Source organism: Primulina huaijiensis, chromosome 9 (assembly GCF_012295235.1).
Source record: "Primulina huaijiensis isolate GDHJ02 chromosome 9, ASM1229523v2, whole genome shotgun sequence".
Lineage (NCBI taxonomy): Eukaryota > Viridiplantae > Streptophyta > Magnoliopsida > Lamiales > Gesneriaceae > Primulina > Primulina huaijiensis.
In genome coordinates, this window is record NC_133314.1 from 1,767,186 (window position 1) to 1,836,918 (window position 69,733).

General features: G+C 32.5%; 10 protein-coding genes across 19 annotated transcripts; 6 read left to right on the plus strand and 4 right to left on the minus strand.

Moving 5' to 3' along the window:
• Positions 1-3,355: 3,355 nt before the first annotated feature.
• LOC140985140 (B3 domain-containing protein Os01g0234100-like) lies at positions 3,356-6,725 on the minus strand. 5 transcript variants are annotated; one of them, XM_073452899.1, is made up of 7 exons: positions 6,656-6,725; positions 6,456-6,567; positions 5,376-5,410; positions 4,920-5,064; positions 4,632-4,838; positions 4,445-4,526; positions 3,356-4,349 (listed from the first exon to the last, which is right to left on the minus strand). In XM_073452899.1, the coding sequence occupies exons 1-7, from the start codon at positions 6,664-6,666 to the stop codon at positions 3,604-3,606; spliced, it is 1,338 nt and encodes a 445-aa protein (XP_073309000.1). In that variant the 5' UTR covers positions 6,667-6,725; the 3' UTR covers positions 3,356-3,603. The 5 variants fall into 5 exon arrangements, with proteins under 5 accessions (XP_073309000.1, XP_073308998.1, XP_073308999.1 ...); XM_073452897.1 differs by having other exon boundaries at positions 5,376-5,440; positions 6,656-6,720; XM_073452898.1 differs by having other exon boundaries at positions 3,356-4,328; positions 5,376-5,440; positions 6,656-6,717.
• A 197-nt stretch (positions 6,726-6,922) lies between these two features.
• LOC140984265 (B3 domain-containing protein Os01g0234100-like) lies at positions 6,923-9,440 on the minus strand. 2 transcript variants are annotated; one of them, XM_073451543.1, is made up of 5 exons: positions 9,362-9,432; positions 9,199-9,285; positions 8,169-8,203; positions 7,935-7,993; positions 6,923-7,830 (listed from the first exon to the last, which is right to left on the minus strand). In XM_073451543.1, the coding sequence occupies exons 2-5, from the start codon at positions 9,268-9,270 to the stop codon at positions 7,118-7,120; spliced, it is 879 nt and encodes a 292-aa protein (XP_073307644.1). In that variant the 5' UTR covers positions 9,271-9,285; positions 9,362-9,432; the 3' UTR covers positions 6,923-7,117. The 2 variants fall into 2 exon arrangements, with proteins under 2 accessions (XP_073307644.1, XP_073307645.1); XM_073451544.1 differs by having other exon boundaries at positions 9,199-9,440.
• A 1,184-nt stretch (positions 9,441-10,624) lies between these two features.
• LOC140984934 (uncharacterized) lies at positions 10,625-14,013 on the minus strand. The gene is made up of 7 exons (XM_073452633.1): positions 13,671-14,013; positions 12,966-13,023; positions 12,535-12,615; positions 12,235-12,270; positions 11,915-12,154; positions 11,686-11,827; positions 10,625-11,557 (listed from the first exon to the last, which is right to left on the minus strand). Exons 1-7 carry the CDS (start codon positions 13,847-13,849, stop codon positions 11,076-11,078), a joined length of 1,218 nt encoding a protein of 405 aa, XP_073308734.1. The 5' UTR covers positions 13,850-14,013; the 3' UTR covers positions 10,625-11,075.
• A 1,775-nt stretch (positions 14,014-15,788) lies between these two features.
• Positions 15,789-17,519, minus strand: LOC140984889 (uncharacterized). The gene is made up of 4 exons (XM_073452565.1): positions 17,147-17,519; positions 16,974-17,047; positions 16,564-16,773; positions 15,789-16,058 (listed from the first exon to the last, which is right to left on the minus strand). The coding sequence occupies exons 1-4, from the start codon at positions 17,393-17,395 to the stop codon at positions 15,989-15,991; spliced, it is 603 nt and encodes a 200-aa protein (XP_073308666.1). The 5' UTR covers positions 17,396-17,519; the 3' UTR covers positions 15,789-15,988.
• Positions 17,520-27,617: 10,098 nt separating this feature from the next.
• LOC140984759 (uncharacterized) lies at positions 27,618-32,072 on the plus strand. Of its 2 annotated transcripts, none has more exons than XM_073452374.1 (6): positions 27,618-28,051; positions 28,549-28,784; positions 28,873-29,131; positions 30,938-31,117; positions 31,380-31,535; positions 31,656-32,072. In XM_073452374.1, the coding sequence occupies exons 1-6, from the start codon at positions 28,022-28,024 to the stop codon at positions 31,671-31,673; spliced, it is 879 nt and encodes a 292-aa protein (XP_073308475.1). In that variant the 5' UTR covers positions 27,618-28,021; the 3' UTR covers positions 31,674-32,072. The 2 variants fall into 2 exon arrangements, with proteins under 2 accessions (XP_073308475.1, XP_073308474.1); XM_073452373.1 differs by having other exon boundaries at positions 27,624-28,051; positions 31,646-32,072.
• Positions 32,073-34,623: 2,551 nt separating this feature from the next.
• LOC140984756 (polyadenylate-binding protein RBP47-like) lies at positions 34,624-38,938 on the plus strand. 4 transcript variants are annotated; one of them, XM_073452369.1, is made up of 6 exons: positions 34,624-35,083; positions 36,042-36,519; positions 36,909-36,976; positions 37,054-37,184; positions 37,987-38,083; positions 38,618-38,938. In XM_073452369.1, the coding sequence occupies exons 1-6, from the start codon at positions 34,721-34,723 to the stop codon at positions 38,750-38,752; spliced, it is 1,272 nt and encodes a 423-aa protein (XP_073308470.1). In that variant the 5' UTR covers positions 34,624-34,720; the 3' UTR covers positions 38,753-38,938. The 4 variants fall into 4 exon arrangements, with proteins under 4 accessions (XP_073308470.1, XP_073308468.1, XP_073308471.1 ...); XM_073452367.1 differs by having other exon boundaries at positions 34,625-35,083; positions 36,897-36,976; XM_073452370.1 differs by having other exon boundaries at positions 34,625-35,083; positions 38,621-38,938.
• Positions 38,939-41,591: 2,653 nt separating this feature from the next.
• On the plus strand, positions 41,592-43,905 carry LOC140984758 (serine carboxypeptidase 1-like). Its single transcript, XM_073452371.1, has 7 exons — positions 41,592-41,698; positions 41,868-42,133; positions 42,262-42,504; positions 43,038-43,156; positions 43,266-43,361; positions 43,450-43,555; positions 43,650-43,905. The coding sequence occupies exons 1-7, from the start codon at positions 41,623-41,625 to the stop codon at positions 43,791-43,793; spliced, it is 1,050 nt and encodes a 349-aa protein (XP_073308472.1). The 5' UTR covers positions 41,592-41,622; the 3' UTR covers positions 43,794-43,905.
• Positions 43,906-44,776: 871 nt separating this feature from the next.
• LOC140984755 (serine carboxypeptidase 1-like) lies at positions 44,777-47,260 on the plus strand. Its single transcript, XM_073452366.1, has 8 exons — positions 44,777-45,243; positions 45,327-45,434; positions 45,526-45,797; positions 45,877-46,122; positions 46,195-46,307; positions 46,383-46,472; positions 46,586-46,691; positions 46,776-47,260. The coding sequence occupies exons 1-8, from the start codon at positions 44,883-44,885 to the stop codon at positions 46,920-46,922; spliced, it is 1,443 nt and encodes a 480-aa protein (XP_073308467.1). The 5' UTR covers positions 44,777-44,882; the 3' UTR covers positions 46,923-47,260.
• Positions 47,261-56,682: 9,422 nt separating this feature from the next.
• Positions 56,683-59,745, plus strand: LOC140984659 (serine carboxypeptidase 1-like). The gene is made up of 8 exons (XM_073452203.1): positions 56,683-56,959; positions 57,055-57,162; positions 57,237-57,508; positions 57,596-57,838; positions 57,927-58,045; positions 58,143-58,238; positions 58,954-59,059; positions 59,602-59,745. The coding sequence occupies exons 1-8, from the start codon at positions 56,683-56,685 to the stop codon at positions 59,743-59,745; spliced, it is 1,365 nt and encodes a 454-aa protein (XP_073308304.1).
• Positions 59,746-63,784: 4,039 nt separating this feature from the next.
• Positions 63,785-65,028, plus strand: LOC140984978 (uncharacterized). The gene has a single exon (XM_073452690.1). It carries the CDS (start codon positions 63,903-63,905, stop codon positions 64,950-64,952), a length of 1,050 nt encoding a protein of 349 aa, XP_073308791.1. The 5' UTR covers positions 63,785-63,902; the 3' UTR covers positions 64,953-65,028.
• The last annotated feature ends 4,705 nt before the right edge of the window (positions 65,029-69,733 follow it).

Sequence of the window (69,733 nt, forward strand, 5' to 3'; positions counted from 1 at the left end):
GACTGCAGCAGAGCTCATAGTACTTCATTTTATCAGATGATGGTAATTCGGAGTCAACAACTAGACCATCCACGTAAATCTTGAAATCCTTGTATTGTTTCACATCTTGAAATTTGACAGCAGATCCTTCAGAAGCACTGATACCACCACCCGAGTTCGTGCCATTTCCATTGCCCTAAGAGTAGATGGAGATCGCAATAAGGAGACATATTGGTAATAAACAGCGCTTCCCTAGTCTAGTCCAATGGTAAAGCTAGTGGTCAAAAACAAAATTATGAGTAAACAAAATAGTTTGTTTAAATTGAAGAGAGCCTCGATGAAGAGCATTCCACATAAAATGACGAAAAGAGTGAAGGCAGTTTCCAAGAAGATTCAAGATTACATAACCACTAGTTCCGAAAGATAGCGGCTGCGTGAAATAAATGAAAACAGAAGGGTAGTTATACTATACGAAACGTGGCACTCCATGTCCATTCCAATCATTGAACTCCAGTTTAATAAAATTAATTCTCTAATATTCTTGCTTCTTTGATTTCTTCTTAGTCTCCATTTCTTTAGGAGGTTAGCTACCTCAAATCAACTACGTACGTGTAACAAATCCATCACTTCAACAAGCGTAAAAGCAAAGGAAAGGCAATAGCTAAACATTTAACAGACGGCAATTCAGATAAATTATATATTGAAGTTCCATATTTTAGATGTATATAGACAAGAATTTTACCTTTTTCCTAGATTTTACCTTTTTCCTCATGCTGAGATGACCAAGATATACAGTACTTCAATTAAAATATTTTGTGCATGATCAGTTGCCAGACATCAAGCAAGAACTTAAAGAAGCAGACCTCAGAATCCGAGGAGTCGGGTGGTGGGGGTGCTACCCTTCCAACTTCCCTTGCGAAGTTATATTCAAAATAAATAAGTTGATCGGGAATGTTGCACTTGTAAATTGTCCGTTTAGTTTAATCAAACTAATTAATTATATTACTTATTTAAATTCGAACTTTTATCATTGTATAATAACTATATTACCAAGTAGTAGTAGTTAATATAAATATATATTTTGATTCATTTATACTTATTTATATGTATTATTATTATTATTATTATTATTATTATTAGTATGAGGTGCAATAAGCCATTAGGGAGAAGAAAATAAGGTTCAAGAACTGACTAGAAGTTAGAGACCAAAAATTGTATGAGTTGTATACACAAGTCAAGAGACTCAATAGTAGAGCAGTAGGAGATTGTAATGAGAAAAGAGCTTACAATTATTTGTATGAGAGGCTAGGTACAAAAGAACGAGAGAAATATATTTTAAGATAGTGAATGCCGAAGATCGAAACACTAAAGGCTTGAGCTATGTCAGGTGTATCAAGCATGAAGATGTCAATGTTTTAATGCAAGATAAAGCTATTCTAGATAGGTGGAGGGGTTACTTTAAGAACCTACTCAATGGGACAAGTACGAAGGAGTTAAGCATTGGTAAATATGAGATGGAAGAAGTAAGACATCTAGCGTTCCATATTAGAGTTAGTGCTAAGGAAGTAAGAGAGGCACTGAAGAAGATGAAACACGGGGAAGGCAGTTGGATAGGATGATATATCAATTGAAGTATGGAAGTGTCTAGGTGAAGTTAAGATCCAATGGCTGACTAAGCTCTTTAATAGGATTTTAAATACTAGGAAAATACCAGAATCTCGGTGACATAGTAATGTAGAATTGATTTATAAGAATAAAGAGGATATACAAGACTGTTCAAATAATAGAGGAATTAAGCTTATGTCATTCGATGAAGCTATGTGAGCGAGTCATAGAGCGTAGACTTATGAGTATAACTATTGTATTAGATAATTAATTCGGTTTTATGCTGGATCGGTCTACAATGGAAGTTATTTTCTTGATTTAACAAATGATAGAGAAATATATAGAACAACAAAAGAATATGCATATGGTATTTATCGACTTAGAGAAAGCTTACGATATAGTTTGTATAGAATTAATCTGGTGGACACTTAGAAAGAAGCATGTGCATCAATGCTACATCGAAATCATTAAAGATATGTATGAAAGAGTCATCACTAGTGTTAGGTATGTGAGAGGGATGTCATTTGAATTTTTTGTAACAGTAGAACATCATCGAGATCGGCTTTAAGCCCATACCTATTTGCTTTGGTTATGGATGAGCTGACGGGACATATTGAGGATGAAGTATTTTGGTGTATGTTGTTTGCATATGATATTGTCCTAATGGGCGAAACTGAAAAATGTTTAAATAAAAAATTAGATAGATGACGTGAAGATCTTTAGAATAAAACTTTTAGAATTAGTCGTTAAAAACGAAATACCTAGCTTGTAAATTTGGTCCTGAATCTAGACGAATGGGTAGCCCAATTGAGATTGAAGATATAGACATCCCAGAGTGTGAAGCTTTTCACTATTTAGGATCTATCATCCGAAAGACTAGGGACGTTAGAGAGTATATAGACCATAGGATTAGAGCATGATGGATGAAATGGAGGATAAAGGACTTTTATGCGATAGAAGAGTGCCTACGATATTGAAAGGAAAATGTTATAAGATTATTGTTCGACCATCTATGCTTTATGACTCGGAGTTTTGAGCCACTACAAGACTATATATGCATAAGATGGCGGTAGCAGATATGCGTATGTTAAGATAAGTGTGTGGAAAATCGCGGAATGATAGAATTAGGAATAAAAGAATTATGAGTTATATAAGTGTAGCCCCCATAGAAGATAAGATTAGGGAGAGACGTCTAACATAGTTTGATCATGTGAAAAAAAGACCAGACACGGTCCCAATCTGAAATATCCTAGATTGACAGGTTAATGGAAAGTGTAGAAGAAGAGATAAGTCATTAAAAACTTGAATAAAGATGGTTAAATAGTATATCATATATCTTAGTTTAAGAGATATCATGTGAAGAAAATTACTTCGTTTGGAAAACTAATATCCATGTAGCTAACTCTGCAACTAGCAAGAATGTGCAATGATGATATGTATTATTATGAATTATACTCTTTTTTTAAAAAAAAACACATGCATTAGGGTCATTTTCAAAACTTCCCCCATATTCTTCTGGGTAACAACGTATTCATGATTTTCGTATTTTTATATTTTATGTAGTCATTGAAAAGGTAAAAAGATGCTTACAATAATTAATATTATTTTAATAATATCTTTAATTGCTAGAATAATATTTTGTTGCGTTTTGACATGCTTAAAAATATATGCATGTTATATTGTTTGCATTATTATATATATCGCCATATAAATATGATGCTTAATAAANATATATATATATATATATATATATATATATTAAATTGATTTATGCAAAAACTCTCTCATTCAAGAAGTCAGGCCACAAGAGATGGGAGACAGAAGAAAGTGTGCTCACATTTCTATTCAACTCAAAAAAGTAGACATATCTTCTGCCTCTAGGGTGGCATACTAGTTCTCAAGGATACCAAAAGAAAGCCACCATATGAAAATTCTAAGTTACACCACCAACCACCGGAGGTTTATCGAAACCATCTGTCCGGTTCATAGTACAAAATTTCTCCAATAACTGAAAGCTTTTCACCATGGAGCAGTAGCAATTTTATTAAACTCAGATCCCAGCCCTTCCTTCTCGCCATCTATCTCGGCCTCAAGACTTTTTATCGATTCTTCAAGGGCCGCTATACTTTTTCGCAATGCATCCATGGATGAGACTTTCTCATTCAAAGCTCTCTTTTTCTCCTCAACTTGCACAGATTTAGCACTGTTTGATTCGTTAATAGTTTGGTATTTGCGTGAAATCTTGACTAGCATATCTATCCGAGTACGTAGAAATCCCACGCTCATGCCGAGGTCTTCAAAAGCTTTAAGAGTGTTGTCCCAGGATTCCAAATTATGAAGAGAGGCAGCGAGACTTGTAGATTGTATAGCATCTGCAATATTCGAGGTTTCAGAAATCATTCCAGTAACAAGCTTGCTGCTAAGGCCGGTCATACGGTCATGAAGAAACATCTTCCGACTGCAGCACAACTCATAATACTTCATTTTAGCATGCACTGGTAATTCCGAGTCCAGGATTAGGCCATCCACATAAATTTTGAAATCCTCGAATCTTTTCACATCCTGAAATTTGAGTACAGATGCTGAAAACCGGATGCTTCCAAAGACATTGGAGCAAATATTATCACAACATGGGGAAGGCGAATGGTCAAATTTAAGTCTTTCTGTAATGTCTTCTTGGTCGCTATCGTCCCAAAAAAGATCCTGCTTTTCTTCCTTTACCCCCATACAATTTCTCGCATCTTCTGCAATTTGATCACCATTTTCTTTGACAGTATTTTGGACGAGCAAATCACGATGTGATTCTTTGACAATTAATTTGCCAATGATTTAGTAGAAAATATCAGATGAATAGGCATACCAGTCACAGTGAGAGCATCTTTTTTCGGATTTTGAATAGCACCATCCACTTTCGTTGCCCTGCATGACCTCACAATGTATACCTTAACATACAAAAAAAACAACAATAGCTTTATATTTTAGCACATATCAACATCCACAATTTAGATACAAAAACGATGTTTAAAAAGGGGTGTAGAAAAAACGACCTTAAACTTGCAATGCTCAATCAGATGGAAAACTAAGACATCTCCCTTGAGTAATCTGTTAGCATTAGAGAAACTTTTCCATCCAATACGGAATCTACAATTGCTAAACCTGTACCCGACACTGAATTCCTTCTCATTTTCGTCAACAAATACAACAGCATCATTGACAATCGGCAAATGTTCGTAGCAAAATTTCTTCGGTAAAACCTGTTGTCAAAGAACAATGATTCCACAGAAAAGTGTCGCACAAACTTCATATAAATCATATGTGATAAAAATTTGATTTACCAGATACTGTTCTTTACCACCAGGGACCTGCAGTTGAGTTACAATCTTCACACAACTTGGGAATTCTGGGGATAGATTAGCTTCAACCTTTTTAGCTCGTGCCAAGGCACAGAAACAACTAGCTGAGTTCACTGTAGCTCCTTTACTATAAGATTAAATAGAGATTGCAATAAGACAAATCTGGTAATAAAAAGAAACTCCTCATCAAGGCGAAGCCGGAAGTTGGTGTTTGTATAGAAGTATAAAACAAAATTCGAAAAATTTCAGGGTGAGGAATCATGTTTATGTGGATGTATAATAACTAATAAATGTTTAATAGAAAAAGTAACTAAAAACTATACAGGTATGTAAAAGTTTAAAAGGAAGAGGACAACCGCCCCTCCAGCTCCGCGACTGCTTAGTCTTGTTTCTTGAGAGAAGCCAAATTTATATTTATTCATATGATTCGACACTTACCACATCACAGGCCTACGGAAATTTCTATCTTTTTCCTGCTTTAAAAAATATTCTTTTAGTTGATCCTTGCCATGGAAACAAAGAAACAAAGGTTATGTTATGAAAATCATCCAGCTACAGAGCACAATAACATAGACAAAAACAAGAAAAAATAACTGAAAATACAAAAAAGATTTAAAGTAAAAATAAATGCCATTAAAACATTATTCACATATAACCCTCAGAAGATACAACATTGTTTATCGCTTCTATCCTTAAACCAGTCAGTGCCAGTAAGAGTAGAGGAGCCAGGAGGTGGAGCAGGCAAAATATCTGAAAAAATATTCTAATATTATCTATAACTTCCTTTTAAAAAAATTAAATAAGCTCATCACCTAAGATATTAAATTCTCGCAATTGTATCGAATTACACGAAGAAAAGGCCCAACCCCATCACACCCTTCAAGAATGTAGGTTGCACAATTCAGTTAACCATTTGCACCCAAAGCATTCAGTCTAAGGACCTGTTTGTTTGACATCACATCACACATCCAAACCACTAGCTTTCCAAGTGCAATAAGCTCCTAAATTTGTTAGCTAATGCATAAACGATAGTAGAGTCGTCGTGGAACCATGATTCGTGGAGTTGGGCCGCTCCGGTAGTTGATGCGACAAAGTTCCAGGCTAAAACAGGTGAACAACTACTGTAACATGCACTATTTTTTTTATGGAATATAGTTGATTTGCTAATATTGTTTTTTAAAACAAAAAAGATTCGCCACCGGTTGTCGATGAAATGTCTATGGAAATAGAACGGCAGCCTCCACAATAACACATGCAGTCCCTTTCCCTTGTAAAAGCCTCCACAATTCACTCTCCTTTGAATATCTGGTGCATGTATCTTAATGGATCTATAATGTAAAATACTGAGCCCACCTTTTCACCTCTAACACTGCATGGATTCTAACTGAAAGTTCCAATATCAGGCTATATAAGCAATAAAGCATTAATGTCAAATATTCAAGAAATACTCGAGTAAAACGAAATGTTAGCAGGGAAAATTTCAAGAGGATCGAAACAATGGTGAGGGAGGATTTTAACCTCCTCCTTCTTCTTGTTCTTCTTGTGGTTAAAACCCACATGCTCATCTTCGTACAATCTCTTTTTACTCCTCAAACTCCACATATTCTGACTTGATACCAACAAATTTTTACTTAAAAGTCAAAACCCACTAAACTAAATGATCAGTATGCTAGCGAGCGAGAGAAACAGAAGAATCAAGAAAGACCTCAGAATCGGACGAAGAATCCATGATTCCTTAACAATTTCAACAGATTTTTTTTTTTTTGGGTCTTTTTTACGGAGATTTTGTGGTATCCGGACGTGTGTCTTTCCAATTTCCTACAGTTTTATTTAATCAAAATAAAAAAAGAGAGACAATTGATTGAAATGCGATATATATAAAACATCTAAATTATATTTTAACATCTTTAAACAATTTAACTAAGATATATTAAAATATTTTTAATACTGAAGCAAATGTACGNAAAAAAAAAAAAAAAAAAGATAGAGTATATTTCAAGAGATCGACAACAGAAGAAGAATGTGTGCTTACATTTCTATTCAATACAAACAAGTGAACTTAGTTTTTGAGTGTTTCACTATTTCTCAACAAAGCCACTAAACTCCACCATTGGAGATCGATCGGAAGCATGTACAAGTCTTGTTTTTCACTTGAAGTTTTTTGCGTAAAAGGGAGCTTCTTACCATGAAGCAGTAGCAATCTCCTTAAACTCTAAGCCGAGCTCTTCGTTTTTACCTTCAATACCGTCTATCTCGGCCACGAGAATCTTTATTGATTCTTGAAGGGTTGCTATACTTTTTTGTAATGCTTCCATGGTTGAAACTCTCTCTCCCAAAGCTTTCTTTTTGGCTTCCACTTGTGCCAACTTTGCGTCTTTCGGTTGATTGGTAGCTTGATATTGGCGTGAAATTTTGACTAGCTTATCTACCCGGGTGCGAAGAAATCCAACATTCATGCCCAAGGCTTCGAAAGCTTTAAGCGTTTTCTCCCAGCATTCCAAGTTGTGAATAGAGTGAGTGACACTGGTAGATTTGATAGCATCTGCTATATTCGATGTTTCGGATATCACTCCGGAGACTAGCTTACTGCCGAGGCCCGTGATAAGATGGTCGTGAAGAAACATTTTTTGACTGTTGCATAGCTCGTAATACTTCACTCTAACATCTGTTGGTAATTCCGAATCAAGAATTAGACCATCCACGGAAATCTTGAAGTCTTCAAATCCTTTCACGCCTTGAAATTTGACAACAGATGCTGAAAATTGGCTGCTTCCGGAGCCGTCAGAGTGCGAGCCATCATGCAGCACTGTGGCAGGCGTAATGAGCTCTTGGTACCTGGACTGAGGTGAATGGTCCAGGAGTTCTTCCTTTACCATGACAGTTCTTGCATTTCCTGCCATTTGATCATCTCCATTTTCTTTGGCATTTATTTTCGACGAGTAAATTCTGATTTTTTTGAAAATGATTCAGCAGAAATAATGAAATGAATCGTTATACCAATAGTTGAAGGAACATCAACACTCGAATTTTGGGTAGCCCCGTCTACTTTTGTCGACCTGCATGATCTCACAAAAAATATAACAGTTTATAAAAAAATTCAAAAGGGATGAGATAGGGATGGGGTTGACCACTTCTAGCAGCCTCCTCTGCCTCTGCAACAGCTTAATGCCTGCTTATCTTGTCCTTTGAGAGAAACTAAAGTCAAACTTATTAATAGGATTTAGCACTTACCTCATCACAAACGTATTCAAATTTCCAGTTTTTTCCTGTTTTAAAAATATTCTTTTAGTTGATCCTTGCATTGGCAACAAAAAAGCAAGAAGATGATGGGGTGACATGATGAAAAATCGAAAATCATCCAGCTATAGAGCATAACATAGTCCATAAACCAAGAAAAAAATTGAAAATGGAAAATAACATGTAAAATGCCATTAAAATATGAATGAATATCAAACTCTCAGAAGATTCAGTCATACAGCCATTTTTATAGCTTCTATCTCTAAACTAGACAATTTAGAGCAGAGGCTAGGAGGTGAGCAGGGAAGATCACAGAAAAAAACCCTCTAGTACCTAAGATTCTGTATTAATTTTGAGTAGTATACATCATGCAAAACCACGTTCTAGAACAAAAGGTAAATCATTCAACCAAACTGAATCCTCTCGCTAGTCGTTGATGCAAGTTGCGCCCAAACATCCAAGCTGAGGGCCTCGTCTGGACATCAAATCCACAAAATCTTAGCTTTCCAAAAATGTCCCAAGTTTATTAGCCAATACACTAATACTAGTTGAGTCACAGTGGGACCTAACATAACCGAACCGATTTCACTCATCGGCCGATATTCGATGCGTGTAATGACGTAAACTTAGTTCAATCAGTAAGATGAACACTGATCACCAATGTCTGGCCTTTTCGCCTTTTCCATTCCCATCAGTTCTCAACAAACTTCCAAATAGTAGTCTACATAAGCCATAACGATAGTCCAAACTCCAACAAAAAACCATCTTTTAGTTGAAATTCATTAGTAATCCTATGCTTACATTAGACGCCGATAGGAAGACATAAAACCCCTCAAGAAATACTCGAATAAAACCAAATGCTAGCTGTAAACGTTTCAAAAGAACAGAAACAAAGGTGGCAGAGAATTCTTTATGCGTGATGAAGAACATTTGAAGCATCGTCTAACACGGAGCATTCTTTCACAAGGCTTGATAAATCCCATTTCCATATTAAGAAAGACAAAAAAAGAGAGAACATTTTTACCTCCCCCTGGTGGTGGTTAGAACCCATTTCCTCACCTTCATTTGCTCTTTTTTTACCCTTCAATCTCCGCATCCTGTCACTCAGCACCTACAACTCAGATACAAATCAAAACCCATTATGCAAAATAATCAATCTGGTGGCTCGAGAGACAAAAGAAATAGACCTCGGAACGGAGGGAGGATCCTTAAATCTGCAAAGAACCTTTCAAGTGTTCTTTTTTTGGGAGTACGGGGGTATGTGATATGTCGCATGACATTCCTCCTATTTGTGGGCGAATCGGATAATTTTGAATTTTTAAAGAATATTCATTTATTTATTGAAATTTAAAATAGCATCGTGAGTTGCTTAAAAAATCTATATTATCTATACTATTTTACTAAGATTAAGATGAGTAACTAATTTTGGTGTCATGGTCTGTTTTAATAATTATATATATTAATAAAATGTTAAAATTTTAATGCAAGTTATACGTAGTTCAGCGGATAGAATAATTGTTTCTTTGGGTTTAAGTTATAGGATCAATTCTTATTGAAATCATTTTTTTATTCCTTTATTTTTAGATTTATTTTTTAATTTATATATCAAAATTACAATATAGTCTCTCACTATTTCTTATAATTATATTTTCATCCTCATTTAAATATAAATCAAATGAATTATAAAAAATATTATACAAGCACGCAACGCGTGCGTCGGTGCACTAATAATAATAATGATTCCATTCTCGGGTTAACAATTTATTGGAACAAACTTATTCCACAAATTGTATATTAGTCGAAAATTTACTCAATATACATCAAATAATAAAAAAACACAAGTTTTATTGTCATAAAAAAATAAAAATAACATTGTGGTCAAACCACATATCATTATATTTGGGGAAAAACATTACCTCTATTAAATATTTAAAAAAAAAACACATTTTTCTTAACTGACGATATTTTGTTAGCCAAAAATAGGTGTTTTTTCAAATTCAAAGTTTGATCCACGTTACTTTTTGCATGTCCTTTTATGTGATGAGTTGTAATATATATATAACAATTTTATTTTAAAATCTGAATTTTATCCCCTTCAAACGACTTTAAATATACTAATTCAATGTGCATTCCTACGCCTCACAACATGTTCATGCATGGAAACTGGAAAATATAATATAAAGTATCATTTGTGGGACACATAAAGTGGCCCCCAAGAAAAAATAGTTCAAAAACACATGGAGCCATAAGCCACGTGGCAAAAGGTCAGAACGATATAGGAATGCTCTCTAATTTCTCAAATTTTATGGTACACTTGAAATTATGAAAAAGTTATCTTTCAAACCTTTCTTAATATCTCTAAATTTGGTAAAATATCATTAATACAAAAAAATTGGAAAATGAGATGAAAACTGTTGTCTGTAATACACAATCTGAACTGGAAAGTAACATTTAACATAAAAAGCTGGAACTCCTTTATTTATAAACATCGAATAAAAACTTCACAATGGCTCATCCTCAACAGGAATTTTACAAGCATTTTGATTACATTATTCGTATATAAACACATGCTAATATCAAGCACAGCACTGTGAGCTAGTGGACTACTCCTGGTCGAGCTTCATCCCTCCTTATAAACACAAAAACTGAAAATGTTTTGAGCAGGTTACCTTGACATAATCTAATACGTACATCCATCGAGCTCCACCTTTAGTGTCAAACTATAGTCAGTTGTTTACCCCATCAAATTCTAGATCACCTTGCATATGATCCAAAACCCATTTTTCCAAAGATTGCAATAGACGAATTTCGAACATGGTTTTATGTTATGTTTACTTCAAAAACTATGTATTCTCTCAACATCCAAGAACTTGCAAGTGCACAAAGTTACCTCAGAAGCTCTCACAATCTTGATCTATGCTTAATGCCACTGAATGGTGATCGCTTGTGTAATGAAGCAAGTGGCTCTCTGTTCAAGGCACCTGAAAATTTAATATCCCAACCTTCAACTGTTTTAGGGACACAGACGTTGAAAAGTACTTGACCGAGAACACTGTTGGTGTGCATACAAGGGCTTGATCGTAAAGGTGACCTCTCTTTTTGCTCCTCCTGTAAGGACCCGAATTCTTTGTTGTTTTGATAAGCTAATGAACTTGGTAGAAAGAAGTGGTCGTTTGGCCCCACTGCAACTCTTTGGAAGCTTTGATTCGAGTCAACTGCTGCATTCTGGAGATCACAAATCAAATCAGAGATTACATCATGCATATAGTCCGTCCGAGATCTTTCTCCAAGTTTTTGTATTTTTTGGGAAAAAACTGAAACTGCCCGCTCGAGCAACTGTGCTATCGCAGATGTGTATTGCATTGTCAGATACTTGTGATGACCTAGAACATGTAATAGAACAAATATGTAAGCATGCAGCTGGTTTCAGACTAACACCTAGGACAAATATGAAAGTTGACTAGCAGTGGAAATTTAAGACCATGGCGGACAGCTGGTTTCAGACTAACACCTAGTTGGGCAGAGGAAGTCCACTTCACAACTTTTACATCACCCCCCACATCCTGTAAATGCTGAGCAAAGTTGCAGAGAGTTGAATATGGAGCCACACCATCATTTTCTGAGCTTAAAATGAGAAAGGGGGCACCCAAACCCTAGAAAAAAGGTAAAAGAATACAAGGGTGAGGCAGCAAAAGAGTAAAGAAAGGAATTGGAAAAGCACAGGCCAGTTGGTAACTTACAACTGATGAGTAAAGAGTTTGCCAGTACTCTGCATTTTGGGATCCAAACCTGGTAAGGAATAAAGCGTCCAAGCTTGAAGTAACACCTTTTGCAAACAATGAAAGTAGCTTTGATGAACCAGGCATTCTGAGGATGGAACGGTGTAAAGCAAATCGGGCACCCAAGTCATCAGCAAAATCAACAGGATCAGAATCATAGATCTGGCCTGAGATGCAGCTTGCGATCAATGTACTATCCTCCTTCAAGTGACACAAATAGTTCAATAAAAGGGGGTAACCTCAACGCATAGAATAGATAGAAGACCAGGGACAAAATCTACCAGATTTAGCTCAACTTCAGAACGTCCTTCAATAATCTGCATCCATTAGAATAAGAATCATTTACATGCCACATGTAGAACAAGAAGAAAGTATTTTTTAGTCCTATTTTACCATATAAAAGTGAACTAACTCCATCATCAGAGTGATGTAAGGCTTAATTGAAAAGACTTGTTCGACAAAGTCGTCAAAGAAATAGTTGAAGAACGGTTCATGAATGGAAAAGAAGCAACACAAAACAAAAAATTTAGATGCAACTTTTGCATGTATCAGCCATGAAAATGCTCATGTAGTGACTTTACCTGGAAAACCTTATACATGCAAGCTTTAGAACCACCTGAAAAGGAAGAAAAGACTACAGGACATAGTCCAGACCTTAGCTCCTGCGAATACAATAACACGCGGAATAAGATAGAAAGGAGTCGAATTTAATAACTGAATATTGATGAGCAAACCATGTCTAAATTAACCACAAGAAAATATGATATCAACATGCGATTGAGATGATGTAGCATGAAGGCCATCACCATTGAGTCATGCTTGGGAAGTCAACAAGGTTACCTAAACTAAGAAAGAAAAATACTTCTTTCATAATAATAACATGATTTCAAACATCAGAAGCACAGAGGCCTGAAATAAATAGATAATTGAGAAAATTATTTAAAGCTTGTGTTAATAAGTTATTGTTCTATTTGCCGTTGATTTCACATGCAAATATTGCAAACAGACTGACCTTGGCAATCTCACTGAGAACAGAAAAAGCAATTGATGTAGCTCTCTCAGGAATGAAACTGCAGAAAAATATTCCACAATCAAATGATATTTGAGCAAAGAACAGAATCGGAGTCAAATGCAGATCACACACAAGACCAACTCTCCTAGAATAAGCAGGAAAAGGGACTAAAACAAGCAAAATAAGCAGTATGCATGTATCATGTGCCACAATTATTGACTGCAGGAGGGAGAATCTCATTCAAATATCTCTGTCTCGTGTGATTTTTCATCATACTGATCATATAAACGAATATGCGGCTCTGAAATCTAGCCATTCCAGTGTAATTCTTTCCCCTTTTCGTTTTAAATTAAATATTATAATAATCCCAATTTCATTTCGCCACCATTTATTAGCTCGTGATTATCAATTTAGTGACACAAAACACACGCTTCAAACGTGCAGATTTCGTCTATAATCAAGAAAAAATAATTCAAATTTCAATCCCACTAAATGACAGAGCAAACTCGTTCATTTCATCTCACAAAGCATACAACCAGAACCAATTCAATCAATCGTCATAAGGTCGATTTTCCTCATACAGTAAGGCACTATTGTCCACAACTAACTAGACTTCACTACTGCAAAATCTAGCTCAAAAAATTCAAACATCAGAGTCATCCCACACCAAGGAAAAAAACAACTACTACGAATACAAGAGCGTACGGATTGAGATAATCGGAGCGGCAAACAAGAGAATTCCATCCGAAAGAAGAGTAGAGGGCGACGAAATCCTTCAATTGAGCTCCGTTAATCGACGCCCACGTGAAAACCACGACTATCCCCTTCACTTTTACCTCTTCTCCACGAATCCGCACCCAATAGCACCTCCCGCCGATGCTCATCGTCGACTAGAAACTCAAATCCAGTAGAATCGACTTCCCAATTTGGAGATTTGGGGGAAATGAAGATTTGGATTGAAGGGGGGATGTAGAGAGAGAATGTGACGAAGTTTTGTTCCTGGTGGTAAATGGCCGAGTAAGATTGAGCATGTGCCAGGTCAGACGATGCGCACCACGGCGCATTTTAGTGATTTGTAATTCTTAAAAATTCAGCGACGCGAAATTGTCTCGGGCTGTGTCTCATTGGGCTTAAACTCAAGTTCACGGCCTTAATAGTGATTTGGAATTGGGCTGATTTATAAGCCCAAGCCAAGAAAAATTATATTCAAATGATTGAACCAATTACCGAATGCATGTGTGATTAATTCAAGTTTTATCAGAGTGAGGATCATTAAATCAATAATTAAGGTCAAACATAAATTATTAAGTTAATTATTGATATTTTTTATTTAATACAAGAATAAGATCCTTGAAGATCCATAATTGATCGAGAAGTTTAATAATTTATGTTTTATCATAAAAAGTAATATTTTTTCATTGATTACCCAAATAAGAGATCTGTCTCACAAAATACGATCCGTGAGACCGTCTCACACACGTTTTTGTCTTTACTGTTTTATGAAGTACATCTCAAGAACATGATCTCACATCTCATTATTTTATTAAACATGAAATACTCATGATGTATTAATAGATTTAATAATTCATGTTACTTTGATTTATATCCCAATATTCGATTTACCATATAGATTATAAACATACACATGCATACATACAATTTTTCATAATACATTTTTGTGAAATCTTTTATTTGTTTAGNATATTTATAAAATAATGTGCATCAGATCCAAAGCACATGGAAGCCATTTGGAAACCACTCCATCAATCAACCCACATGCATCACTAATACTTGCATTATCTCTTCTAATTAAGTACTTTACTTTACATGTTTCAATCTGTACCAAAAGCCCTTTTCCTCTTCTTCTTTTTTAAACCTTTGTATCACTTGTATGTTTGGTGAGTCAACGGATGCTTAAGTTGTTTAAATTAGGATAATGAAATTCAGTGTTCTCGATGTGTTATCTATCTATACATTTTGGCCTTAATAAAAAAATATATAAAATTTTCTAAAAGAAATTTTAATAAATCAATCGCTATAATTAAGTTTGTCGGAGACATGATATGTAAGATTTTATCCATTTCACTAGGAAATTACACACGCATTCAATTATATTTTACTAGCCAAAGCCTCGCTGCTGTTTTAAAAAGATCTATCTCGAAATAAACAATTTTCAAAATGAATTCACAAGGCCCACGATGTGTAGTTGCATGTAAATATCGTAGATAAACTAATAGCGTATATATATTAGCATGTCCGAATGGAATATATTGAAAACGGTGACTTTGGACATTTATCCAAATCAATGGAAACAGCACAAATATTCCCCATACAAATTAAGAAAAGCCCTTTTCAATATTTTTGTTAGTTGCTATAAAAACAAATTCATAAAAAAAAAAACTAAATTTGATGAAACCACATGAATCCCTTATCTGACAATACCATACACGCATTTCCACAAAATTCAATCGAAAGAGTTTTCAAAAATATTTTATAAGGAAGTCATACTTCAAAGTAATTAAACACCACCCTTTTATATATGTGGGGATGGGGTGGAAACCTGAACTTATGGTGAGTAAGTATCACCACAGTCATTTTTTATTTTAATTTTTTTAGTTGGGAGAAAATTTTGTTACAATTGAGTATCGGACATGAGACTTTGTTCTAAATTTGAGACCTTAATATCATATTGTCAAGGCTATAAGCCTTCGCGAAAATATAAATTTTAACAAAAGCTTCTGATTAAAAATATAAATGTTATCTCTATTATTTTAAACCTTTTCCATGTTATATATTCTAAAGAAATTTAGCTCAAACCACATGTCCAAATTCCAGGTCTTCTCTACTTGCTGAAAAGTAAATGGATAGAAAGTGAAGAACTCTAGCAGCTTTTTCACATAATTATGGGAATAGCTTATACACAAGAGAGAGCTAGGCTATATCAGAAGATGGAAACAGAAACTTTCTAAAAGGAAATTAAAAATAGATGATTTGTTTTTTCCTTTCTAAGTAAGAATTATCATTCATGGCTGTAACCGAACCCACTGGTATCTTCCCTCCAATGGAACGTCCTTCAAAAAATCATAGTTATACCTGAAAACAGAAGGACATCCACTCAATCAAATCATTTTTTTGCTTCTTTAAGTTGCATAAACAAAAAACTCCAAAATTTTTTCCAATGGTGGTTAATGATTAACACATCCATTTAAAAAAAATAAGGGAAAGAAATGTTGAATTATTAGAAAAATTAGTGAAATCTTTCGAGTCCGTCCACATATTCATGAGACGTTCGCTTCCCGATTCAACTTTAATCTTTTTAACCGTTTTGCAAAAATGGGATGGTACTGGCTTGAAATTAGATGTTTTTGTGACCATGTGTTTACGTACACATAGAATGAGATATTGTAATAATGTATTATTATTTAAAAAATTATGTATAGAATTTAAAATATTTGGATCATATTTATTAACCAACACGATAATAAATTAAACACAGATTTTTCTCCAAAGAGTAATGTAATCCGCAGCGCAGTGGTACCTAACACAAATGTGTGTAATGATTACATGCTTATACGAAGTTGTAAAAGGTAACACTTACTTTTCAGTGAGTCGTTTCTGGTCGCACTTTTCTGCCGCCGCGAAGAATTCTTCTATCTCCTCAGACGATGGCATCTTCTCTGCCGCCGGCGATGAGAGATCCCGGCGAGATTTCACCGCCTGTGACAATTTTTTCTTCTTTGCCGTTGAGGATCCCATGGACACTTCCTCTGAGTCTCCACAACGCTCGCTTGTAGGAGTAGAAAGGTTACTGAAAAACGATAGCAACAGCACAACAAATTTAAAACACCAGATGAAACGATGAAAAATTAATGCTAAATTGAATGAATATTCACTTGAAAAAAGTGAGTAGAAACGGATTTTCTATTTACGGATGGATATACCGATATTCAGAATTTGAAACGGTGAAATTAAAGAATGGGAGAATGATCAATAAATTTATTTACTTACAAACTGAAGCCGCCATTGATGGGCGTTGAGGTTTCCGTTTCGAAACCCTCGGGCTCGGAATCCGAAACAACATTCTGAAAGGAAATAGGAACGATTAATGATGAAACTGAATTCTATATGTTTTCACAAGTACAATTTTCATTAGTAACTGAGTTTGAATTTCAAACTCTCACTTCCAGATCTGGTGATCTCGATCCTTTCTGCACATCGTCGCCACTTGACTCATTATCATCCTCAGAGCATCCATAAGCTACCGACGCCGCCGACGAAAGTGAATTCTCAGGTAATTTCACGTCTCCAGAGTCCATATTTCCATGCTCAGAACACAGCCTCCTTTTCCTACATAAAATCAGCTGCACATTCTCCTCCTCCTCCGCCGCCATAGCTTTTCTCCTCTCACTTATCTTCAGGTATTCCGCCATCTTTTCTCTACCTATACATACATAGTATAAACATGCGCGTTTTGCATGTGTGTGTGTGTGAGAGCGAGAGAGAAGTTGCCTTTAGAAGCTGAAAGCTCGATTTCTTTTGTCTTGATATGTAGCTTTCAATGCCAGACTTGGCACCGAAAATTTGACGGGGGAGGAGGAGGGGCAGAACGGGAAGTTCGTAAAGATGATGATTTGATCCAACGGTGGAGATCAAATGAGCGGTTAACGTAGCATGTGGTCCTGACTCCGTTAACGGTGAGCGGGCACATGGGAATGCCGTTACGAGGGATCGGGACCCTATGAGGGGGATAATTATGGCGGCTGGACCCAATAAAATAAAGACACGTGGAGAGATGGAGACCGGCAGTAGCCGGTTGGTGGACTGGGGAATCTCGGAATGACCGCGGATTTGTTACAGTATAACTGAAAATCAATGAGAGGAGAAAACTTCATGCGGTTGGTTCGGTTAGTTGTGTTTTTGTGAAGTACTCATTTACCAAAACTGGATGATTTCTATGTTCATTTTATTTTTTGAGTAGGTATTTTATGAGACGGTCTCACGAATCTTTATCTGTGAGACGGGTCAACTATATCAATATTCAGAATAAAAAATAATACTCTTATCATAAAAATTAATACTTTTTCATGGATGACCCAAATAAGATATTTGTCTCACAAAATACGACCCGTGAGACCGTCTCACACAAATTTTTGTCTTATTTTTTTATTATCTATTTATCAAAATTCACATTTGGTATTATTAAATCGATGAATTTGAAATTAAGCATTTTAAATCCATAAATGTACATTTATTTACGATATGATAAATTTATTTTATATAAATTTGAAATTCACTCACTATCAGTCAGGGGTGCGAATGAGTCAAATCGAGTTCGAGTATCGTACCAGTCGAACTAAAACCAATTTTAATTTTTTAGGTTATAGCTTGACTCGAACTCGATTGAGTATTCAATTTCAAGTTATCGCTCGACTTGTGAAAATAGCGTACTCTAGCTTGAAAATTTTTGTATACATATTAACAAAAATATCCTTAATTTGTGTGTGTGTGTGTAATATTGTATAGTTACTTGTGTTTCTCATGAGAATTAAAACTCGATTAGTCAAATCAAGCTCGGTTCGAGTTTTGATGGAATTACTCATGAGCAACTTGACTTGCTTTCACTCCTATTAAAATTAGTAATTATGATTATGTACAAATATATTGGTGATGAGTCATGTCTACATTCTAGGTTTGATTTATTTATTTTTTTCGAAACAAATCTCTTTGTGTAAATTGAATTTATTAATTCCATCGGAAGCTTGGAATTCACAAGTTAGACTAACAACATAATTAAAATATAACATTCCAATTTTATTTTAAAAAATTAGACAATATACATTAAAATTTAACCAATATAATCAAACCAAATTAAAACTGATTATTCTTGCAAAAAAATCGAATTATTAATACTTTTATTGTAACAACCCAAAGATAATAATAATAGCATAATAATATATAGTATAATTACTATTAAAATAATAATAAGAATAATAACAACAACAATAATAAAATATACATATGTACCATTCGTGCAGGTCGCTACTTATGCGACAAGGAATTTTGCTACCTTAGGACAGTTAGAGTTATTGTCGTAGTTTGCTTCTTCTAAAAGTCATAGGTGAGAGGTGTCAAATTTCTTAGACATTAGCATCATATCCTCATCTATATTTGCCTATTAATACCTTCATGATATCAGGAAAAAATAAGAAAATTCGTGCAAAAATTCAGTAGAAAAGAGAGAAAAAATGAGTGAGAAAATGGCAAGAAATGAGAAAAATGCTTGAAAATTAGTAACCAATGTCAAAAAAATTCTGAAAAATTTGCCTAAACATCCTATCACACCCAGAAACAAGTTGGCGCAGGAGGTGTAGCAAAAAGATTCACGGATTACTTTTCAAAAAGCAAAAAACGTGAGAATCTACAAAATTATATTTTCAGAAATATATTTTTTGTTTTAATGTTCATGCACTTGAAACTACTGCTTAACGCTTTATTCAAGGTTCAGTTATAACATAAATATTGCTATTTAGGTTGAGTAGGATCCGTGCATGTTAGTAAACTGGTCGGAAAGTCATCGGAAGCGACTATTTTCTGGTAGCAAAGTTGCTAGCCATCCAGTTTTAAAATTCAAATTCTGGGCAAAATGTGTTTCTTTTTTTGGAAAACTTTGTATACGAAAATTGTAGATCTTGATGAATGAAGTTTGCCCAGAAAAACTCAGCCGTGCGTGGCATCGGAGTCACCTTCACGCACCGCCCTGATGACCGGAATTTTAGTATCCGAAGGTTTCTGCACTTGTTCTACACTATAATTTCATATTTCAAAACTTTTGGACTAGTCCATGAATTTATATGAATTTTTGAAGGAAAAACAAAATCAAGTTCCACAAAGTTTTGAAATTATTATCTTCAATTTTGATGCTTCTGGATTTCCATCATGCCTATTGTTTTTGAACTTATGTATAGAAAGGAAAATGTTGAACATAATACCTAGTATGCTCAAGGTTCGGTCAATGGCCAGAAACAGTAGAGTAAATCTCCTTTTTCGGGCCAAAAAAACCCATAGTCAACCAACTTGAAAATACACGATCTGGATAAAATGAGTTTAGAATTAGAAAAAACTTTCGATACAAAATTTATAGCATTTTGCAAAATACATCTGCTGTGAAAATTTCAGAATTTTTGGAATTAATTTAGAATTATTATGATTTTCTCGTAATTTTAAAGTGTGTCCAAGCATTATTTTATCAAAATCTGAACATAGACAAATTAACTATCGAGGAATCTTACTAACACGTGAGTTATCACAAAATTGATGAATATAAGAATATTGAAGCAATTGAATTATCGAAACAAATCACTGAGTAAGATAGGAATGTGAGGTTTAATACTTATTTTAATTTTACATATTTGGCATTTGGCCTGGAATTTATCGTAACTCTCTCGACTATTAAAATTTCCATACATTGCAATGTATGGAATAAATCGAACTATATATGATCACCTTGAATTATTTGATTGTCTGGTGTATTTTATTATTGTTAAAATAAATGAGATGTGATTGAAACGAATGACTGAANTATGTATGTATGTATGTATGTATGTATGTATGTATGTATGTATGTGTGTATATATGTATGTATGTATGTATGTATGTATGTATGTGACGCTTGGATTATTACCTCGCTAAGTCCTCAAAGTCTTAACATATGTTTCTTTCATTTACTTTAAATTCCAGATATAGGGGAACTAGAGCCATAACCGGAGGAAAGACAAACAATGTGTTAACTAGTAGATTGTATTGTACTGCATTGTAAAATAAAATAAAGTATGATTGTGTAGAAAAGCGTTCGTTTGACGTCATGCTATGAATTCAAATAAATTGTAATAACGCTCCCGCTATTATGTTTTTATTATATTTATATTATAACTATATTATAATTAGCTTTACATTATATTATACTTCCAGTGTTTGGGACCAACATTTATATTTAATGTTGAGTGCAATAATTGTCCATGTTGACTAGAACAATCGAAACTTGAAGCTTGTACTGCTCTACGACATTTGAATTTTACCATTACTCTCATTGACTGCAATGAGTGCAATTATTGAGATGAAGATTGTTGAGTGCGATAATTGTTCATGTTGTTATAACAATAGAAACGTGAGACTTGATGTTGAGCTAGATTTGAGTTCCACCATTATCATCGATTATATTTTTTGATAAAGCGATAAATGTTCGATCTTACATTTAATTTTGATTTTGAATTGAATATTGAGGAAAAAATTTATTCGATTTTGGTTAAAGTAGACTTCATGCATATTGATCTTAACGTAGTCCTTCAGTTGGAATATAAAATTTACTTTCTCAATGTTTTTATATCAATTAATATTGATATTTGGTGAGTGCAAAATTTAATGAAAGGGAATAAACTCATTAAATAAAGAAAAATAAATAGGTTGAAGCACGACGCCGTTGCGTCAGCTCTGGAAGGGATACGGTGCAAGTAATAATGGCAGTATTATTGAAACGGGTCAGTCATGGTAGATGAGTTTCATATTCTCGTATTTATTTTATTTAATTAATGGGGAGAGTTAATCAATTATGTAACAATTTTGATTAAAATTTTTTTAAATTCCCATTTAAATATTTGACACATGGTTTATGAAAATTAACATTTTATGAATAAATTAAATACTAACTTAATTATCAAATCTTTTGCTCAATTTTGGTTACTTAGGGTAATGCAAAACCTACAAGTTCATGGGTCTTGAGGATGAAAACTTAAGAATTTAGGAACGATACGAGAATATTGCAGAAGATTTGGAGTTTTATAATAAATTTTGATTTTTTGGTCTTTTAAGACATTTATAATAGGCAAAAATTTGTGTGAGGCGGTCTCACGGGTCGTATTTTGTGAGATGGATATCTTATTTGTGTCATCTATGAAAAAGTATTACTTTTTATTGTGAATATCGATAGGGTTGACCCGTCTCACAGATAAAGATTCGTGAGACCGTCTCACAAGAGACATACTCTTTATAATAAAACCGAAAATGTATGATAAGAGTGAATTAGTTTATTTTCGTGGTCACAGTTATATATTTTTTTTTCGAGAAAAACAAAATTCAGAAGAATTTTATTTTTAAAAAAATGGCTTGTCCTAAAAAAAAAATTGTACATTTAGTAATAAAGAAACAGGATACATTTGGGTATAGAGTTTAAAGGCGTGTTAAATGAATGTACTAGAGGGAAGGTAAATAAATGTAAATGTATGAGGACCACCAAGCACAAACAACATTTTATTTAAGCGTTGCCGGATTTAATGGTGCGAATGCAAATTTATGGGTGACACTTATTTCCCATTTTCACAGGTAGATTAGCCAAGGGCTGGGTCAAACTTGGACCTGATTAAGAAACGAGATGTGATCAGCTGGCTGGTTAACCAGGACAACGAGCTTGACTCGTAAAACGTAACCGGAACAGCCAAAGACCGAGTCAAACTTGGACCGAATCGGAACCAACCGTGGTCAACGAGACGGTTAACCGGGTCACTGGGATTGACCCGAGACCATCGTGACCGTCAACCCATTGGGTCGGCTGTTTTTTAAAAAATTAATAAATTCGTTTGAAATCAACTAACAATATTTTATGTCAACGACCAAAATGACATGGTTGTTGTGCAACGTCAACCGGTCATGTCGGCTCGGACCTGGATCGGTGGGTCGACTGTTGCACTTTTTTGTCCTAAATTTTTTCTTTAAATACCCCCAACCCTTTATTTTTTTTTCACATTATTTTCTCTCAATATCTAATTGTTTCTTGATTATAAAAATATCAAGTCTCGATTATTGGTTTATTATCAGTTGTTGATTTATTTTCATAATTACTTTTATACAAATGGCCAGAGTGGATCAAGTAGTAGCGGGTAAAGATTCTCAACTTTAAAAATTTGTCGAAACTAAATTTAGAGAATAAATAACTAAATTTTGTAATGTTGAACAACTTTCTTTTAGTTTTAGAGATAACTTATTTTTTGAAATTTGTCTTTTTGCCAGTGCAAATCATTCTATTATATATATCCCACAGAATACTCTCAAAAGCACACTTATAAAATTAGTCGTTGATAAAAAAAATAATTAATTAAAAAATCTGCTAATTTAAATAATAAGATTTCTTTGTGTTCTGATATTTGGAGTGATCTTTGGCAAAATTATTCATATATGAATATTACAAGTCATTGGAGTGATAATTCTTGGAACATTAAAAAAAGATTGCTTGCATATAGATGTTTTAATGAAACACATGACAAAAAATATTTCTCAACTTATATTTGTTAATTTTAGAAGAATATTGTCTAACTTATCAAGTTTTTTTAATTTTTTTTATAATTATAGTGCAAATACTTATAGTGTTACTAAGTTTATTGAAATATGTGGCGATAAATTTTTTTGTATTATGTGTATTTGTCATATTTAAAATCTGTGTGTTCAAGATGAACTTAAAAATTTATCATCACATGTTCATCAATTAGGAACATAATTCATTATTTATGGACACATTCTCAAATTATGAAACAATGTGACAAATTTGCAAAATAAATAGTATAAAGCCTAAACGATTTGCACAAGATGTTCCAACTTATTTGAATTAAACATATAAATTGTTATTATTATATTTTAAATATACGTATTTAATATGCATATTTTTCCATCAACATGTTCAAGCTCGTTATACATATATTTTTTCAAATTAAGGGAAACATATGCACTGATATTTGTGAAATATTAAAAAAATTTAATGAAGTTAATGACCAATTATATGATGGTTTGCAATGTTACATTTATTTTTAGTGAACTTATTAAATATAATGATGATGTTTTAAGTCAATTTATTTATGGTATGAAAGAAAAATGAGAAATAATTTTTAAAAAGTCTTAAAATATATTTATGTACTTTTGTTTTAGATCATATACTTAAATTAGATGAATTAAAAGAAAAGTTAATATTATATTATGAATATTTAGACCTTGTTACGAAAACATTTCTTAATATCTCAGTGATTTGTTTAATATTAAAACTCATTTATATGATATTTATAATATAATTAATCTAAAACCAAATATGGTGGATAAATTATTCCACATGAAATAAAATTAACCGCCATTAGTAAAATTACTTTTAAACTTACTAGAACATAACTTTTATTAAGACAATGGACGAAATGTCCGAGGATCCTCAAGTTCTAGTCAGATACTTGAAAATTATTTTAATACTACTTTCGATTTTAGTGATGCTAATGTGGAAAATTTTGCCATTTTGCGATGATGGTCCCAAAAAACACAAATATATCTAATTTTGTCTATAATAACAAAAAAATTATAACTTGCCCCGTTTCAAGAGTTACAGTGGATGAGCTTTTAGTATTGAAGGAAATACATTAGATAAGAGACGTTTTAGATTAAAGCCGGAAAATCTGGAAGCCCAATATTCGCTCAATGATTGGTCAAAAATCGCTAGCTGAACATAACATATTAAAAGTGATGAAGAAGACCAAGAAGAAACCGAGGGAACATCCGGAAGCACAGAGGAAATGCAAGTGAATGTGATTGAATTTAATGAAATATAATATAATTTTTGTATAAGATTTTGAAAATTCAAATGTAATATAATTTTTATTGAAGAAATGTAATATATTTTTTATTGAGAAATGTAATAGATTTTTTTATTGGGATAGTGAAATATTTGATAAAGTTTTTAAAAGGTAAATTATGCAAGTTTTGTTTTTTTAAAAAATTTATATATGTTTATTATATAAATGTTTTTTTTATTTAAAAATATTTATTTTTATAACAATTTGTCAATTTTTTTTAAAAAAAGTAAAGAATCGAATCGACTCGGACTGACGGTTAACCAGACTCTAAGCTGGACCCAGACCACTGTTTTCATGACTCAGAAGATAACCTGCCATGACCAAGCCGGGTAAGGGTCGAGGTTGTGCCGACTCAGATCCGGCCCATGGCCAAGTCTATTCACAGGTATATTGTAAATGATATTTAGGAATATCATTTAAAATATGCGTGGTTAATTAAATTGTCCTCCAATAATTTTATGATCACTTATTTTGTAAGTTTGCTCCTCATTTAATAAATCTTACATTTTATATCATTACAACATTTAATAAATCTTACATTTTATATCATTACAAGTTAATATAAATCGTCATCCTTGTTGTCACGACCAGGGTTAAAGAGGGAGGTGAGTGATCATCAGTGTCAAGAGGTTACATAGATAAGAAGAGGATGTTGCTAGACTTCTAGACGAATAAGAACATGAATGAACCGATACCACCACCTTGAAATGAGATGAATTCCAAGACTGTGCAGGCTTGAAGTTTACAGTTGAAAAACTTAAAAGATTTGATACGTACTACTCATATTAATACAGTTCATCTTATTTTCGGTAACTCATAATTAAAAAGCAAAAGTTAAGCGTGTTTTATTTGAATAAATTATGAGATGTGTGACAATATGAGAAATTTTCCAAAGTATGTGTGAATGAAGACATAAACATACTGAAAAGACATGTTGATTTGTAGAGACAATCGTCAAATTTGAGACGTTACGTTTTTTCTGACAAATTTCGAAATCTCATAAAAGTATAAAGTTCTCTATAAAAGACAAATTTCGAAATCTCATAAAAGTATAAAGTTCTCTATAAAAAATCAATGATATTTGAAAACCATGTATTTTTAAAAACCAACCATATTTCCCCCCTTTTCGTATGGATCTTTTGTCTGATATTAAAAAAAAAAAAGCAAAAACTTGTGTGAGACGGTCTCACTGGTCGTATTTGTGAGACATATCTCTTATTTGAGTCATCAATGAAAAAATATTAATTTTTATGATAAGAATATTACTTTTTATTGTGAATATCGATAGGGTTGACCCATCTCACAGATAAAGATTCGTGAGACCGTCTCACAAGAGACCTACTCTTAAAAAAACCAAGAATTTTAAAAGATCAATTAATTTAAGTAGATAATTTTATGTTTTTTTTTAAAAAATTTTCACAAGGGTTTTATCGTAAATTGCACTTGTTCTTATTCCAATTTTGGTCAACTTTGTTTTAGATGAAAAATGAGTTTGTCAAAATGTATCTCGAACCAGAAGTTTCAATTGAACAAATTCAAGATATATCCGATTCCAATGCTCGTACCTTTTGTTAGATGTGCACGAGTTTAAAATTTTTATAAAATCAAATAAAAACCAAACAAAACCTTAAAATAAATTCCACTCGTGCCTACTACGCCTGTATGTTTCTGTCAACAGAGCATTGGATTCGATTTGGTTTGGCATAATGCATATGGGCTGGCTCACTAAAAGTCCACATAATGCTTTTTGCACTCTCCCTAAGACAAGGAATTTGGAGTACATAATAATATTTATGAAAAAATAAAATAATATTTCTAATTAATCAGTTATAAATACACAAAACAATATCAAAATCCATGGCTCTGATATTATATGTTATCCAAGATTGAGAGTATCAAATCACAAAAATTAATTTTATTGTGATTTCAATAATCTCTACATCACATGATCATGATTGTTTTTCGTATATAACACGAATTAATTAATTACCACATATAAAGTAATAGAGATCATCCTTCAAGTGTGCTTTAATTATGTCTAGTAAGCACAAATTTGCACCTCATCTTTAAACCCTCGAGCCTTCTCTAGTATTCTCTCAAACTCAAGAGTGCAGTATTCTTATGTGTGGTCACAACTTTTTGTCAGACTCCTGAAAGGCTGTTGTAGATCATGAACGAACATGAAATAAATTATGATGTGTGGATCAGAAGTTAATGTTGTGCTATGTTGTTGTCAACACAAGCACACAACATGCAGCGGAAATTAATTATTTAACATACGCGTAACTTTTAATAAATAAACACCAGCTTTAAATTATGCACAAGTACGAATACTTGTGCAATGTCTCATGGCAAAAATTTACTAGAAAAATATGTTAATCGTTTACACAAAACAATACTAGTGAGATTAACAAAACTAAATTCCTTGACACTCCAAGGAATTAAAATGCATCAAAAGCTCAAATAGATACTAGATGCATGAAACAAAAAGAATCGTATTGCTTAAACCAAACGAAGCCACTCTTCACCCAACAATTTCACGTAGTGTTGTTCTTGAGCGTCGTCAACACCAATCAGAACACGGTAATTATGTGAATCAATCACACAAATTTTTCACACGAAAATCTTCAAATACAGAACTTGTGAATGTTCAGAAAAACTCCAGCACCTACACCTTTGCAAAAGTGATCACTCTTCTTCACGGAATATTTCATATATATAGATCTTCATATTTAAAGGTAAATAAGCAAAATACAAACACCTTAATTAATACTCCTAGTTTATTTGAATTCAAGAATTTACTCTAGAAATTCCAGAGAAAAATATGAAAATATCACGTGAGTTGCTCTATTTATCATTTTGATCCTATACAAATCCAAAATTTGGCCATCATTCTATAAGTGGGAATTCCTTGGAAACTACCGAAAGAATCAAAACAAGCAAATTTCAAAGAGAAATGTGACTATTTTTCCAGAACTTCAAGATGCGAGGAAATGAGATGGACCTTTTAACCAAAAAACACGTCCATGGGCCGTCATAAGTCACACCAATGGGCCGAAGCTTTATCTGACCCGATCCAATTGTTTCCTCGGAGCCGGGGACGAGGTTTCCACATCAGACAAAGAGGAGGAGGAGAGAGAGAGAGACGGCATCAACATTAAAGAAAGGGGCGTAAATTCTAATGAAAATCTAGACAGATTATTAACAAGGAAAAAGGAGCGTGGCAACGGTCTTTTGAAGCGCCCCCGTAGATACACGTGTTGTTGCATGTAAATTGTAGGCCGAACAGGGGAGAAATTACGGAGTATGATGAATTATGATAATAAAGCTAAAAAAGGGAAAGGGTGAAGAATTCTAGAGTCACTGGTCGCTTTTTTTTGGCTGAGAAAATAGGATAAAATCATGACGGACGATCTCTGTTTCTTCGCCAAGGTATACCCCTTTCTTTTTCTTTTTTTCTTTTCTACAATTTGCGTTTCTCACAAATTAGCTGTTTTTAAGGTTGATTTATTGTTTAGAGGTGATATTATGGAATGCCCTAGTCGAATCTAGATAAAGTTTCTTTTTTCATTGCTTTGTTTTTTTATGGGTCGGTGTTTTATTGATCCGGGTATGTTGGAAATTGAAGTTTTTTTCTTTAAATATATATATTTTTGGCATACATTCGAGACTCTGATTGTCGAGTGGCTTGTAGAAATTTAATCGAATTCTTAAAATTAAAGGGTAGAATCTTGTCCATTCTGCGTAGTTCTTGTATTTATATATGTTGTTCAATTGAAATTTGATTGTTTCATTTAATTTTTCGAAGGTAAGTTCCCTAATCTTTTTTGCCTGAGATCTCTTGTTGCCTCCTGATTACTCTCGAAGCTCAATTCAGCTGGTATTTGACTCTCCTTTTCCTGATATTCTGATATCTATTTGAGTTTCAGGATAGCTTAACCATAAAAGCTCCAAAGAAAAATCCATTATTATTGAGGATGGCAGTATTGATTTTCGTGATGGTATGTGGTGTGTATATATGTTCGGTCTGTCTTAGGCAAATTGGGGGACGATCGCTCGAACGTTTATCGAGCGTTGAAGTGGTAGAGAGACCATGTGAATTGACTAATGTTGAACCCTTGGAAAAACTTTTTCTGCATTTTCCCAAACCAAAGTCTTTTAGCCGGTAAGATCATATTCTGAACTTTGTTTCTTGAATAATTTGCCCTTGAAGTTTGATTTGAATACGCTGAAATGTTTTTGGTAATTATTAGGGGAGAATGTGCATGCAACCCGGTGCGATATTTTGCAATTTTGTCCACACAGAGGTCTGGGAGCGGATGGTTCGAAACGTTATTGAACAGTCATGTCAACATAAGCTCTAATGGGGAAATATTCTCTGTTAAGGTCCGGAGAACTAACATAACTACTATTGTCGATGCTTTGGACAAAATCTATAATTTAGACTGGTTCACAAGTGCCTCTAAGAATGAGTGCACAGCTGCTGTTGGATTGAAATGGATGCTTAATCAGGTAAACAGGATCTTGCATCCTATATTCATGTGAAATTGCACTGGCTTTGAAATGATTATGCCATTGCTTCCTACGTTGGCCTAATTGGCCTGCCACCTTCACGTAATCAAGATTTGAGATCTTTAGCAGATTACGAAGGAATTATCCTTTGTAACATTATGTCTTATTTTCATAAGGGGTTGTGGTTTTTGTGATTGCTCTAATCATGCAAAATTTTATAGAACTTGCCAAACCGAAGGATAAATACTTTGTCTTGATGTGCACTCACCTTAATGGCATTATTAACAAACTACATAATTGTTTAGAAGAAAGATAATCCGTTGGGTAGTCTATTGTTGATGCATTATCCTGAGAAACTTTAATTTATGTTTGTATGCAATAGTTATTTATGTATGTTAGGATCAAACACTTACTATTAGGCCAAAAGCTATAGTTGTTAGCCAAGGCGCAATTTTATTTTCTTATACTTGTGACCACGCAGAGACGCAGAGTACACCTATTTGGGTACTAATGAGTCGGGCTATTAGACTAATGAGTCGGGCTGTTAGACCCATGAGTCCGGGGAGGTGTGTGTCGACCTATTGGTGCGGTCTCAATCTCTCAGAGATCAGTTTTACCATTTTCCTACCGTCGGCCCTGTCCCTAGCAGGGACAATATTACCCGTTAATACTTGACGTCACTCTTTTACGGTCCACCTAACCAACCAGATCAAGTGACGCAACATCAACAATTTGACGCTCGAGAACTTCTCAGTAGATAACCCATCCGAGTATTACTCTGACTCATGCACGCTTAGCCCAACAATCCCCCATTCAAGAAGTATAGAAACATGCTTTTTGGGAGAGTTGAACTTATGACCTCGCTCTGATACCAATTGATAGGATCAAGCTCTTTCAACTAGGCCAAAAACTATCATTGTTAGTGATAACGCATAGTACACTTATTTAGGTGCTAATGGGTTCATGCTGTTAGGTCCGGGGAGGTACGTGTCTATCTGCTAGTGTTGTGACATATTCCTTAGAGATCGGTCTTATACTTTCTTTATCGCTGACCCTGTCCCCAGCAAAGACAATATTACCTGTTAAGATCTGACATCACTCTTTTACGACCCACCTAACCAATCAGATCAAGCGGCACATTGTCAGCAGCTTGACGTACGAGAATTTACCAGTAGGTCACCCATCCTAGTACTAATCTCACTCATGCTCACTTAATCAACAATATCAACTTGATTTACTTTGTACCTTGTTGCCTGTAATCTCTTTGTTTTTTTCCCACAAATCTTTCATACGTGCATTGTAGCGCAAATATTTTAAACTTCTAGACTTTGTTTAATGGGTAAACTAGTGAATGCTTTATTTATTCTATTGTTCGATGTTGCATTTTGCTTAGCACTTTGTCCCTTTATGCGGACACTACAATGAATTTGGGGTTTGTTTAAAATGGTTTCAATGTGGACATATGAAAATAAAATGTCAAATCCAAGCAACTCTGTAAATGAAGTCTCAATGTGTACTGGAGGATATTGAAGGAATATAGATTGTTTGAAATTTGTATCCGTGGCCAACTGTATTGATCGATAAAGGTTTGTCACTTGTTATGTAACATATGATTTTTTAAAAGAGTAAGGCAATTCTATCCTTTCTATGTCTTATCTGCTCTATAATTTCTTGAAAGAAGACTTATACATGTTCCTTTTTTATAGTTCACACGTCTTTGTACAAGTCAAATAAATTATATCAAATTCGGCATACCTTACTCATTCTTATGCTCTTATGTCTTATTTCTTGCATTTCTCTCTCCAGGGCTTAATGCAACATCATGAAGAAATAGTGAATTACTTCAATGCTAAAGGAGTTTCAGCAATTTTTCTTTTCAGAAGGAACCTACTGCGCAGAATGATATCGGTTCTCGCAAATTCTTACGATCAAAATACCAAATTACTGAATGGGACTCACAAATCTCATGTGCATTCACTCGAGGAGGTCCTCTTGCTCCCCCCTCTTTTTCTTGTTTTCTCATTTGTGTAAATACCAAAGAAAGAGTTAGCATGGACAAACTCAGAATTTCCTATGCGTGCTAAAATCAATTTTTTAGAAGAAGTACACAGTTTTTTTAAAAAAAATTAACTGAAAGGCACAATTGTCCTCCGTCGGACCGTTACTGCTGCTGGGTCTGCTTGGTGGTTATGAAAAAATAATAAAGATCTCATGCAGGCACTGAAGTTATTTTTTTTTTATTGCGCAGGCCGAAATTCTTGCTAAATACAAACCAACAGTCGACACAACTACACTTATACCAAATCTGAAACAACTAGAAGACTTGGTTACCAAATCCTTGGAATATTTCAAAAACACTCGGCATATCATCCTGTACTACGAGGACATTTTAAAGAACCGAAAAGTAAGATATTCAACACTCAACATCCAAGAAGCTTGCATTGAATTTTCTTTGCCACTCGAGTTCTTAACATTTTGGTTTGTCTATTTTCTTTTCTTCTTTTTTTCTTCAAGAAATTGGCAGACGTTCAAGATTTTTTGAGGGTTCCGCGAATGGAGTTGCGCAGTCGGCAAGTGAAGATTCACAAAGGGTCTTTATCTTCACAAGTCGAAAACTGGGAGGATGTAAAGAAGACTCTCCAAGGAACATCTTATGAGAAGTTTTTAGATCAAGACTACAAGTTGTAAATGAGTCCGGTTTTTGTTTGTATAGATCATTTAGCACAGGTTATCTATTCATTGATTCTTTTTACACCACAATAGCAAATTGAAATTTTTGGCGGCCTGATTATGTTTTTCGACTATTCCTGGTCTTACTAGCCCGAGGCCGTGTTGTAGGGTAGATCATTTGATACATTTTAGGCTGATTATAATGGAATATACAGCTTGAACTTGGCAAATTTTGTCCAATTCCTAACCTGATGACTTGCTTCAAGGAACCTATCGATGCTTTCGGTTGCAGTATATCTGTAGTTTGGTTTGGAATTGATGCAAGTGCTGTGTTTCCCTTGTCTTTTGATTTATTATATGGTTTTACAGCATAGTATGTTGGTATGTATGATGGTTTGCAAAGATCCACGAGTGTCATCCGGGTGAGGATTGATCCAAGAGAAAGCGATCACTTCACTCAATTTTTTTGTGAGATTGGTAAACTGATCTTTTGGAAGATAAGAAAAATTACTAAATTCATATTTGTTTATTGATACCTTAATCAAAACACGAGATAATTGCGTTAAATATCTCCGTGAAATTCTCGTTGAGCTAATAAATATGTGTAATAGATTTGGGTATTTCAGTCTCCTCTATTAATACGCAAACTGTGTTAATACCCATGTGAAAATTTTCGTTGATCTAATACTCTTATATAACATATTTGAGTATTTTAATCTCTCTGTTATATATATTTTTCTATCATGCGTACCCCTGTTTGTATGAGAAAATTACGACAAATGTCATTCAACATATTTTTCTTCATGTTTTTCATTCTTTTTCGCGTTCAATATATTATTAATTGACACGATTAAATCGAAATAATTGTGGAAAGCTTTGATTTTAGTGAAAGAGGAATTCTTGGGAATTAATTGGCTAAAATGTTGAACATTTTCAAATTCCCGTTGAACTAATACCATTACAAATTTGGGATATTAGTTCAACATCTTAGCCAATTAATTCTCAAATAATCTTTTTTATACTACAAATCAAAGTTTTTCACAACCGTTACGATTTAATTGTACTAAACAAGCTTACATTGAACGCAGAAAAAAGAATGAAATACACTAAAAAAACGTTGACCGGTATTCGGTGCAATTTTTTCATAGAGACACATGTTTGCATGCTAAAAAAAACATAACAGATCGACTAAAATGTTCAAATCTTTTACAGAAAGAATATTAGCTCAACGAAAATTTTCACAAGAGTATTGACACAATTCGCATATTAACTAAGAAACTGAAATACTCAAATCGGTGGAGGTATTAGCTCAAAAGAACTTCAAATGGGTATTTCGCACAATTATCTCATCAAAACATATTAATGTATGACAATATGTTGAGATTCAACAAGACAAAATTAGCGAGATATTGATATAATACGTTAGTGTCTCAGCTAGACTAAATTGACCGATCAGTTTCAGAGTACTCAAGTTCCCGACCTTTCAACGTGGTGTTGAAAGATATGGTTAGAATCGTGTAAATGTACATATCATATTTTTTTTATGACGTGGTAATCAGTAACCGCTATCTTCCTCCACCAATACCATTCCATTTGCGCGTTAATTTAATGGGAAAAATACGACGTTGACTATTGGTTTAAATCAAGAATGAGCATATTTTAAATGTTTTTGATACACCTAATTAATATGTTTCTTCGACCAAAATTGAACCGACTTTTCTTTAATTCATGGAAACCAGCACCCATCAAGTAGCCCAACTTGGGACCTGGTGGCCACTATGATCCAAATATGAAACCCCTTAAGTCTGACTTAGACCAAGTCTAAAAGTCTCCTTTGGTACATTACCTACAGTTCCTCCTCGTGCTAAAATAAATATCAAGTGAAATCTTGACTTTTAAATTAAATTTAAATGAACATTAATAAACTTTACCATTAGAAAACACGTTATTTAAAATATTTATAAATTTTTTGGGGAGGGGTTTAACATTTTCAAGACCCTTCGATACTTTGATATTAGATCGATTATAAATACTTCGATAGATTATAATTAAAAAAATTACAATTTTGGTTCTTTATATTAGTTTCTTAGCGATTTTTGTCCGTAATGTTTTTAAAATTTAATCTTAATCTTTTTTTGATACTTTTAATCTTTTTATGACGCTCATATAACACAAATACAGCCTGATGTGACACAAACGTGTAATATCATCTCAGAGTAGGTTTTTCATAAGACGGTCTCACGGATTTTTATTCGTGAGACAGATCAATCATGTTCATATTTACAGTAGAAATTAATATATTTGACATAAAAAGTAATACTTTTTCGTGGATTACCCATATGGAATATCCGTTTCACAAAATTGACCCATGGGACCGTCTCACATGAGTTTTTGTGATCATCTCATTACTCACAATGAAAATGACTAAAATTATATATAAATTTTTTTTAAAAAGTCGAAAAATATAACATTCCATTATATTGTAATGATTAAACATATGAAAATGCAAGAGATTAAAATTATATAGACTTTTAAAACCGAGGAGTCCTACACTAATCAAACACCCTCTAAAATTTCAATCGAAGACCTATCTATACGCGACAAAGAATCCCATCCGTCTATCTCAATCGAGAGCACCTAAATGAACGGCCAAGATCGGAAACAAAAGATTGGGTCCCGCGAAAATTCCGCGTATGTCACTCTCGATCCCACGGCTGTAAGTTGGACCTCATCGTACATCTACGGTCCACATTCAATTTCGTCAAATTCAATGCCACACGTTGAATCCACCCTAGATCCTTGATAAAATACTCATATATATCTCCAAGAACAGCCGGCTGCGTAAAAATCTCTCTCTCATCCCTGCTCTCGCGAAGATTCAACGAGTTTCGAGGGCAAGGTGATTTAGAGAGAGCAAAAATGAACGGAGGAGATTTGAATCAACAGCAGCAGATGCAGCATCAGCAACAACAGCAGCAGCAGCAGCAGCAGTGGGCAGCGATGCAGCAGTACCAGCAGCAGCAATGGATGGCGATGCATTACCCGGCGATGGCTATGCAGCAGCAGATGATGTATCAACAGCATTATTTGCCGTACTACCAGCAGCAGCAACAGCAACAGCAACAGCAGCAGTATCAGCAGCATCAACAGCCAGCGCAACAGCCGAAGCAGAATCACCAGATTCAGAGTTCGGGAGAAGATAACAGGACGATCTGGATTGGGGATCTTCAGCAGTGGATGGATGACGGTTATCTTCAATCTTGCTTTTCACAGGCCGGAGAGGTAGACGAGTTTGCTTATCTGTCAGCCTCTTGTTCCGTCTTCGATAAATTGACTTATTTTACTGATGTGTGTATTTTTTTTTGGCGATTTCTAGCATGTTTTAGTCTTCGAATTTCAAATTTTAACTTTGTTGAAGTAGATGTTTGATTTTTTGAGCAATTGTGGTGATCCGTCGTTTTTTGCCCATGTTGTGAAGCCTTTGTTTCTATTTCTTAGGAAAATTAATTTAGGAGAATTGAGTCTTATGTAAAGTTGGGTACACGAGGAATTTTTTTTAATACCATCTTCATAACAAAAATAATGGAAATAACTCTAGTATAGGTTAATGCTGAGGCATCATTATTCTAGATTCCCACATATCTATACAGGACAAGCTGCTTTGAACAAACAAGATGTGCCGTTATCAACATTATTAAAAGATAAAAAGGGGATCCAAATTTGAAAGCAGTAATAAATAAGACTGTTGAGTCCTACAAGATATTTTTGAGCGAAATTAGTGCTTGAGCCTAGTTTTCATACCAGTAATAACTTTCGTTTAAAAGTAATTAAGTTCTTATTTTGTTTAAGATCCCATTTGCATTGAATAATGGGTAATCCAGAGCAGTGAATGATGGCCTGTGGTTCCTAAGTTTTTATACAGTAGACTGATGCCAACTTTTAGTGGGCACCTTTCAGTTAGTTGACCATGTAATAATTTGTCAAAGATTATGCACGAATAATGTTGTTAATAGTCTCACCGTTATTTATGATCTCAACATCCATACAACAGTTTTTAGACATTGGCTAATATGCCTGTATCAACTTTTTAAGATGGCAGTTTTTATTTATTGCCCAAAGGTCAGGTGAATTTGCAATTTTTCACGGTGATATTTCTTTATTGCGTCAAGTTCTTTTGTGCTGTGCAACTGTTGTTTTGTCTCCACCAGTTTTGGATATCATCTGCATATGACATATGCAGGTTGTTTCTGTTAAGATTATCCGCAATAAGCAGACTGGTCAGTCGGAGAGATATGGATTTGTTGAGTTCGGTTCTCATACAGCAGCTGAGAAAGTTCTCCAGACCTACAACGGAACCACGATGCCAAATACGGAGCAACCCTTCCGCTTGAACTGGGCAGGATTCAGCACTGGTGATAGACGCCCGGATTCTGTTTCTGATTTGTCAATTTTTGTTGGAGATTTGGCTGCTGATGTTACTGATGCAATGTTGCATGATGCCTTTGCCACTAGATATACGTCTGTCAGAGGTGCTAAAGTTGTAGTTGATCCAAATAGTGGCCGTTCAAAAGGTTATGGCTTTGTCAGGTTTGGTGATGAAAACCAGAGGTCTCAAGCCATGACTGAAATGAATGGTGTGTATTGTTCTAGTAGACCTATGCGAGTTGGTGTTGCAACGCCTAAGAAACCTTCTCTTCACCAACAATATTCTTCTCAAGGTGAGTGCAAATTATTCCTACCATTCTGTCAGCGGGTAAATTAGTTATAGTCTATCAGGCAAGCGCATACATGTACATGTTAATATATAAGTGTATCAGTTATCTGTATGCTACATGGCGAATCTAAATTTTCATTTTCCTCATTTTTTTGAGGCTTTAAACTATACGCAAATGGTTACGGGAGCATCCATTTTATCTGAAGCCCATGTCTGTGCAAAGAAAATTCCTACAGATACAGAATCAAAGTTTTCCTGATTTAGCCTTCCTCTTTGCATCCTTCCTTCGTAGTTCTTTTGGTTTTTTGTGCTGGCAACTACGGTTTGATACTATCCAATTTATCATTTATTATCCATTCTTACTTATTTTCTCTGGTTTAGCTGTGGTATTAGCTGGTGGATATGCGCCAAATGGTGCTGTGCCCCAAGTTCAGTCAGATAGTGATTCATCTAACACAACAGTGAGCCTTGTTCTTCTACAAAGTTCATTATCAGAAATTTTATACTCAGAAATCCATGTCACCCTTTTTTGTTATAGATATTTGTGGGAGGGCTTGATTCTGATGTCACCGATGAAGAGCTCAGACAGCATTTCGCTTCATTTGGTGATGTTCTCTCTGTTAAAATTCCAGCCGGAAAGGGATGCGGTTTCGTCCAGTTTGCAAACAGGTAATTCTGAATGTCCTAGTGCGTAGGGGTGGGCAACAGCCGGTCTGGTTCAGTTTTACACAATTACGGTTCAGTTTACGTTTTTTGAAATGTCTAATCCGATAACCAAACCATTTTATTACGGTTTGGTTCGGTTTTATAGTATTACGGTTTGGTTTATATGATCGGTTTATACGGTTTTAGAAACAAATTCAATCAATGCATTATGTATCGTTCTAAAATGTGTAAAATAATAATTTGAAATCAGTTTTATAATTTTCGTTCGATTTTTCGAAATTACAATTGTATAATTTGATAATTGAATTCTGTTATTTCTTAAATGTTTTTTTAAGTAAGGTTAATTTATTTAAATTTGTTATTATTGATTTGCTAATTGCGTGACTTGTAAATTAAACTATTTTTAATATATAAATATTTTTGAACCATGTTTTTGGTAAAATTATAATTAGTTACACAATTTTAAGAATAAACAAATATATAAATAGAAATACAATAATGTATATTTTAATTATTAAAATTATATTTATTTACTAATAGTGTAAATATAAATAAGATATTTTGTTTCTTAAAATACGGTTTAAACGGTCTGTTTCTGACCACATAATCTCGCCATTGATACACTTTATATTTTTATTTAATGTATGTGAATTTACTTTAACTTTCCTTATACTATGCCTTATGTCCTACAATTAGGGATGAGTAGTATTCAACTAGAATATTGTGGATGCATGTTAATAAAACCGACGTGGTTTAGGCATTTGGTCACAATATGCATGACTTTTTGAATTTTCCATTTCAACAGAAGCAATGCAGAGGATGCAATTCAGAGATTAAGTGGTACTGTTATTGGAAAGCAGACGGTTCGTCTTTCTTGGGGTCGTAATCTGGGCAACAAGCAGGTAAATATTCAAATTTTATGTCAGTTGTTCACAATATAAATATAGCCACCATATAGTAAATTCGTATTCATTTTGAAGGAAGTAGCAATTTTTTACCCTATCTTCTAAACTGTGAAATGGTTTGCATCTGTTCTGGCGCTATATGTTGCTGAACTTACTATCATCAAGTTATCTTACAGTTCACTGCCGTTTTAGGCAAATGTAAGACAATGTAGTTCAGTACAGTTGATATGTTTTAAAAGATGCAACATATTTTAGAAAATGACCTAAGAAATTCAAAGATTTTTTGTTTAAATGTAAACTACTCGTGCTTGCCTTTACTCGGTTCACCCGTGCATTCAGAGATGTAACTTGAATTATTGTATGCGAAAAATTTAACAATTGACACGATATCGTGTCATGACTAAGATGAAGAGTTCAGGACCTCAAAACCACAGCAACAATCCACTGGTAGATGGAATGCTGCTATCCTTTTTTCTCTGAGAATGATATCATCCTTATAATTTAACTTTTTCCTCCATCCTATTTGTTTAGCAGATGAGATCCGATTATAACAACCAGTTTAATGGATCTTTCTACGGAAAACAAGGCTACAATGGATACTCTGCAAATTCAGGGTATGGGGCGTCTTCCAACGGTCACGTGAACCATCAGCAACCAGTAAGTTAACGTACTCGACCTGGGGTGTGTTTGTGCTCTGAGATTAGTGGAGGTATTGTATGAACTTGAGACACCGACGTCTGTGGCATGATGAGCTCGATTGAGTGCTACGGAAGACCATAAATTTTTTTTTTTTCATGGAAACTTATGTTCGAAATTTTGACGATGGATTTAATTTTATTTTCTTTTACTCTATATTCTTTTACTTGTCATTTATTTATTCTTTTGCAATCTCTCCCTCTCTTTCTAGCTATCAGAGGCTTGAAAAATTATTTTGGTAAATTTGGAATTAGAATAGTTGCAAGTTGGTACTGTAATTACAGGGAGTGTGTGATTTTGATGATGTAACTTTTCAAGCTTCAAAGTTGCTCTTACATTTATACAATAATTCAAGTTTCTTCTCTTATATATCAAATAAACTCTTGTTTATATCTTCGTTTTATTATTATTATTATTATTTTAAAATCAATACACGAGCCCTTTCCATTATATTCAAGGGGAGATGGATGTTTCGACTAATTTTACGTAGTTTATTATTTTAATGTTTTGTATTGATCCATAAATGAATGACATTGTTTTACTATTAAAATGTTATTTTATTGTGATAAATGTGTTCTTATTTACATTGATATTGTTTAATTTTTACATTCAACGTCATAAACTAATATTGTAATGAAAATTATTCAAGTATATATGTGGTAAATGAAAATATAAAAAAAAAACTATGAAAACTAAGATAATTGATATCAGAAATTTTAACACCCAAAAGCGTATAATAATAAAATAAAATCGATTTTATATTTAATTAAATTAAACAAAATTAATAGTCTAACAACAAAAGAATATTTGAAAATATAGGTCATCTCACTTTCTAAAATTTTCGTTGTAAATATAATTTATGTTTAATTTTGAGTTATAAAATGGTTTTTGTTTTATACCGTATTACGAAGTTTGTTGTTTGGCGATTATGTACTTGTTAAACAACGCTGATGCTAATGTCGACTAACTCTGGTCTCGGAAAGTGACATAAATAGTATAGTATAGATGATTACACACACTACGATTTTACCATTTTAATTCTCAAATATTACTATCATTCGTACTCCAGCCTTAAATGAACATATCCTTAAAAAAGAAGCTTTAAATGAACGTAATAATATATCCAACATATATATTTATTCTCAAGAGACAACGTTGTCTTCACATGATTGTTTTCAAGCTTAGTACAAACTAGATAAGGTTTAGGTCGCTGAATAAATTAATTCATCGAATAATCGCATCTTGGTCCACTCCTCTCATTTAATCTACATGAAATTATTTCTTAGGACAAACTTGTAGTATTAAATATAGATATGGCTGGAAATGTAGTGCAATGGCTTTGTTGATGATATGTTTGGAGCCCATGCATAAATAAAACAAAGCCGGCTTCTTATTCTTCTTTTTGAATGAATGGAGACAAAATCAATAACCTTGATCTAATGATTTTTGAAAGAAAAACTTAGTACCACACTACAAGAATTTCCCTAATAAACGTAAGTTGCAAATTAGAGATCGAATAAGTCACAAAAAAAAAAATATAATATGACAAAAACTTGTGTGAGACGGTCTCACTAGAAATATATTAACTTATTTATATATTATTTTGGTTTTTTATGTAAAAAATTTTTTTGTTTTTTTCGGTAGTGTTGACCTTTCTCACAGATAAAGATTCGTGAGACCGTCTTACAAGAGACCGACTCAAATAATATTATGTTATTTCCGAAAAGGAAACGTTTCAAGATGGAAGTTATTAAGTTAATACATCACTCGTTAATTAGCAGCCCATGTTACAGATTTCAAATCCGTTCAAATATATTTTTGTTGTATAAAATAAAGACCATTAATTTCAAATTCATATCTTACATGTTTATATAGTGTTTCGAGTTAATTAAAATGAATTTCAAGTTCATAAAATAATGGTGTCATTTGAAATTTATTCTACTTTGTATTACTAATATGTAAATAAGTATGATATATGTTTATATTTGATATATTGTTTCGTACAATAATACATGGATTTCAAATACATCTCCTAAGTAAATCCTTCGGTGTGTCTAATAAACAACCGATTTTCGCTAATTATTTCACAAAATCACGTCTTGTTGTGGTGCCAAAAAGATTATACATGGAACATGAAATTGTTTAGGTGGAGACAATCAGCTTGATCCAAAGAAATTAGCCTTGACTCTGTAAAAACAAAGCTCGATAGGCGAATCCAAAAGATCATGGATCCTAGTATTTGATCCATTCCCACAAAACAAGCACAAGAAAATGAATCAATCATTTTATTAAGTTTCACATACATCTATATAATGTTCCTGTGATATTGGCACTAAGAAATAAGTTGGCTAGTTTCTTCAAGAATGAAGTGTGCACTCTTCTTCTTCTTTTCACTTTCATCCCTGTTGGCCTCGACTCGCGGCTACTATGGTGGGATTGGAATCGATCCCATTGAGAAAATTATCAAGTCGCGACGTTTAAGATCATGGTTTAATTCTTTATCTACTGAGGATGATATATCGACTGGATATTCATCGGTCTACATGTCACCTCAAGTGGGGCTGAAAGAAGCCAACAAGATTTTAAGGTTGCCGGGACAACCAAAAGTTGAATTTGACCATTATTCAGGTTATGTTACTGTTGATCCTAATCCAGGAAGAGCACTTTTTTACTATTTCGCCGAGGCTGTTGATTCTTCTTCAAAGCCTTTGGTGCTATGGCTAAATGGAGGTAAGTCGAGTACAGTTATAGCATATATTACATTTTTGTCTCTTCGTTTGATTTTGGGATCTATCACTGATTGTGCAGGGCCAGGCTGCTCTTCATTAGCAGGTGGAGCAATGATCGAACTAGGACCGTTTCGAGTGAATCCTGATGGGAAAACATTGTGGCGTAATAAATATGCTTGGAATAAGCGTAAGTGTTTATGTGCCAATATCCAAATATCCAGTTAATGCAATGGAACATGCTCTGCACACCAATGTGTTGTGTTGCAAAAGATTTCCACTGAAAACATATTAAAAAAGTTTGGAATTATGGATTACAAAGTCAAGACTTGTGATTTCTTCTTTGGGAAATATTGCAGTGGCAAATATCCTTTTCTTGGAATCTCCAGCTGGTGTTGGATTTTCATACTCAAACTCAACAGTGGAATATGGAGACAGATTCACGGCAGAAGATTCTTACACCTTTTTAATGAACTGGTTTGAAAGGTTTCCAGAGTACAAAACCCGCGATTTTTACATAACTGGAGAGAGTTATGCTGGTCACTACGTACCTCAACTTGCTGCATTGATCCTTGAAAACAACAAAATCACAAGAAATACGGTCATAAACTTGAAAGGCATAGCCGTGAGTATCATTTTTGCAGTTACTTGTATCATACTAGGACAGATCCATCATTAGAGTGAACAGGGTCCTTCATAATTTAGTAATATAAATGTCAAGATTTCTAACATGATTCAGGTATGATTTTTCAGATCGGGAATGCAGAAATACACGAAGGAGATGAGTGGCGTGGAATTTATGATTATTTTTGGACACATTCTTTAATCTCTGATGAAATTCACAAGGCCATCGAATCAAACTGCAATTTTTCTACTGTACCTTCTGTATCTTCAGCATGTAATGCAGTTCTTGATGAAGCAGATTCAACAATTGGAAATATCTTCATCTACAATGTTTATGCTCCCTTATGTTTGCCAACTTCCAATGCTTCCTCGGTACTCATTTTTCGTAAGCTCGACTTTATTTTATAGGCCTTCTAAATAGCATGGTCCAACGAGCATGGAAACGTGTATGACTTGATATATTTGATTTTGTATCTGTGTTCTCTTCTTCGCTATAAAATCTAATCATATGGTAGCCTTGTGCTGTAAGACTGGGCACAATGTGTTCTAACTAGGGGTGTGCTAACTCAAACTTAGAGGCGAAATTCCATTTGTCGAAATGAGAAGTCACTGCTCTCGGGACAAAGGGCTCTACTATATCGTAACTTGTTCACCTTAAATTAATACACGAAGCTCATTGATACTGAGTTTGAACTGATAAACTACACTTGATATAATGTGCTTTGCTGCAAATACTTTTGTAGCTGTATTTTTCTAGGAAAAATAAATCAACCAAACTTATCAGAAAGTGAGTACTATACTACTATCTACTATCTAATAAAACGTTCACATATTTTTCTCACTGTCTCTCATACGTCAAGTTGCTGAGTCGGTTATGTAAAATCTCCATTTCTTGGCTAAAACAGGTATCTGGATTGGATCCATGCTCAGCAAACTATGTTTTCAACTACTTAAACACACCTGAAGTTCAAAAGGAGCTTCATGCAAACATCACTGGGATTCCAGGGCCCTGGAACACTTGCAAGTACTATAACATTTTTCATTCTTTCCTTTATATAATTCTAGATTCATTTTACAACGTTTCATAGTATGATTATAATCACTAAGATATACCGTTTTCTCGTCTCTCTCAGCAACACCATTTTTCCGAACTGGAAAGACATGCCGGTTTCTATTTTACCTATCATTAAAGAGCTGATGGCTAATGGACTTCGAGTTTGGATCTATAGGTAAGAACTGAGCAGGGCAAACTTCCATGCATGTTGTAAATTACTTTTCCCGAAAATTCGAGCTGATCTAATTGTACTGAACGCGCAGCGGAGACATAGATGGGAGAGTACCGGTGACATCGACTAGATATTCGATGGCTAAAATTGGTGCAGCAATTTTAACTCCATGGTATCCTTGGTATTCCAGTGGAGAGGTGAGAAAAGGGAGTAGGTTGATTTCTTATCACACTTTTTTAAAAAAATTGTTCTAATATTTACATTTTTTTGGATGTTATTATTGATTCTAAGGTTGGAGGATATGCGATTGAATATCAAAATGTGACATTTGTGACCATAAGAGGAGCCGGACATTTTGTTCCGAGTTACCAGCCCGAACGTGCTCTCGAACTATTTTCTTCCTTCTTGAAGGGAAAGCTTCCTCCAAAGAAATAAACTTCATATGTGTTTGACGAATGAGAGGATGAAAATTATGCCTTTTCAATTTTCTTGATTAAGATTGAACCCCGACTTATGCTTTGTCACGAAATTATCGAATACGGTGGATATCGAGTTACTTTTTTTTAAATTTTTGCAAATTGAGCATATGAATATTAAGAATATATATTAAATCGTCCCCTCATCATAGTTGTGTTTCTTGACTTAGAAGATGTTTGATTAAACTTATCTAAAACAACGTATAATCTTATATATCTTATAAGTTGTTTTAGTATTTTGAAGTTATAAGTTGTAGGTTTGTCTTTAAAAATAAGGTGTCAAAGTATTTTGATAAAATAAGACAATGAATTTTAAAATGTTAAATATGTTGGTATTAATATATATCTTTTTACAAAATAATACAATAATTATTTTTAACATATTATTATTTTATAATTTATTTATTATTATTATCTTTGTTGATGTTGTTATTCTCCTAATCATTATTAATTTTTTTGATAAATTAAGAAAGATAATTTGATAAGTTGGGACAACCTAACTTCTTTTAAATACGTTTTAAGTTTCCAAAGAACTTATTTTGATAACGTATGAACTCTTTTAAAAACTTCAACGAACCAAATTTGACAGATCATCAACTGCTTTTAACAATTATAAACTAAGTAAAACACCCTTTTATTAGATTTGGACACCAAACACTGAAAATATTATTTGAGTTAATAATGCAATAAACAAAGGCAAGACAGCTAATTTGCCTAATCAACCCAAGCAAATATATTAAGTGTTAACCTTTCCTTGTCCAAATGGAACATTTTATTGACAACAATAAAGAGCTAAATCATTTTATAAATTGTATTATATGTCATGACAATGAAATTCCCAAGAATTCTATGGTTTCTGAATAAGACACTTCTATCTCACAATAGTTAAAATAGAACATAGTGATCATCAACCAGTGTAAATCAAACAAGAACGAGGATTGCGCGATATTATCAACGATATCTGTAGTTTGAAGTCACATGAAACACATATATATATGTATTAAGAAGCCATGAAATAACATATAAATCATTCTGTAAAGCTGAAAATATGAAAGGTGGTTTCATTTTGTTTTTGTTTGTTTTGTGCTACGTTGATTCTGTGAAGTGTTACGGTGGAAGGGGGTATGATCCTCTTGGAACGTTTCTGAAGGCTCAAAGATTAAAAAAATCGCGCAATCATGTTACTAACTACGCCTCCTCAACCGTGTATTCACCAGTTTATGTTGCATCTCAGGAGGGATTAAAAGAAACTGATGAAATATTACTTTTGCCTGGTCAGCCAAAAGTTAATTTTTCTCAATATTCAGGATATGTCACGGTCGATCATACAGCGGGTCGAGCACTTTTTTATTATTTTGCTGAATCTGAAGAGCCTTCCAGCAAACCGCTAGTGCTGTGGCTAAATGGAGGTTAATGCATGCATGTAAATTTCAATATTTGATTTCTTTGTTTTTCAAGAAACTCAATATAGAAAAAATCTTGAAAATTCCAGGGCCTGGTTGCTCTTCAATAGGATCTGGTGCGATGACCGAAAATGGGCCGTTTCGAGTGAACCCTGACGGGAAAACATTGTGGTACAACAAGTATGCTTGGAACAATGGTGAGGAGTACTTGTTTTATTTCTTGTAACAAAATATTACCTCAGAGAACCGATGGTAATTTAACACTAATGATTCTTGAAATTTATGAAGTGGCAAATGTCTTGTTCTTGGAATCGCCGGCTGGTGTTGGATTCTCTTACTCGAACACAACCTCAGACTATGTTACAGGAGACAAAAAAACCGCTGCAGATTCTTACACCTTTCTAGTTAACTGGTTGGATCGATTTCCAGAATATAAAACCCGCGATTTCTTCATAACTGGAGAGAGTTATGCTGGTCATTACGTGCCCCAGCTTGCTGATCTGATTCTTGAAAACAACAAAATCACAAATCAGACGGTCATTAACTTAAAGGGAATAGCAGTGAGTATATATAGTTATACGCATATTATCCATTTATGGGAACGAGAGCTGTAACATGAATCTGAACATGAATTTTCAGATAGGAAATGCCTACATAGATTATACGGATAGGTGGACGGGCACATACGACCACTACTGGACGAGTGCCCTCATATCTGATGAAACCCACGAGGGAATCGTCTCAAATTGCAACTTTTCTTCTTCGGACTTTCCCGAATCAGATTCCTGTTCGAAGTTCGAAAGTCAAGCTGTTGCAGAGAAAGGAAACGTCTATGTTTACGATGTGTATGCATCATTATGCGGTTCCTCTTCAACAGCTCCCTCGGTATAATTCCTACTTTAATACGTCTCGTTTCAATGTCTATAAGATCACATAACTTTACTCGTATCCTTGCAGATATCCAATTTTGATCCATGCTCCGGCGACTATGTAGACACTTATTTGAACACTCAGGAGGTTCAAAAGTCTCTCCATGTTACTGGAATTCCTGTATCATGGGCAGATTGCAGGTACTAAAATAGCCCATTTCAATATTTTTGTTGTTTTTATCTTCCTTCTACTAAAAAGAGTCCATTTCTATGTAGCTTCAAAATCGAGTGGCAGGACATGCCGGATACGGTACTACCGGTGATCAAGAAATTGATGGCTAGTGGCATTACTGTTTGGATTTACAGGTACATGACAATCATTTTATTTACAATTGGTAAAGTGGCAAAAGGGACACCATTTTAGCTAAAATTATGTAAAACGAATAATTTATTGACCATCCATTGAATTTCGAGTGCAGTGGAGATACAGACAACATAATTCCAGTGACCACAACAAGGTACTCCTTTCCTAAACTTGGTGTGCCGGTGAAAACGCCATGGTACCCTTGGTACTATCAAGAAGAGGTGAGGGATAAACTACTCTTATCCGTCTCGTGTTCGGTATAAATTTTTCGGTGTATTTGACGATTTTGTCATTATTTTCGAAAGGTTGGAGGGTATGTAGTTGGTTATCAGAATGTTACATTTGTGACCATAAGAGGAGCCGGACATTTTGTTCCAAGCTACCAGCCTGGACGCGCACTTGCCTTTTTCACATCATTTTTGAACGGAAAGCTGCCTCCCGGTCTGAACTAATAATCACGACGCCGAGCATCACATCTTAATTAGCTTGCCTGAGGTTCCAATCTAACGCCAAAGAAAGCTATTAAAAAGTACCCTCAGTCAAGCAGCAACTATCTTTATATGTAATCTAGAAACTATCATGTTGTTGATAACAAGTGTATTGCCACTACTTTCATAATCAGCTAATTAACAAATATGTCTTCTTCCATGGTGTACCACTTTGAATTTCAAGAACATACAGGTCCAGTCATCAATTATTATTTCAAATTTGTTTCTTCATATCACAAATGTCCTCTTGTATGGACAGAAAATCGCCGAATTAATCGTGTAAGACGACGTTATTGAAAGTTTAAGAAGTTTGTTTTCCAGGATACCATATATGATCAAGGCCTCAATGAACATGATGCTTATCAAGGGAACAGATATGGAAATTTTTTACCACTGAGCAAATATTAATTAGCATGACACGTACAGTACTTAGACTAAAATTATCAAAAATTAAAAAATATATGTATATATGACTAAAACTGAAATTTGTTGATGTAAATGATCAAAACTACAATGAAGCGAACATCAAGGATTAAAATTGCAACTTTCAATATTTTTTTTTTGGCAACTTTCCTTTTTTTAAAATAACAAATAACAACTACTGCTCGATTTGTTTGTATGATGTTGGTGAGAACTAAAAAACTCATGGTTCATGAACGTGATTTTATCTAATTAAATTCGGGTTTTTGCATTCATCTTCCTTGTGCTTTATGCATCTGATACTTACATTTATTATAAAACACAAAAATTATAACATGACAGAGGGATGTAAGTGTCAAGTGTAATACAAGGGAGGTGAATTAAGCATCTTTTGGTTTGATTCGATTATCTGGACTTACGTTGCAAACATAACAAAAATTGTATACCGATGTGTACTTTAGTCATTCTTTAATATTTGCTTTTCATCTGTTAAAATTCTTTCTAATTTTTTTTTATCTACTTTACTTTTAAAATTGTATTTTTATATACTAATTCGATTTTTTAAATTGAAAATCAAACCCCTCATTTTATTAAACAATTAAACTAATTCTTAAATAATAGTCTCTGAAGCAATGATAAACTCAATCCCATGTTATACTCTCAATACACTTGCTAGTCTCATGGCAAGTTGTCGATCGATTTCCGTATGGTGAGTTTTTTCCTGATATTTGGTTTAATGAAATACTCGAACTCATTGGTGAGGACCAGATATTTAGAATGTTCCTTATGGGCACGTCTCGTGGCTCTGGACGTGACAAAATGGTACAAAAAACATTGTGTCTTATATATGTGTTCTGGGGTGTTTTCATGGCTGAGTTTTCCAAGATTTCGGATCGATTTTGGGTAATTATTGTCTTGAAACAAGTACCAACTGGACGATAACTGGCAAAAGTCGTAGTTATTCTTCAGATTAACAATGGCAGGCCCGGATTAAGAAGGGAAACTTGATGTATATTATGCGACAAAACTTGAACTTTTAAAGAAAGTTTGCACTTGCATAAAAATTTTATTTATTTGGGACGGGCTACCTTCCTGCTGTCGTCTCCTTTTGTCCTAAAACAATTGATATTTAACACCAATGAAAGGCAAGTCAGTCCAACAATGATATTCTTCATCAAGAAATGACCAAGCGACATACATATAAATGAATTAAGATTTCTACTGTGTGGTTTGTTAGAAAATATGAAAGTGGCTTTTATTGTTTTCCTTTATGTTGTGTATCTATCGGCTTTGGTAAGCATCCATCAACTCTCGAAGGATAAAAGCATTCTTGTTTATGTATATTTTTTAAGACTAGAAATAATGCACGTGCGTTGCACGTGTGAAACATATGTTGAAGAAATTAGAATTTGAAACAAAATTAGTTAACTCAACAAAAACAATGATAATAGTATTGTAAATTTTGAAAATTCATGTTAATTAACATATGTAACTAATTTGAAAAAAAAAACATATTTTTTAATTTTAAAAAAAGATTTGGACTACTAAAATTTTTCTCATATCTTTTTTATCATATTGTTTTCTTTTGTTATTTGTCATTTTCTCTCAATAATGCATATATTTTATTATAATATTCAATTATTACAATCTTTTTTGACTATCAATGATATGCAATTTTTTATTTACAATGTTGTTTAATTATTATTCTCTTTCATGTAAATTGACAACAATTTCTACTGGATGCTTTTACTTTCCTAGTCACCTTTAATTTATTAGACACTTATACTTGATAACATATAAACTACACATTAATTTATTAGACTCTTATACTTGATAACATATAAACCTATCGAACCGAGTCAATTCGCAAATTCGATTTGGTTATTTCGGAAATTCGGTTTTCAAATAAAAAAATTCGTTATATCGGTTAATTCGATCAGTTCGGTTACGGTTTTCAAAATTTTGAAATCGGCTAACCGATATAATAAATATTATTATTTAATAAGTTTTTATTATTTATCAATTTTAATATATATTTTTATTTTTAATTTTAAAATCAGCCATAATTCTAAAGAAAAATTTGTGATGTATGTGATTTTATGTTTTTATGCATTTGTGTAGATTGTAGTGTTCAAAAAAATTACATATATAATTAAAGTTAAATCACAAATTTTTTTAAAAAATTATCGGTTAATCTGGTCACCAACCGAATTAACCGATTTTAATTTGGTTCGATTTTCATCGCTTATGAAAATTAATTCGGTCGGTTCGGTTATTGCTAAATATTTCGGTTCGATCCGATTATACTAATTCGGTTCGGTTGGTAACAAAACTGACCGAATGCTCACCCCTAATTATTATAATAATCTATCATTATATAAAAAGTACTGATGGATTGATTTAAAAAAATATTGATTAAATGTTGTCATTTATTTACAATTTATAATAATAATATTTTTGACAATAAATCATCTTTTTACTGACTCTTATGACATTTATTTTAATATTTCATATTAACTCATAAGTATAATTAGCACAATCAAATTACTAATGTCATATCGGTATTACCTCAAGAAAAATAATATATTTAGTTTTTCTAATTGTTTAAATATCTTAACGGGAACATTTGTGTACCCTTATCTTGAGAAAAATTCATTACATTTATAAAGTTTGAACGGTAAATATAACTTTATAGTATACATTTAATTTGGAAACTGAATTCATTGTATGACAAACACTTCTTCCATTTCTATTTTTTGTGTAACCCAAAAGAGTTAATATTTTTTCTCTTTTATCTTCTCCAACTCATTGTAAAAAGTTATAAAAAAATATTTATATCTAGAAAAATATTTTTATTTATTGTTTTTCTTGTCTATATATTTTGTTATATGTGAGCATATATTCTACTTCATTGTCTTAATTGTCATATATCTTTACTATAAAATTTGTGTACATTGAAGATGAATAAGTTCATTTTGTAGTTTTTTATTACCTGGACTTAGGTTGATATATTAATATGTGATATACATAGATATAAGAATTTTCAAATTCAATTTATTCACAATGATTTTTCATAATTAAGGCCAACTCAAAATAATAAAAATTAGGATTCATAATTATTTTAAATATGATATAAAAATAATACGTGGAAATTTTTTTTGACATTTTAGTTGCAAAATACAGTGATAAATACATGTAGGTGCATTATTTCATTGTGACAATTATAACTTTATTTAAATATCTTATTTCTCACTCAAGGATCAAAATTTGTTTATTTCTTATTTTGATTATCGACAAATCCAATATTTCTTTTAAATGTTTTTGTTAATAATATTTACATGAGTTTTATTGTATATTTATCCAATTTGAAAGGGATAAATTATAATTCAATATATAATAATATTTGAAAACTGTAGAATGCTTCTAAATTTAAAAACTGAGTAACATGTAAGGGATCAATTCAAAACTAAAAGTTGATGCAACATGTTTCTTCTAGCTTTACAATCGAATAATATAGGATCGAACGTTTGTCGCTTTACCAAAAGCTATAACTGATGGTAACTATGCAAGTCAAATCTTTAAATCATACAACAGCTCAAGCGCCTACCCATAGTGGACAATTATTGTACCAAACAATCTATCTCCTAATAATTGCACCAATTGCAATCAATGAAAATCAAAGTCGCGATCTTGGCTCTGATACCAATTGTAGGCTCAAGCGTTTATTGTTTTATCAAAACCTATAGATTATGGTAACAGTGCAAATCAAATATTTTAAATAGTACAACAGTTCAAGCACAATATTTCAATTACTCTATCCAACATGATCAATTATTGTACCCAACAATAAGTTTATGCACATAACTTTTTACCATATCATATAAATTTATAAGACATTTGAGTAGAATATATAGTACTTGATATTCTACATAAGTAGTAGAGGAAAAAATTATTTTTCATTTATTTGAAAATTTATATTTTAAAATAAAAGAAAAATCTGAAAAATTGAAAAAATCACGAAACCCAAATTGAAAGTTGAATTAATACATTCATATTCATCATTAAATTTTACTATTTAATTTTAATAGATTTAACATGTTTATCCACTAAAAATATTGAAAGAATTGTTTATACAATTTAATAAAAAAAGCAAAGTACATCATTTTCTGATTCCGAATAACGATCACATTATTATTACGTTACAATGATAAATAAATTATTATTTTTAGTTTATCATCATAGTCTTTACCTCAATAAACACATTTTCGAATGTAGGATGTTAAATTTAATATTGACATTAGATAATTATAGTATTAATTCTAACATTCTTTTTTTATTCTTCTCAATACATTAATTTTTCTATCTTCAAATATATTAATCTATTTATTATTGTATACAAAGTATAATAATTATTTGGTTAATTGATCACATTTAAGATTAGATGTTTGGAAAAAATTCTAATATATCTTTAAAGACCAATAGATGATGAAAAATTAAGAAAATGTAGAACACTACAGTGCATAAACTTTCGCTTTGTACAGTGACAAAAGATAAGGTGAGACCAAGTGAGATACTTATATATATGAGTCTCATTCAACTTAGTCCATTATAATATTTTTATTAACCGACTTTGTCCTTCGTTTTTACTTCACTAACTTTGCAGTGTGACTCATTCAAGCATTAACTTTTTATTTTTTTAGTACATAGTGACCTCCACTCTCACCGACTTCAATCTTTAGAAGTCGGTATTAGTAATTTATAGGTAAAAGACAATTATTTAATTTTTATTCTCTGTCTTTTGATTAATTGTGTAATTTTTTATGTTCTACCTAATTCATTTTTAGAATTTTTATAATCACGATTAGAAGTGTTGCACACATACAATATAAAATTAATATATTTTAAAATGTTAATATTGAAGTGTCGAATAAATTTATTAAATCATTATTTAAGAACTTTTAGAAAAACAATATACATCATAATTCAGATTTAAAGATTAACATACAAATAAAGAATTGTGATGAATATCTTATAAAATAAATGATGTTAGCTCAAAAAGATTAAATATAATTATTGTAAATGATTTTTTCTTAATTAATTAGAAAATTTTCATCAAATGCGCTTAATTAATTAGAATGTTTTTAATATAGTATGTCGATAAATGTTTTTCATATGAGTTAGTGATTGAGTCCTTATGAACATTTTAAAAAAATGTGTCTTTAGTTATAGTGACGGTGTTTATAATTTAAACTATTAAATGAAACAAATTATCAAAATAAAAAATTAATTAGGAAATTCAAGAATATGTGATTACTCAATTAGTTTAATTGACACTCTTTTTAGTTTGCTGATTTAATAGGTGTTAAATCCACAATCACTGAGTTTGACAAGAATTCATGTAGAATAAAATACTATTATAATACATTACTTGATTGTATATGTAATAAATTTTTTATATTTCATTCGATTTATTTCATTTATAAGGTTGAAATTTTATATATTATGATATAAGATTTGTTATACATCTTAACATCGATAAATTCACTAAACATTTATATATTAATTTTCGCTACCATATAATTCTGGTTTCGCTCTGTATATTCGTTTGTTTGAATTTATTATTCCTCATTTTACCATGACTCACAATATGTCAAACATGAAAGTGAATATTAATTTAAAGAGATGTTAATATTTATATATTGTAATAAACATGTTTACCCCTCACAATACTGATAAAACTAACTTAAAAATAATATGTTGACGAACATATTGTTAGGAATACAAAAATACAATTCAAATGTCAACTTTGACACTCAATTTTGAGTGACTGCCAGAATGTCTCAACAACCCATAATTTTTGGACAAAATAGTAACATAACAATTTTGAAATCAAACTGATATTTTTTATTTTATATAAATAATTATGATTGAAAATTGATAAAATTATATATATATATATATTTAATATAAACTCGTGCGAGCCTCACATTTAAATGAATCGACAAAATTTCAACCCAACTCACATAAATTGTTTGGCGGTGCAGGCCAAACCGACAGATCCAACCCAAATTGACAGCTCAAATCGCAACGATCTTTTTCCCTGTTTTTTTTTTTTTAATAAATTTTAAATATAAACAGCAAAAAAATTTCGGTTGCAAAAAGCTTTAATTTAAACACAAAAATTCTAGCAAACTGTCGCATGAGGAAATGAAAAAAAATTAATAAGACTCCAAAAAAAATTCACAATTCGATAATGAGTTATTTCTAAAATTTAATTAATTTAATTTACATAATGAAAAGATATCATTGGATAAAAATAACATATTATAATGTGGGTAACATATTAATAATCATACATATCTAAAATATGAATAAAGATAATGAAAAGACACAATAAAAATAAGCAATTAATGTAAAACAAACAATTAATAAGGAGACAACTGTAAATTCACATATAAAGTCACATATTTATATATATAATAGATATGAACAAATTTTATGCGGTGGCAAATATCATATTCTTGGAATCTCCTGCTGGAGTTGGATTCTCGTGCTCGAATACATCATCTGACTATATAACAGGAGAAAAAAAAACAACATATTCCTAAACATTTATAGTCAAGTACTGGTAGTAAGGCACGCGCATTGCATGTGGATGAAGAATTTGTGTACTAGTTAATATTGGTCATAAATTTGCAAATCAATATAGACACATACATTTTTCACAAATTATTCAGTAACAATTATTATTTCACAGCTTATCTATTATTTCAAACAATCATAGTTCTATCATTTCAAACAACAATATAATATTGCGTTGAGAATTGTATTGATTGACAAAAAGACTGATTCAAATTGCATGAATCGTCATATGAAATTATTATAAAATAGAAAAAAACATGAACAAATATATCTACGTTATAAGAATAATAATAAGAAGAGCATGCATTATAGCTAGTTGCATATAAAAAAAACAAAGAAAATTTTTGTCGATAAAATATCACATATCCGAATATAATTAAAATATGATTTTTAAAAATTTTATTGCTAATTAAGTGTGTTAATTAAAAATATTTTGAAATGAATTAATCTAAATCATTGTAATAAGATAATTACCGAAATTAAAAATTTTGTGATATATAATTTACCTAGAATATGTCATTTAATACACGAACTAAAATAATAAGAAGTCATATATATTAGAGATAAATTTATTATTTACGAGAAATATGGCAAAATCTAATGTATATGAATGCAACTTCCTGATTCAAATTTTGTAGAAAAAGTTAAATTTATCATTAGTAATATAAAAATCTATGGCAAAACCTTGTGTGAGACGGTCTCACGGGTCGTATTTGTGAGACGAATCTCTTATTTGGGTCATCCATGAAAAAGTATTACTTTTTATGCTAAGAGTATTACTTTTTGTTGTGAATATGAGTAGGGTTGATCCGTCTCACAGATTAGGATCCGTGAGACGGTCTCACATGAGACCCACTCAAAATCTATGTACCCAATAATCATATCATCATATCTAATTTCCATGTTTCTTTTTCGTCTTCGGATTTGATTTTGATTAATCTCTTTGATGCTTGCATGTTTTTTCCCATGATCTTTTTATTTTGTTTATTTGAGCCGTTCACGTTTCGGGTCTAACTCTAATTTATTTTTCTTGTTTAATATAAAGAATAGAAAAAACTGGAAAAAAATAGAGTGAAATAGATGTGATGTATATATTAATTTTAAAATTATTGATATAATTATTTGACATAAAAATTAAGAAAAAATACATGAAAATTCAAGAGCAGATAATATATTAGAAAAAAAACTCTCTCGAGGTAAAGGATGCAGATAGATATTTTATTAAGGAGACAAAAAAAAATTCATCGGAAAATTCCAAAATATAACTGTATTTTCTTCCTTTAAAAAAATTAATAGGATACCTCCTAATCTTTAGGTAAAAATATTAACATTTCAAAAGTTACTAAATGTTATTTTTAGATTTAAGTCATAATATCATAAAAATATGAAAAAATATACATATATTCACACAATTCAAAAACTAATTTAGAATATATACACACACAAAAAAATATATGTAATCATTAAAAATTTATATATTTTAAAACAATATTTTGAATAATGTCAAATCTTACAAAAACAATTAAGCTATTGTCACTATATTTTTAATTAATTTTTCTGCATTTATTTGTATATATAGTAGTTAAAATTACCCTAAGAGATATAAAAAAATATTTTTAAAGTAGTGAATAATGTCAAATATTACAAAAACAATTAAGAATTGATAGAGAAAATTGATGAGATATTTCAAACTTTTCAATTATAATTTAGAATTTATGATTCAGGGTTTGAAAAAAATAAAAAAAAATTTTATTTTGTTTATTAAAATATTTTGTCAATGAAAGCTTTCTTAAATAATTTCCATCAATTGATTGACTTAATGTATTTAAGAAAAATTTCAAATTCAAACTTTATTTTTTAGTTAAATTAATGTAATATTAATTGAGTCATGATAGATATAAATCTTGTAGGATAGAGCGTTTGTCGTTTTATNAAATAATAATTTTGACATAAAAAATAATACCTTTCATAGGTCTTTTCAAATAGAAGATCTGTAGCATAAAATCGATCCGAGACGATCTTATAATTATATCAATACCTTATACCGATGCATGCAGTATAAATTAAATTTTAATGAACTGCAATAAAGTTTTGTCTATGTATGAGTTATTTTCTTCCATCAAATGTTATAGTTTAGTGATTTTATTTCATTATAATTTTCACAATACGAGAATCTGCTCTATAATTAAATTTTGTTTAAAATAATATCTGGACAATAAACGACCAAGCCGGCCATTGTTCCATTGTTGATCACACTCTATGATCTTCTGTCTATAGTTTCCGAATGTCCTCGGTAGTTCTTTCCAAAGTCACTATACAAATATGTAAAAGAAACTCTTCAATAGCAGGCCTGATCACGGGACAAAACCTACATTTTTAGAGAAAGTTACATATAATATTGATTTATTTGGAGAGAGCGACCCGCCTGCATGCTGTCGTCTCCAAGTCCAGGTGTAATAAAACATTGATAATACCAATCTAAGGTAAATCCAACAATGATATTCTTGTTGAATAAATGCCCAAAAAAACATACATATAAATGAAACAAGACTTCTGCTGTGGAGGTCTCACAGAAAAAATGAAAGGGGCTTTCGTTGTTTTCCTATCTTTTCTGTATCTATCGGCTTCTTCGGTGCAATGTTCTGGCGGGGTACAACGAGATATGGTTGAAGCGTTCATCAACTTTCAAAGGGCAAAAGTCTCCGAAAATTACGATGTTGAAGATGTTTCTACTGAATATTCACCGATATATGTGGCACCTCAGGAGGGACTAAAGGATGCAGATCGAATACTAGCGTTGCCTGGTCAACCGGCAGTGAACTTTTCTCAGTATTCGGGTTATGTGACGGTCGATCCTACTGCAGGGCGAGCACTGTTTTATTGGTTAACAGAGTCTGAAGACTCGTCTACCAAGCCTTTAGTGTTGTGGCTAAATGGAGGTTGATAGAACAGTAACTTGTAGAAGTTTAAAGTTTTGGACTCGCTTTTTTTTTTCCCCTTATGATAAACTGAGAATTAAATCTTGAAATTACAGGGCCTGGATGCTCTTCTATAGGAGCCGGAGCAATGACGGAACTTGGACCGTTCCGAGTAAATCCAGATGGGAAAACTTTATGGTATAACAAAAATGCTTGGAACAGTGGTAAGTATTGCATTTTCTCCTTTCAATTTCTGGTTTTTGTATATTTCACTATAATTCAAACAAATTTTATGCAGTGGCAAATATCATATTCTTGGAATCTCCCGCTGGAGTTGGATTCTCGTACTCGAATACTTCATCTGATTATATAACAGGAGACAAAAAAACAGCAGCAGATTCTTACACGTTTTTAATCAACTGGTTAGAAAGGTTCCCCGAGTATAAAACCCGAGATTTCTACATAACCGGAGAAAGTTATGCCGGTCATTACGTGCCTCAGCTTGCTGATTTAATTCTTAAAAACAACAAAATCACAAACCAAACTGTCATAAACTTAAAAGGGATTGCGGTAAGTCTGATTGAGAAGCACATTTTCAGTAAAAAAAAAAAAAACATAAATTATTTCAAGAATCTTACATAATGTGATTGTTTTCAGATTGGGAATGCATTAATTGACATTGAAGATGCAGCAAAAGGCCGTTATGATTTCCTATGGACGCACGCCCTCATCTCCGACGAGATCCACCAGGGCATTATAGAAAACTGTAATATGTCGTATGGCGCCAATGTCACACAAGTCTGTCTGAAATATGTGCATCAGGCTTATGTTGTTGCAGGCAACATCTACCCTTATAACATTTACGCTCCATTATGCTTTTCATCTTCAAATTCTACCCCGGTATATGCTAATTCATATGCGTTATTTATTTCGTGTTACAAATTAAACCATATTGCTAACTTTTTTTTGTAATAAAACTGGAAAACAGGTATCTGGATTTGATCCATGCTCAGATAACTATGTCTCTGTGTACTTGAATACTCCTGAAGTGCAGAAGGCTCTTCATGCCAATGTCACTGGAATTTCGGGACCCTGGGCTGACTGCAAGTACTATATTTGATGACTCAAGATATTTTTAGTCTAAATTTAAGTATTAAAGTTATGTAACTTGATATATATATATATATTTTTTGTTTTGATGCAGCTACTACGTAAATTCTCACTGGCTGGGAATCCCTTCCACAATAATACCTATCATTAAGGAATTGATGGCTAATGGCCTTAGAGTTTGGATCTATAGGTACAAAATTAAATGACATATTTTTCTTGCATGTGTATATGTGATCTAGCCTAAACAAAAAGTTCAAATTTTATGTATGATTCACTCTATTACTTGAATATTCATCATGTTCCTTGGGATATGTACTCATTGACTTAGATAACATACATTCAATGGTAAAAACCCCAGATTCGACGACTTATCTCCACTGTATCAAGACGAGTCTTTCCAGCATACTTATGTTCTCACTCACACGCACCCATCCTAGAATTGCTCAAAGTCAAGCACCCTTAATTTTGGAGTTCCTATGTGACGAGCTCCTGAAGAGAAGATATACCTTTTTGATATCTGTAGCTCAATTGGTATCAACACTTTAAGAATCTAGGTACTTAAGTCTGAATGTCTTGGGTTCGAGTGTTGGAGGAGGCGAAAAAAACCACTTTCTAGGGATGAAATATTCTACGAGTGACGGTGTATGGGCATAAACTACCGCTCATGCTGAACCAACCTACGGCCCATGACCATTATTGGTGCATGTGTATGGGCTGGGGCTTATGTTGGACCAGCCTACGGCCCATGGTCGTTACACAATGTTTTAAAAAAATTAGAAATTGTCAAATGCTTATGGTCTTTATATTTATCGAGAATAATTTGTAATTTAAGATAACTAATTAAGTTATATTATTAATTCTATCTCACAAATTAATTAAGTAACATGATTTGAATTCGGCTGCAGCGGGGATATAGACCTTGTGATACCAGTTACAGCCACTAGGTACTCCATGCCGAGGCTCGGGTCATCAGTCAAGACTCCTTGGTATCCATGGTACAACCAAGGCGAGGTAAGGAAAAAAAATGAACTTATTTTGGTATTGTTTCTTAAATTTTTTTTTTTAACGACAAATCTTATTACGTATCGATATATTTTGTTTAAAGTTTAACACAACTTGAAACTAGAACTCGTGACGAACAAATTAATAATTTTGGAATAATAATGACCATGATAATAAGTCATTAATCATTTGACGTGGAAGATGAGATTCAATATCTTTGTTTCATCTACAATATTTCGGCTCAAGTTTTACAATAATTAGAGTTAAAAAATAATTATGTTATCCTTATGTTAAGATTTTGTTATCTCATACTTCATTATCTCATTTAACGAAACAAAGGTAAAGATATAAAATATAGAAATATTTTGTTTGATCATAAGCCGACTCAACTCATGAAATACCATTATTTTTTATGCTTAAAGTATTACTTTTAATGTTAGGATAAATCCGTGAGACCGTCTCACAGGAAAACTACTCGTTCCAGATACGTTGAAATGCTGACGATATATTAATTCCAATATAATATTATTTATTTGTTACTTATATATCAGGTGGGAGGTTATGTGGTAGAATACCATAATGTAACATTTGTGACAATTCGTGGAGCTGGACATTTTGTACCAAGTTACCAGCCCGAGCGTGCACTTGTCTTGTTTTCATCGTTTCTCCAAGGAAAGCTGCCTCCAAGTAATTAATTAGCAGAGGACTGAACTCTATTACCTCAATGTCATCGATTTTTCCAATTAAATAATATAATTTCAAACTTCAGTTTTATATTTTTAATGAACTAAAAATGTACACATGCATCTTACAAACAAGCAGCTCCGGTTTGAACTAGAATTAGTTAATCAAATGAATGAAAATTGAAAATCGTGTATCTTTTGAATCACTGTTAATCACTCATATGTCGCTAACTTAGATAACACACTCGTGATTTTAATTTTAAGCTCATTAAATTATTCTCTACCATTAATAGTAGATCTCTTGTGAGACGGTCTTGCAAATCTATATCTGGAAGACGGTCGACTCGATGCATATTGTAATGAAAAATAATATTTTTAACATAAAAATTAAGATATGTTTTTTCATGAGTTGGGTCGAGTCGGAGATCTATATCATAAAATTGAGACATGATACGATCTCGTTAGTTTTTATGCATTTCAAATTAAAATACTATTTGCGATATGTGGTATTTTGAGCATGGGAAAGTTGTTTATATTTCATTTTCTCTTACTTACATAGTTTCCACGAGTGGATTGTTTTGACAAATTTATTTTATTGGAAAATAATAAACTAATACCCATTATTGAAAATGTTTTTTCTCCATAAATTGACAAATTGCTGTTATACATTTCCGAAGTCATTGCACGGCTGAGCAAATAAAAGAAATTATTAATACGGCAATAAATTACGTCACTGCTAATTAATTAAAATACACTTGAGATTGTCATTTTCGTAAATAAATAATTGAGCAAGATTAAAAACAAAATATCCCTTAATATTTAATACCAATAGTACCAAAGCATGCAATAATTAAAAACAGAAAAGAAAAAAAAAACAATGTTCTTCTCCTTTTAAATTAACACGGTTGACCAAATAATGTAATTCTTATGATAACATGAATTCCACCGAGAGCAATAAATAACATTACTTCGAATAATTAAATAAAAAGTTGACGTTCCAAATCATAAGGGCAACCACAAGATGTTTCTCCTAAATATTTGAGGGCATTAATATCCGATCAAATATCATCATTCTCAAATATTTTATATTCCATAATCAAGTATCTCATCAACCAAATACTTATTAGTCTCACTCTTGTTGTTGTACCGTTTTCTCATATCCAAGACATAACGAAAATTTTAAAATTTTGTTTTGACGTTCAAAACTTTTTGGGTGTCGTATGATTTAAAAGCATTCATAGAGTGTTTAGATTTGATTTACGTTTGCATATTCAACGTCAAGTCCAACTTATTACCAAGTTGAGTGTGTTCAACAACACATTCTCTGTTACTTGAACTTATTTTTTGTATACTCCCATAAGAACTTTGAGCTAATTTGACTAATTTTTGTTGATGATGCAATACCATCATATGTAATGCTTCACCAGATTTGAACTTGTAAGAGGAATGTTGTCTATGTTAGATAGAATAGGATTTTGAGATATCGTTAAACAAATGAAGCGTTTAGTAAGAGAGTATATATTATACAGAATTTGAGTCTTGTTTAGGTTGCAGAGAAATGATGTATTTATGGGAAATTTCTCTTTTTTTTAATTAATAATTGTACAACAGCTAAAAATTAGCCATTATTAAGCAAGAACCATTGACCAAAGAGTAGGACTCTTGTGAGACGGTCTCATGAATCTTTATCTGTGAGACGAGTCAATCCTACTAATATTCACAATAAAAAGTAATACTCTTAGCATAAAAAGTAATATTTTTTTATGAATGACCCAAATAAAAGATCCGTCTCACAAAATACGACTTATGAGACCGTCTCACACAAATTTTTGTTTTTACCCAAATTGAAGATTAGTTGTTGGGTCTCTTTTCAAACATTCGCAAATCAAATGTGCAAAACAACAATATTTTAATTGATAAATAAAAAATTCAAAAAAGTGGTTGGGTCCCTTTTAAAAAAAAAAATTGTTTGCAATGTCCGAATACAACAGCTTTGTATCATGACATTACGACATCTGGAGAAATGTCCTATCGTGGTGTTCTAATGATCGCATCATTCGATCGATCGTAGAACACAATTTAGGATTTGTAATAATTTTTTAAAAATTGTAGAAAATTGGCATCTGCTTAATAAAAGTTTCTTCTTATTAGACTTGCAGCTGTATATGGCTGACCCAATAATTTAATATTAATATTATATTTATAGTTTTGTTTTGATTTTTCTACATTTAAAATTAATTAATGATTTTAATATCTCACAAACAAAATTGATCACGCTAGCTTGTTGAATTGAAAAGTAACTCGTGGATTTTCATTATTAGAGTTTGAAAAAGTTGGAAAGAGGAAAAAAAGTAAACGATTCAATATAATAACAAAGATTGGATAATTTTTACTTTCAAATAATTCCAAAACTATTGAAAACAAGAGGTTAGTTTCAACGGTGATGATCACAGTTTAATTCAACCCAAATCTCTGTTGTTATAGTAGATTGATATATCCCTGCTAGCCAATCTTCTGATTTAAATACTATATGTTTTTGTCTAAGCTACTTCACTCCTTACTCATGATANTAACCTATATGTTTTTTATTTTTGTTCATATAGTTGATCAATTTACTTTCTTAGACCGTTAATTTGGATTTTTTTTTTATTTTGACATCAAAAATTATGATATGACGATGGACATTGCTGACGTGTCTAATGTCACGTCAGTACTATGTGAAAAATAACTAAAATTGGGAAAAAAAAGTCGGTTGGTAGACTTGGAGCATTAATTCATGACCAATAACATGACAAAAATGTAATTTGCTAGATGAAAATTTGATATAGAATATAATTACGATACTTTTTAGTAAAATATAGTCATAATAATATTTATGTTAATATATATATATATATAGTTTTGATATGTTGTACACTCATAGTGCACATTTATGTGAACACCGAGTAGGTGACATTCACATATTGGATCTAATGAAACAAAGTGCGATGTATTAGTAATGAGTGAGAAAGAGAGAGTGAATGTTGTAAAACTATGGACAATACCTGATATTTATATAAGCAGGAGATGCTAATTGCCTTGTTAGACTAGAATTCTTTTTAGGGTAGAATCGTACCTAAGATAGGAATTATTAGATGGCAGGACTCCCTAACCATGACTGTTAGGACTCTTAATAACGGCTATGACTCTCGTCTTATCTCGATGAGATTCGAATAGATCCCATAATTATCGGAGTTTTATCAAGTAACAAAGATGTCTTCACATTCCCTAACTACACTTGGGCTCGGATTTCTCAGCCACACTAATGGACTTGGATCCTTAGGGAATGATCCGTAGGCTCGGCCTTGTCAAAATTTTCATGGGCTTGGACCCTTAGGAAGTGGTCCATGGGCTCAACATTTTCTGACTCCTGTTAATAAGGAGGCCTGACCCCTTCATGTGCTATGCTAAATTAACTTGGGTCCGTCCAAATGTGACAATTTTATGAAGCATCAGATATTATTATGTATCTTAGTCAGAACGTTAGTATAAATATCTTTAATGTATTATAAAAAATAATCAAAAATTTTAAACAAAATTATTCATATAATAAATGAATATTTTTCCAAATTTTTGAAAAATATTTATTTATTTTTAAAATTTTGATTAGAAAATATAATATATGATTTCTACTCTTTTTATTTTTATTAATAATTGTTTCACTCAATCAATATATCTAATATAATGATAAATAAATCAATTTGACGAAAAAAGATTATTATCATCTTTTGAACATTATCTCAAATGATATAAACATTTTTATATAATAATATTTTATAAATTCAATAATTTTAAGCTAAGTAATTATTCAAACATTCATACTTACTGTTTTTAAAAATTAATTATATAAAATAATACTCAGAGCTCCACACGAACGAGATATTAATAATATTATAAAATAACGATGCTTCACAAAAGATATAGAAAATTAATTCTAAGTTGTTAGAAGTGTCCATCAAGTCAAGAAAATTAAATGTGAAGCATGACAATTCCATATTACGAAAAAACATAAAGCCCACATTCAAGTCAAAAAACTATCCCTTCCTCCCTCTTTCCTACCCCAGCATTTCGATATAAATTCCAATTTTCACTTCCAATCAATTCCTGTGATCTCTATACACTGTATAGATATGGCGATGGAGATGATGAAACCACCTGCAAACATGGATTTCAAATTCGACAGCGCCTCCACTTCACCTTACATAAGTGCTCCTTCCAGCCCTCAGCGTTTCGGCTCTTTCTTCTACAGCGCTCCAGCCAGCCCACGGGTCTACTCCGCCGAGGAGGGCGGCGGTGATGTTTCCGTGCCTTTTGACTGGGAAGAGAAGCCCGGGATTCGTAAGAGTAAAGAAAAACATATCACTACTGCTGCTTCTTCAAACTACGGCGATGCTGATCAAGATTTGGAGGAGATAGATTTTGCGTTTAATTTCAGTAGGAATCTGGAGAGGCTTTCTCTGTCGGCGGATGAGCTTTTTGATGGAGGCAAGATTAAGCCGTTGAAGCTACCTCCAAGATTTCATTACGAACAGAATCATAAGCCCACCCTGGATTCACCGAAATCGCCCAAGAAAACGTTCAGACAAGCATTCTCTCCACGCCACAGGAAGAAAGATTCGGACCCGGACCCGTTTGCAGCAGCTCTGGAAGAGACACGGAAGCAAGACTTCCAAGAAAGTTACACAAGAGGAAGGGAAAGATCCAACAATTCGTCACAATCCATGCATAAAGCCACGAGATCCTTGTCTCCTTTCAGAGTTTCTGATCTGTTGTTCGATACCGAATGCAATCAGGAACCAAAAGAAAATCCCTCTGCAATATCGGGTTTTTCTTCATTCTGGCACAAGAAATGGAAGATCAAAGACCTGTTACTGTTCAGAAGCGCATCAGAAAGCCACGCAACTGATAAAGAACAGATGAGGAAGTATTCTATATTGAGGAAAACGGATTCAATCGATGTTAAGAACTCGAGTTTCAGGTCTACAGATAGCAGCAGCGGATCAGTTTCCCGGAGAAGAAGATCAGGTCCTCCAATCTCAGCTCACGAATTGCATTACACAGTAAATAGAGCAGTTTCAGAGGATATGAAGAAGAGAACTTTCTTGCCTTACAAACAAGGATTATTGGGTTGTCTAAGATTTCAACCATCTCTATTCTCATCCGATTCCAAGAAATTTTAAAATATGCACAATTTTTTCCAATTAAAATGGCAAATTTCATGCTCAAACCTTGCAAATATAAAATATATTTTCAATATGTATTAAATCATTACTGCTCCGCTTCTTCAAATCGATCAGGATCAACTGGGCATGCAATATTATTGCTGAATAATATGAACTAATTAATTTTTTGTTTGCTTCTTCTTCTTGTTTTTTTTAATATTCGACTTACGTATAAAGTTTTTAAATTGTTAATTTAATTGTAAGTGCATGCACACGATTGTGTTTTAAATAAAGATATTATTCAAGTTACTCACGTAACGTTAATACCATAAAGTTTTTTTTTTTTATTCATCTTACGCATATATGCAGATTAGCCATTGATATAGACAAAGTTTGATTTTATAATGATAATTTTCAAAATTTTGAATTGGCAATTTATCATAATTAGCCACCATGGCAGATATTTACATATTTACTTTTATAATAGGTATCTTGTTAGACGGTCTCACGAATAATAATTATTAGAGTATGCCTCTTGTGAGACGGTCTCACAGAATCTTTATCTTTGAGATTGGTCAACCCTACCGATATTCACAATAAAAAGTAATATTCTTAGCATGAAAAGTAATAATTTTTCATGGATGACCCAAATAAGAGATTCGACCCACGAAATTGATCCGTGAGATCGTCTCACAATAGTTTTTGTGTAATTATTATTATGACATAAAAAAATAATATTTTTTCTTGGGAGAAACATATAAGAGATTCATCTTATAAAATAAACTTATGAGACCGTCTCACAAAATTTTTTTCTTTTACTTTTGACATCTTCTTCCATTATTTTTAATTATCTTATTGGTTTAATTTATAAAACTGTTTATTCATCGTTTCCATATCTATCTGAAGTATATTAACATATTTTAAAAGAAATTTATGACACTTAACGAGAACGGGTTTAATTAAACCTACCTCGAGGGTATTGTCATTCATGAAGATCTAATCATCACCATTGTTTCAAAAAATTTTTGTGTGGGAGACAACCATTATTCCAATATATTTGGATCGACGATCATTAGATCTGTATTGAGGGTAACCCCATTGTAGGAACTCATTAACCGAGTTTTAGTATTACTAAAGGTTGTTTACAATAATTTTTTATATTTCGTAAATTTATATTAGGAAAATAAATTTTCTGATCAATTAACTTTTCTTATTTTGAGTTTTGGTTCATTAACTTTTTAGGTTTGGTTTTGATGAACTAAATTTGAATTTTTTCCCTTTATGGCTTTCAATCATATGTCAATGGAATTTTAACGAACAACTATAAATAATGATATCATATCTAAAAATACTGACGTAACATTGAAAAATAGTGTCATATCCGATGTTACTTTAACAAATAGACCAAATAACAAAAAATTAAAAGTTAGTGTACTAAAATTAATATTTAAAATTTAGTGGACCCAAAACAAATTAGACAAGTTAGTGGATCAAATATTATTTCCCCATTTATACACACACAAAAATACCTACGATTTGTGATGATTTAGCTAAAAATTGATATGAACCTTAAATGAAGAAAATCCCATGTCAATTAATTTTAGAAATCACACTTGAATATACAAAGCATGCCAAAGATTTCGAAAACAAATAACCATTTAAATTATATTCTTAATTTCTTTTCAGAAAAATAAATCTTGCATATTTTACAAATGTAAGCTAATACGTGTGGTTAGACAATATTTTATATGTTTTATACAAAGGAGACTTGCAATTAACTTTATGATAATCATAAAAGGCCAATTTTTTATTATAAAAGGTTAATTTTAAATGAAAACCTGTGACTTTGCCACCTTTTGTGTACTTTCTTTTTATTTTATTTCTGAACGTAACAAGAGAGCATATTCGAATTCAGCTGTCAAATGAAGCATTCAACGATTTCATTATTCTAAAATGGTGGATGTAATCATTAACATCAGGTGTTGGATTTTCTTAATCATAAAGTGCCATTAATTAAATGAAATATTTCATTACATGTAATCAAATTAAATATTATGGAGGAATATTGAACAAAGGACTAGAAAATAAAATATAGTTATTGTAACGTCCCAGATTCAACTACTATCATCACTGTATCAACACGAGTCTTTCCAACTTAGTTATGTACCCACTCACACGCACATAAGAATTCCAAAGTTAAAGGTGTTTGACTTCAGACAGTTACCCCCAGGAAAGATTCCTAGGGTGCGTGTGAGTGACGACATAGACTCATCTTGGTACAGTAAGAAGAGTCGTCGAATCTGGAGCGATACAGTTGGTATCAGATCCGACCTCTCTTAATATAGTGTGGTCTGTAGATGATAATATTTGCAACCAAGACTTGTTTGAGTAAAATATAACACGATTTGTAGCACAGAGTATAACAGATAATTTCATCCCAAGTTGGAGCACTACGCTATGGATAGCATCATCCGTGCTAGCCCTAGAACATTATTCTAATGATGCATCCACGACTCCACGTATAAAAACAAATGTTTAGCATCCTTAATTAGATTCACTTCATTGTAATCTTATGATTGAACTATTAGAATTAAATGCTGTCATTTGATTTTCAATTGTAAAACCTTTTCCAAAACTACAAATAAGATATTTTATGTATGTGTATGGCATGTGACTTGTTTCTCTTATTATTATTAGAGTGGAGCCCCTGAATGTAAAGAGTGGTAGACCAGTTGACAGAAAAATAATTAAATGGCAGGCAGTCTTAACCTTATTAATATTTGTTTGAAAGAAAGACCCAAAAAATATAAAATGTGTGTGAACACTTTGACTTTACATGATCAATTTAACTAACACATATTTATATTACATTTTGAGTAACATTCTTCACATATTTTAATATAATATTTTCAATAATAATATGGTAAACTCGTACATTTTTATTTTGAATACAGATGTTGAATCGAATATGTTGAATAAAAATATTGTGGAAACGTTACTTCTAACGTAACACCATTCATAAAAAAAACCACTTATCAGATCGTCTTACGTACTAAATATCTCGTATTTTATCTAAGGACGAGGACTGCACAGAAATAAGATCTCCGGACGCCTCAAAGGATCCATATTTTTATAAATGACTCAGAAAACATACGAAGCCTGCCAACTAGTGTAATTGTTTTCTTTTTCACAAAAATATATATCATAAATATTATCAAACTCGACGTCTCAGACATGTTAACATGTAGGCCAATCAAATGGTGCAGCCGATTTTCTTGAAATGTCTCGAGTCCAAAAGGCAACACCCAAACAAGACAAAATCATTTATGAGAGAGACACAATGACTACTGATTGACCATTTTACAGGCCACGACAACTTGTTCATCCTTTCTTGGGGGCGGCGAGTAAATTTGAATTTTCAACAATAGTGATGTCGGACTTATTTCAAGTTTAGACAAGAAGATTCAAATCTTGTAGTAAACATTTATAGTAGAAAGAGTAGAAAAAGTTTCACAAGAAGATTCAAATCTTGTGGTAAACATTTATAGTAGAAAGAGTAGAAAGAGTTTCATCATTGTATTTACGTAGACAGTCGAAAATCGAATTTAAGATCATTGACCATGAATACAACTTAAGATTATTGGACAATCAACTGATAATTGAAAAAGAATAAAAATAATTCTCATGCAATATCAACGATAAAAACCAACGATGGATCCCACGACAATTTACTTTAAATTTTCCGAGAGAAAAAAGAATCTTTCGCACATAATTAGAATAGCATAATTCCTGATTAAGCAAATGAAATCTTATTTCATACTGTTTATATATAGCTTACAAAAGTAGAACAGTGCAAGAACCGATCCCATTCTCCTTAACATATTTTGAAACTCAGTACTAAATTATTTTCCACATCGATCATATCGAAGTGTTTTAATACTTTTTCCTCGTAATTTTCTACTTCAGTTCTGAATTTTTTGAACTTTTCAAATGATTCAGACTTGTATTTCATTAAATACATATACCCATATCTCGAGTAGCCATCATTAAAAATAATGAAGTAGGATTGACCATATTTCATGCTAATACTTAGCGGGCTAACCAATGAAAATTGATCAAATCCAATAGATCATGTGCACGTTTCACTTTTCCTAAAAAATAGGCTTTGGTAATCTTTCCTTTTAGACATGACATATTCAATAGAGTTAATATCTGACATGTCAAACATGCCCTATCCCACTAATTTTGCATCATTCTTTGAGAAATATTTCATAGTCTAACTGTCATAAAAAAATCAGTTTACGTGTTGTGTATTTTTTTGGGGGGATTTAATCATGTTTTATTGATTTGTTCGATCGTTGCTTGTTCGATTGGTGTAAAAATTATTTGACTGTTTGTGTATTTGTGTTGGTGAGTTGCCTCTAGATTATTATCTTTAAATTCCTGTGATATATATGTATATAGTGATGATATTTGTGATACCTCTTGTCCCACATAATAAAAATTAAAGATTTAAAATGAGTTCATAATGGGCTACAATGGACTTTTATAGCAACTTAGGTTAATCATTTTCGTAAAGCGAGGACGAATAAGAAGTAGTTGCTATAGAAGACCATTGTGCAGTAATGCAGGCGTGGGCCCGGGCTCGGGCTCGGGCTCGGGACGTGACAATATTTACGTGTATTGTGATTTTTGTGATTTTTTTTCTGTATTTAAAGTTATAACTATTTTAATCTATGAGCGGTCTGTGCAGATTAAAATTTAGGGTTTAGTAAACATGCTTCCTATGAGAAACCAAT

Excerpts from the sequence above, each read along its gene's own strand:
- LOC140984756 (XM_073452367.1), top strand. The coding sequence starts at position 34,721 with ATGAACGGAGGAGATTTGAATCAACAGCAGCAGATGCAGCATCAGCAA. Across the intron at positions 35,084-36,041 it reads GCTTTTCACAGGCCGGAGAG|GTTGTTTCTGTTAAGATTAT; the intron begins GTAGACGAGTTT and ends TGACATATGCAG. Across the intron at positions 36,520-36,896 it reads CCAACAATATTCTTCTCAAG|CTGTGGTATTAGCTGGTGGA; the intron begins GTGAGTGCAAAT and ends TCTCTGGTTTAG.
- LOC140984265 (XM_073451544.1), bottom strand. The coding sequence starts at position 9,270 with ATGCGGAGATTGAAGGGTAAAAAAAGAGCAAATGAAGGTGAGGAAATG. Across the intron at positions 8,204-9,198 it reads CTAACCACCACCAGGGGGAG|GAAAAAACTGGAAATTTGAA; the intron begins GTAAAAATGTTC and ends TTTTTAAAACAG. Across the intron at positions 7,831-7,934 it reads TGATGTTCCTTCAACTATTG|GAAATGCAAGAACTGTCATG; the intron begins GTATAACGATTC and ends ATCAAATGGCAG.
- LOC140984755 (XM_073452366.1), top strand. The coding sequence starts at position 44,883 with ATGAAAGGTGGTTTCATTTTGTTTTTGTTTGTTTTGTGCTACGTTGAT. Across the intron at positions 45,244-45,326 it reads AGTGCTGTGGCTAAATGGAG|GGCCTGGTTGCTCTTCAATA; the intron begins GTTAATGCATGC and ends TGAAAATTCCAG. Across the intron at positions 46,692-46,775 it reads CTTGGTACTATCAAGAAGAG|GTTGGAGGGTATGTAGTTGG; the intron begins GTGAGGGATAAA and ends TATTTTCGAAAG.
- LOC140985140 (XM_073452897.1), bottom strand. Across the intron at positions 4,839-4,919 it reads GTGGTAAAGAACAGTATCTG|GTTTTACCGAAGAAATTTTG; the intron begins GTAAATCAAATT and ends CTTTGACAACAG. Across the intron at positions 4,527-4,631 it reads TTGAGCATTGCAAGTTTAAG|GTATACATTGTGAGGTCATG; the intron begins GTCGTTTTTTCT and ends TTGTATGTTAAG.
- LOC140984978 (XM_073452690.1), top strand. The coding sequence starts at position 63,903 with ATGGCGATGGAGATGATGAAACCACCTGCAAACATGGATTTCAAATTC.
- LOC140984889 (XM_073452565.1), bottom strand. The coding sequence starts at position 17,395 with ATGGCGGAATACCTGAAGATAAGTGAGAGGAGAAAAGCTATGGCGGCG. Across the intron at positions 17,048-17,146 it reads CGAGATCACCAGATCTGGAA|AATGTTGTTTCGGATTCCGA; the intron begins GTGAGAGTTTGA and ends ATTTCCTTTCAG. Across the intron at positions 16,059-16,563 it reads CAGAAACGACTCACTGAAAA|GTATAACTATGATTTTTTGA; the intron begins GTAAGTGTTACC and ends TTCTGTTTTCAG.
- LOC140984758 (XM_073452371.1), top strand. The coding sequence starts at position 41,623 with ATGATCGAACTAGGACCGTTTCGAGTGAATCCTGATGGGAAAACATTG. Across the intron at positions 41,699-41,867 it reads TAAATATGCTTGGAATAAGC|TGGCAAATATCCTTTTCTTG; the intron begins GTAAGTGTTTAT and ends GAAATATTGCAG. Across the intron at positions 43,157-43,265 it reads GGGCCCTGGAACACTTGCAA|CAACACCATTTTTCCGAACT; the intron begins GTACTATAACAT and ends CGTCTCTCTCAG.
- LOC140984759 (XM_073452373.1), top strand. The coding sequence starts at position 28,022 with ATGACGGACGATCTCTGTTTCTTCGCCAAG. Across the intron at positions 28,785-28,872 it reads AAACCAAAGTCTTTTAGCCG|GGGAGAATGTGCATGCAACC; the intron begins GTAAGATCATAT and ends GGTAATTATTAG. Across the intron at positions 31,118-31,379 it reads ATGTGCATTCACTCGAGGAG|GCCGAAATTCTTGCTAAATA; the intron begins GTCCTCTTGCTC and ends TTTATTGCGCAG.
- LOC140984659 (XM_073452203.1), top strand. The coding sequence starts at position 56,683 with ATGGTTGAAGCGTTCATCAACTTTCAAAGGGCAAAAGTCTCCGAAAAT. Across the intron at positions 57,509-57,595 it reads TAAACTTAAAAGGGATTGCG|ATTGGGAATGCATTAATTGA; the intron begins GTAAGTCTGATT and ends GATTGTTTTCAG. Across the intron at positions 57,839-57,926 it reads CATCTTCAAATTCTACCCCG|GTATCTGGATTTGATCCATG; the intron begins GTATATGCTAAT and ends ACTGGAAAACAG.
- LOC140984934 (XM_073452633.1), bottom strand. The coding sequence starts at position 13,849 with ATGAGCATCGGCGGGAGGTGCTATTGGGTGCGGATTCGTGGAGAAGAG. Across the intron at positions 13,024-13,670 it reads CGCTCCGATTATCTCAATCC|TTTCATTCCTGAGAGAGCTA; the intron begins GTACGCTCTTGT and ends ATTTTTCTGCAG. Across the intron at positions 12,616-12,965 it reads TTCTCAGTGAGATTGCCAAG|GAGCTAAGGTCTGGACTATG; the intron begins GTCAGTCTGTTT and ends TTGTATTCGCAG.